Source organism: Candoia aspera, chromosome 17 (assembly GCF_035149785.1).
Source record: "Candoia aspera isolate rCanAsp1 chromosome 17, rCanAsp1.hap2, whole genome shotgun sequence".
Taxonomy (NCBI): domain Eukaryota; kingdom Metazoa; phylum Chordata; class Lepidosauria; order Squamata; family Boidae; genus Candoia; species Candoia aspera.
Genome location: NC_086169.1, coordinates 10,820,077 through 10,891,542, shown reverse-complemented (window position 1 = coordinate 10,891,542; position 71,466 = coordinate 10,820,077). Strand labels below are relative to the sequence as shown.

The window sequence follows — 71,466 nt, the reverse complement described above, 5'->3', positions numbered from 1 at the left end:
TATCTTTAATCTTGACATCTCACCAATAACCACATCCAATTTGCCCTGGCTCATAGATCTTACATTCCAGGTTCCAATGGTGTGTTGATCCTTAGAACATCGGATTCGCCGTTCACCACCAGCACCGTCGGCCGCTAGCCGTCCTTTCAGCTTTGAGCTAGCTGCGTCATCACGTCTGGGGCTAGTTGAGCTCATCCTCTGTTCCTCCCCAGTAGCATTTTGACCATCTTCCGACCTGGGGGTCTCATCTTCCGATGGTATACCGACATATCTCTCGTTGTACTGATCCATTTAGTTTTCACGGCAAGAATACTGGGGTGGGTTGCCATTACCTTCCCCAGGGATTGCATTTAGTCTGACCTCTCTGTCATGACCTTCCCGTCTTGGGTGGCCCTTCACGGTTTAGCTCATGGCATCATTGAGGTGCTCAAGCTCCAGCACCACGACAAGGTAACGATCCTTTGCTGAAGGGGCACATCTAACATCATGATTTTTAAAATCCACATTAACCTTGACTTTATCATACCACAAAATCCATGCGACCCAGATCACAGGTTGTGTCCTTCTAACTCCAAGAGCCTTCTTTTCTCAGCAACACCCACTCCTTCATCCAACCCAAACAGCAAAATGCTCAAGCTCCAGCACCATGACAAGGTAACGATCCTTTGCTGAAGCTGTACAGACTATCAGGGGTTAAATTCCATCTCAATATGCAACAAGTACCCCTCCCCTTAATGAAGGGCATGTTAGCCCATTTATCAAAGGGCAAAATCTTCTCCAAGCTAGATCTCCCCGAAGCCTATTTCCGCATTCGCATAAAAGCTGTGGATGAGTGGAAAACAGCCTTCAATTGCCCACTAGGCTCGTTTCAATACAAAGTCCTCCCATTTGGCTTGGCAGGGGCGCCAGGAGTCTTCATGCAATTGATTAATGAAGTGTTACATGATCATTTGTTTAAGGGGGTTCTGGTTTACTTAGATGATGTCCTCATTTACACTGAAACCGAGGAGGAACACGAACGCCTCCTCAAACAGGTGTTAAGCAAGTGATTCCGAGTCCTCCTACTAAAGCCATAATTTCTTCGGGGGATGACAGTCGGTCTTTAAGATTACTTTAAATGTTCAATAGCCTTTAAATTGGGCTTCTAGTTTCTAAGCCTAAAGGTGTATTTTTTTGATGGTTATCTTTGAGACCTAATGATTATTTGAAGAGAGAAATCCAGTTATCATATCTGAAGTACTAGTTGGTTTTTTAATTGTTCTAAGCCTTCCAGAGCGCTTACATAAATGGAAAGATGGGGTATAAATCTAATGATTAAAAAATAAAGCACTATGAAGGTAAGCATCACAACATTTAAAGGAAGTAAAATCTACAACTACTTGTAGGTATAAACCAGTTTCCCCAATTTAAATTCTCCCTTGTGTTGTCCGAGTGAAATAAGCCTCAGAGATATCATCAAGGTTGCTCCTAAAACACTTCAGCTCTCACCCTGTACTGCCCTAAAACGTTAAGACTATAGAAAGATTCAACTTAGCCGGAAATTGCCTACGTCCTCCAATGCTAAAAATCTACCCTGTGTCCCTGCTTGTTAAAGTGTTTCATATTATATAACTCAAAATAAACCAATAAACACTACTCCAAACAGAAAAACCAAGCCTAGTGCAAGGACTAGGCAAAATTCTATTCCCACATTTCCTGTATCTACAAGTTCCAAGTACTGATCAAAGGAACTATTTCTACAAAGGATATAGTTAAAAAATAAAATGTTATCTGACGTGTAGCAAAACATATATTAATAAGCAGGATTTTCAGAGTGGATCATATAAATCCAAGGAGGATAAGACTATTCATTCCTACCAGTCACTTTGTTATATTACTTCCTGGATCAGAGGTAATGTGTACCACCAGCAATAGATCTGACAAGGTTCTAGTCTGGTCCTCTTACCCCACCATCGACCTCAGTATGTTTCTGGACAGTCTGCCTAGATTACAGCTTCGTGATATCGCAGAAATATAATCACGATGGCACTTAGAGGATCGGCTTAAGAAGGTGATGAGGGAGGGGTTTGCTGTGCCTCCAGGCAGTTAAACTGTGGGTTTTTAGAAAGCATCTTTTATCCTCCTTCACGTTTAACTTTTACCTAAAACCACGGGGAGAAATTATCGGAGATATGGATTGCGGTATCAGTAATATACAGGAGGTAAGGCTCAACCCTAACTCGCCTATCTCTGTCGTCCTGCACTTAAACATGGACTTAATAACCTAAGGAGCCCTCTCCAAAACCATCCTTCTACAACTTTCATTGAAACTACGCAGGCACAATAACTGGCTGCGGGCAAACCAGTAACCAAAGTCATCATGCCAGACAAGACGGGGGACGCCTAATGGCTGGTGGGTCTGCCCAGACGAGTTGCATCCAGCCCAGCGTGGAAGAATTTGCCCTCTCAAGATTCTTGCTTCGGAGTTGCCTTTGGATCCAGTACAGAAGCGCCTTCTCCCACTTTAAATTAATACAAGTATGCTCACATCTGGACAAATGTATTTTTGCTGCTATTGTCCACATTTCCATAACTGTAGATTATTGCAATACCTTTTGATTATTGCGATATCGTTGCAATACATGGGCTAACTTAAGAATGGAACTGAAAACTTAAATTAGCCCCCAGAAGGACAGTATGATTGTCTTGGCAGGTCTTGATTAACAGTCACGAATGCTTTGCCACTTGTTCTCAGTCCAGTGTGCCACTCAAAATCAAACTGGCATTCTATCTTTAAAGCACTCTACAGCTTCACTTGGGGCCGTGGTATCTGGACAAGCGTCTTCTCCTTTTCGTCCCTATCCTCATCCCAAGCTCGTCTCCTAATAGGAGATAGGCGGTATACAGAGAAGGAGAGGGAGCGCGGTGGCACAGCTGTGGACACCTTCCTCCGAAAGTCCCAGAGGGCACCTCTAAGCAATGGATAATTTTTCCTCCAGTTCACTGCTGTGAGAGCTGCTCACCCCCCAACCCGCCGGCCTTGCAGCTCATAAGGCAGAGGGAAGGGCCAGCGGACAGGGCTACCGGCCCACGGCAAGGCTCGCTCAGAGCCAGGCCATCCTTTCGGAAGCTCAGGGCTACGCTTTTGCCAGAATAAGCTTCAGAGGACGTCCTCGATGCTGGTTTCTCTCCCACTCTTTCTTTTTAGCACGCAGAAAGAACCCTCACCTCCCTTCCCCCAAAGGCTCCTTTTTTGAAAAATAAAAGGCTGTGCCCAAAGGGTTATTTTTCTTTCCCCTTTCCAAGGTTACTTCATGTGCCGCTCTTGGCAAGCCTTCAGGTTGATGTTATCATTACCTTTTTATACTCTCAAGTATTGGCGTAGATTTTTGTAGTTTGCTAGGCTTGAATTCTATATAAACTCTGTACCCTTGAAGAGCTGTTAGAAAACTTAGGATGTCGCTAATTAGACTATGATGAGTTTGGCCTGATCATTCAAACTGTTTTCTGACCTCATCCTTCCGATGCAACCGAGATTCAAGGGTTTTAGAGCTTAGAAATCGCTAAGTCCCACTCCCACCCCCTCTATTCCATGGGCTGGAGTGTCCATGCAGGCTCTGTTCCGACTCACTTAACAACAGGCGGGCTACTTCCAACGCCACCCGGTCTGCCAGCGCATGTGGGAGAGCGGTGCAGTTTCTTACTTGTTCTCTTCCCCGGGGCAGAAACCTGGATGGCAAGATTGCCCTCCCATCTCTCTCCTGAGATGCCTCCTCACACGGCACCAGACCAGCAGCCTCGCGGGCAGCCGAGGGGCTCTGCTCCGGATGCAAGCCATCCCTTTTATCCGATGCCACAATTACGTTGCGGGATTGGCGTTTCCTGATATATATAAACGCAGAATCTTGTGTTGCTAGATACTGTCGGTTCTAGGCATCCCAATCAAGCACCCCTAAGACAAAGGGGATTTCTGTTGTAAGAATCTCAGTGGATCTTCTGGATCACACTAAAGGCCTGTCGGGTCAGCCTAAGGCTCTGAAAAGCTCACAAGCAGGATTGAAGGTGATAGTCTTTTTCGCGGTGGATCCACAGCAACTGGCATTTAAGATATGCTGCCTTTGGGAGGTACTCTTGGCTATCAAGACCGGTTGCCACTGACAGTCCTTTCTGCCGTTTAATCCCCATTTAAAAATTGACAGCAAATACACAAAATAAATCGAGGAATCTGCATGCTGATTGTGTGATGCAAATTAATGGCCGTGAACAGACTGATCACCTCCTTTCCAACGTGTATCTCAACGTCGCAAGGGAAGTCCGTTATAGCACCTTCAGCAAGGAGATGGTCAACGCTCTCACGTGCTGTAACAGTGCAGGAAATCTGTGGCTCCCCAGGTGACACTGACCACGATTCTTAGCGGCCCCGGGTGACGGGGAAGGACTCCAGAACAGCAGCTCAGCAGCACTGGGGGTGGAGAGAGGCCTCAGCCCCACCCTCCCCCCAGGCTCTGAGCATCGATCCCTCCCGCAACAGAGCAGCCCCTTTCCTCACCATCCTTCTGAATCAGAGAGGGTTCCGCAAGTCGCACCTGAAACAAGCAGAGAGCTTGAGCCTTCACTTGAGCTGTTGGTAGTTACAGGGAAGGGGTAAAACCAACCAATGTGGCCTTCCCAAACTGGCATAACCCTGGTTAGGGGGACAGTAATTCCAGACTTCCAAGACAACTAGATCATTTCAGAGCGGCCTATTCAGCTGAACTAATGTAAATTCAGCAGCTTTCGCTCTTTCCCAGCTTAAACACAAGGTGCGATGCGCAGCCCGGGCTTTAGAAAACTCCCTTCATGCAGCCACGGCTCGACAATAAGGCGACTAAAATGTAGAAGGGGCAACAAAAATGGAAGTTACCCTTTTTGTTGAAGGAATCCTTCCACATGAAAGCCAGAGACAACCCCGACTTCTGTGACGAAATCAAGGCATTCTCTGTACTGGCTCTTCTTGCTCTGCCTTCGGCCGCACTTTCCGTGGAAATCAAAAAAGCAGCAAGGCAGCAGAAAACAGCGGCAAGAATGGGGAGACCTGCAGCAAGTGGCAAATCAGAGCCGGGCTGCGTCAGGTGAGAACGGCACGGGGAGTGAAATCTCCACCCGAGCCTCCCGCAAAGACGACGGAAAGCGCCCAAAGGCTGGGAGGACGCGTCCGTGGAATCGTCCGCAGCCGAGCTCGACCCCGCAAAGACCTGCTGGGGGGAGGGATACCTGAGAAAGACACCATCCCTTTGGGAGGAGGATCTGACCCTGCCTATTTTACGGGGTGAAAAAAACCGGACTCTGAAACATCTATTTGCCTGCCTGCTCAAGAGGTGTGTCTGCAGTTGCGTGACACGGGCTAATTCTCCAAAATAGCGATGGCTGCCGTGCGCTGCTGAGCACCGTTACTGTCCTAACAGCCAGGAATCACGCTGAGACAGGAACAGGTCTCTAGTGTTTCATTGCTGCTGCATAACAGGGAAATCCTACCAAACTGAAGAAGCGTGGGGAAACCCAGACGTATAAACCCCAAAGGCTAAGGCGGGCCCGATCGGTGTCTCTTGGAATGGCCGCCCAATTCCTCAGTGCTACGCGTGCGCTTCACAGCCTGGATGGGAGCCCCCTGCTCGCCATCCTCACTCATGACAGTCACGTCCACAACTCGCACTGTGAGCCATGGGGTGCCGCTTAGTAACCGGGACAGTGGGAGGCTCTGCTGCAGGGCCCTCTTTGGGAAACGACAGGGGCCCGCGACAACATTAGAGACCCTAGGAGTGCCACAAAGTGAGAAAATTCGCAAAACTCTGCCTTAGAAGTAGCTTAAAATTCAGGCTGCTTTTACCGGTTCCCACCTTCTGGAAGTCCGTCATCACAAACGGAAAGTTCTGGCCAACCAATCTTCTAGCCACCCCTCTGCAGGTGCCTAGAGGCTCGCTGGCCTCCACTTTTATCTTATTCAGACCCTCTATCAGCAAATGCTCTCCTCTCAGGCATATTCCCCGAATCAAACCTTTCCTAGGCTCCTCGGACCTGTTTATTGCATTCGTAGCTCCCCTTTCCAGCAGTTCCTGAGATTTTTAGCATTCCTTTCCCCAAACACATTCCTTGGGGTACCTTAAGGCATTCACTTCTGATATAAGTGGCTTATACTGCCCATACGCGTCCTGCTTTTAACTGCTTAGCCTAACGTGGCTTCGGTCCCAATCGCCATCTTCGCATTCAGACTTCGCAGGAACTGTTCAGTGGTCCCCTGCAGGCCCCCAATTCGCCCCTAGAGGGAACTCACCTCCCCCTGGACCTTCTCCGTTCGTCCTTTGGGTGCCGGCCAGGGGGAAGGGAGTCCTGCGTCGTCACCCGCCGAGCGGGATCTCTTTCAGCGCTGGACCCCTGAGGGGGAACATCGTCTGCAGGGGGAACGTTGCCACCACGGCCGGGCAGCTCCTTCCCACAGCTCAGATTTAGTTTAAGAAGTCTGACTGAAAGCAAGCGTGGGAAATACAGGAAGAGGGGAGGGGCATACATGTCGTCCTCGTTTAGCGACCACAATTGGGACCGGCCACTCGGTCGTTAAGCGAAGTGGTCGCTAAGTGAAACCGTGACTGTGGCTACGACCTCACTTCCGCTTTCCTTTGCTTGACAGACCTGCAAAGGTCATCAGTGCAAGAACTGGTCGCAAAGTTCCTTTTTCATCACAGTCGTAACTGTGAACAGTCGCTGTACGTGCCAGTCGCTAAACAAGAACTACCTGTAGGTGATCTACTGAGCCATTACAAGTTTCATGTGAATTTCCTGCACACTCTGCTTCCCTGAGTTTGAAAAGGCAAAGAAAACCAGAAATAGCTGGAGTACAAAAGAGCTTTGAAGTCAGTCTGCTTGGAACAACCTTCCATATAAATCTCTCTGGGATTCCTTCATTCCTTTGAAGATACTTCGGAAAAAGACGCGCCTGCGTGTGGATCTTGAAATGTGCCATTATGCACACCTCTGGGCTAGTGCTGAATTTTGGATGCGTTCACTTAGCATAAAATTTCCTTCCTGGCCCTTTGGGAATATTCATATAGAGCACCTGTATTTAACTGGACTCTTTGGGGTTCAAAATACAATAGATTTGATATGTTTCCTATTACTGTCATACTGAGCTGAAAATGGTGGTATATTATTTCTGGAAGAATGCATTTTGAGCCTTTCTCTCATGCAAAATTGATGCTATGGACAATCCAGATCTCAACACTGATGTTAAAATATCTGATTTCTGGAAGATTTGGATAGATGCTGGGATTTTTAAATTAGATCCACTTCTAGGTGATGCCAGTGAGTTTTTGTCATTTTCTCCATTAAAAAGGTAACTACCATTTTTCAGCTGACGCTATCAACGTCTACAGCTGTAAGTACCATTTTTCACCCACTGACACTATTGACATCTGCAACATTTACTGACATCTCCAATCAAAGAGATTATTTGTAGCCCAGCGTTGAACTGTGCAGTCCTGGGTGCTCTCTGAGCCTGGCTGTTTCCTTGCAGACGTTTCATTGCCAGGCCAGGCAGCGTCTTCAGGGCGAGAAGGGAGGGGGCCTTGCTCTCCGTTTATATACTGCAGCTCAGCCAGTATTGCGGCTCAGTTTATAGACCGTGGCTTGTCCTGCTTGTGTTGCGGGGGGGGGAGTTTTTCTCTCCTTGGGAGTTCCTTGATTGGACAACAACCCAGTCAAGGAACCCCCAAGGAGAGAACAACACCCGCCACCCCCCAACAGAAGCAGGACAAGCCACGGTCTATAAGCGGAGAGCAAGGCCCCCTCCCTTCTCGCCCTGAAGACGCTGCCTGGCCTGGCAATGAAACGTCTGCAAGGAAACAGCCAGGCTCAGAGAGCACCCAGGACTCCAGACTGACATCTCTGTTTGGACCAGCAGCATTTTCGGCCTCCGAGATGCCTACATTGTTGGAAGGGATCACTAACCCCGTGAGCCAAAAAAGCCCACAATAAGTCTTGAGAAATGCCTGTTATCAGTGCAAAATGGGGATCTCTGATTCCTTATTCCATTGGACCCCACTGCATTTATTAGGAAAGGAATGAGTAAAACAGCGTGTTGCCGGAGGTGTAACCAGAATAATGCTTCATTAAAACTTAAGTTTCGGCTGTATCCTAAGATCATAATGTTCTGGGAAGACGTAATTGCACAAATTAACATGCTTTTGAGACAAGATTTAGTATTTCTGTACCTCCACGTTATTTTGAATCAGATGCTTCCTACATGGAGATTGACAGCTGGACCATCGAAATTCTCCATCTCCCTGTTCCTGCCAAGAGGTTAGTCCTTCCACATGGAAGAGACCAATTTGTAGCCACAGTTATGCCGTGGATTGAGGACCTGACGTTCTCTGTGCCTTATGAAGGGGCTCTTGACAGATACCGATGATATCTGGATGATTACAACAAAACAGGTCAGTCTTTACTGAAACGATTATATGAAGCGTCGTACACAAACGCACACCCAGGACAAGCCCTGAAATATGGTTTATGTTGTCGTTGTTGCACTCTTCCTTTTGTTGTTGTTGTTCTATTCCTATTTATTTATTTATCTATCCAATTTATGGGCTCGCCCACCCTTTCTTTGTACTGTTTTATTATCCTAATAAAGCACACACACACACACACACAGACAAACCCCGTCTCTGTGTGGTAGAGGAAGAGACCAAGACATCTTTCCCATCAGTGTCTCAACACTTTTCACTCCCCTGATTCGGTCAAAATTGGCCAGACAAAGCCTGGGGAGCTCTGAAGGAGCGAGTGGCTTCTGCCCCCCCGCCCCCTGCTGCAAACCGATGCTCTGAAGCAAAACAGAGCTTGCTTCCCCTTGCTGAAGAGCCTGTTGAGAATGCAGCCTTCTGCACATGCCCAGAAGGGATGAACCGGGAGGGGCCCAGCCACGCTGAGGTGGGTGGCAGGCGACACAGCCAGAAATACATACGTTAAGAGGAAACGAAACAAATCACCAGGATTGGGGCAAATCGCTGAACACCAATCTTCTGAAAGCCTGCTGAAGCCGGTTCAAAAGCAGCCCCCCAAGCAGCTGACTGGGATTAGGGGAGGGGTCCTGAGCGACAGCGGGCCAGGTTGGGTCCTGACACAGGACTTTTCAAAGGAAAACGAAGGTCCTTTCCTTGAAAGAAGTACCCGCTACAGAGGAAAATGTTGGCAAATGTTGAATATCAGGTTCTCAGACCACTGGAAAGCTTACAAAGCATTAAAACTTCAGAGCGATAAACCACTGAAACCATGATATATTAAGGCATCATTTACGGATTTTCCCTCGCTTACACCAGGGTAAAGCCCATTAGAAATCCTGTGACGCATTTATAGAAAAGAGTCGCCCAGATCTGAAATGTGTACAAACGTCCGGAAGGCAATAAGTCAACATCCCCTTCTGCTTTTCCAAACCTGCCATCGTATCCTAACTGTACAATAATCCCACGTGGACTGAGGACTGCCACAGTCAGGCCCTCGCTCTTTCGTGGCCAGACCTTGCCCATTTTTCATGCCCATCCTCTCAGCCTCACCCTGGAGCTCCTGAATATTAAACAAACAAACAAACAAACAAACGTGCTGCTGGTGGGTTTTTGGGGGGCCAGGCAAGGCAGCAGTGAAAGCAGACCCCTGCCCTGCCCGGCTGGCCAGGTGACCAGGGAGGTGAAAGGCGGCTGGAGGCAGGCAGTGGCAGACGCATCCTGGATTGAGGGGATGCTCTCCAACCTTCACTTCCGGGGATGCCGAGATGCTGACTGGACCACCGTTAGGCAGAGCCTGGACGAAGCAGAGTATCGGACCCTTTTGGGTCAAGATTCAGGACCGGCTGAGGGACTGAAACCACACCGGTCACTCACGGATGGCCTTTGTTGGGACTGAGATGGAGGGAGTGCAACTCTCCTGGTCCTGCTGGATCCCTTGGCATCTTCGATTCCCTTGGCCAGGAGGTCCTCCTGGATGGACGATGGGAGTTGGCAAGGAGGGGGGCTGCTCTTCAGTGGTTCTTCTTCCTGAGTGGCCAGTTCCAATCAGTGGGAGGGGGAGAGGTCTGCCCCTTCTCCAGTGCGGGGTGCCCGGGATCCTCTCCCCTTGCCAGTATCTGCAGGCAAGGGGTAAGATAACGTCAGTACCACTGATGCCCAGCACACTTTAGCAGGCACCCTCTTACTCTGGATAACCCAGTATCTCCTTCAGGGCAGAACAAGCAGGAAAAGAGAAGGGGAAGGTTTTCTCAGAGGGCATCCTTAACATGGTACCTTTTCTGCATATCCTCATCAGAACGAGCCACACACAGCCAAGAAGGAGAAGATTTCCCACCTTGATGAGGCACAGCAGGATCCAAAGAGGCGGCCTATAGAGGGTCCGTTCTGAAAAAGAGCAGCCATCCCTGTTAATCCTTTCAGCAGGGATGAGAGACTGGGTGGCACCTGAGCCCGTGCCAGCAGAAGGACCCACCAGCCTCAGGACCCATAACCACTTGTGCTGATGCCCAAAGGACCAGCCGTAGCTCCTGGATGGTCTTCAGAGGCTGGTCCCAACACAAGGTGGTTCGGCATGAGGGACCGTGGGTGGGAGTGAGGGCAATGGTCACCCCAGACGGGTCTGTGCTAGGGCCCTCCTGGCCACAGCTGCCACCTGCGCTTTGAGCTTGAGCCAAGCGTCTAGGTGCGTCCCCCGATTATGCAGCGGTTCCGTCTAGGGAAGTGAGACCCCATCAGGAACCCCACTTGGGGGGACCCTGGGAAGAGCGGGTCCCTGATCCACAGTCCCTCGGCCTTGCTAGGCCTGAGCCCGACGCTGCTCCTTCCCATCCGGGCCCTAAAAGTCCCCAGTTCAACAGTTACCAGACTCCCCAGAGATTCGCAAGCGCAGCGTCAAACCTCTCAAGGGCTACATGTGTCCCTGGGATTTTACACACAATTTTTATATAGGAGGTAAAACTGTCTTTGTCTATTGTTTACTACCACACAAAACTATTGCATTTAATGCAGGAAAAATAGTATCAAATGTAGGGCACGAAATTCAGCATTCAGACCATTAACCCATTTCCAAGTCAAGGTTGGTAAAACAAATTTTGTAACTAGTCATCAAATGTGAGAGCTGAAGCAGCTTCACAAGTTCTGCTATAATAATAATAATAATAATAGTAATAATAATAATAATATACTTTGTATTTGACATATGTATGGGCAGGTGGACTAAGATAACACCATCTTCTCTTTTAAACTGTTTATATCCAACAGCTTTGCCAATTCAGGAGGTCGATTTAATTAGGTAAAATATAATCCTCTTAACTGGAATGTCCCTGAAGTGTCATCTTCAACAACTTTTCTCTCACCATCTAGAGATCTGTCAAGGATCAAACGAGGAACTAGGATCCGTCGTTTGAGGATCCTTCCAGGCTCCGAGCCCCCCTGATGTGTCTCCAGATCCCAGGGCCAGGGCAAGGCAAGGCAAGGCGGCTGCTTTCTCCCAAATGGACTTTGCCAGAAGCCTTTTCTGCGTTTCACTGGCCAGTTCCTTTTCCTTGGAGATTGTGTATGCGGGATTTGCTAACAGAGTTATCCAAATTAAATTTTGCAGGTGGTGCGTCTTCATTCACAAGGAAAAGATGCACACCGTAGGCATCAGTTGGCAGTCTCAGGAGTGCCGGGTTGCTGAATGAATTCAGAGGCTGAAGAAACTCAGCAACCAGCTGCTCTCTGGTTGTTAATCCAATCCAATCCAATCCAATCCAATCAATTTATTGTTTTGACCAAACAGTTGTTAAAGATCTGCATGTCGTCCAATGCAAATGGACATCAGGGGGGCTACATAAGGTTCCCAGAGCCACTTGGAGATCCCCTCCCCTCAGCTTGATCAAAAGAGGAAATATAAGTTATATGGATAGGATCTGTGATGATATGATAATTAAGTAGTGCTTAATTACTATAATTCATATGTTTGCCCAGAATTTTTATTCCTGTGGAATGTTGTTTGCAGCCCAACACCTTTCCAACTCCGGTGGTTCTACTGCACAAATAAGGGTGGAAAGGTCTACCTCCTCCAGGAGCTTTTTTTCCCCCCAGCTAAATGTCAGCTGCATCTTTTGTCCCAGGGCCTCCTTCAAGGAGAGAAAAACTCACCGGCACAAACTTGCTTTAAGGACACCATCCTGGATGCGTGGCTAACCCGGTTTTCTGCTGTGCAGGTGGCGTTTTGATCACGGTCTTGGGAGGTGAGGCTGATAAGAGCATGCCCGGGGGTGGCATCCTCGCTCTGGGAGGCTGAGGTCCAGCTGAATTTCACCCCGTCTTCCCAGGTCCCCGTAGAGCAATTCAGCTGCCAGGTTCCGCTTCCACCACCATCAGGAACGCAAGTCACAATCAGCTGAGAGGCCAGCAAGCGTTCTGAGCAGGAGATGGAGAGAGGCATTTATGAAAGGCCCCAAAATCCCAGGAAGGCCCAGGAGGAAGGAAGAGCAGCCACAGCTGGGCTCAGTGGAAGGTTTTGCTTAGATTGGAGCAGGGACCACGTGTGTCACCCCTTTCTGTCATAAACAACACAATCCCACCTCTCACGTATGACACTCATTGGGAATGGAGAGGCTCCCTCATCCTCTGTGAGTGATTGCAGCCAGGATGCCATTTTATACCAAACCATGGATTGATGGTGGATGAGGATTGTGGGAGTGTCTCTGGGGGCTCCAGGCTCACCCCGCCAAGAACCCCTTGAGGTGTTCCCAAAGAGTTCATAGCTCCAGCCGGTCCCACCAGATCCTTGGAGAGGACCGTAAATCCGCCTCTCTGGAGATTCTACCCCATAGCCAATCCCCTTGTCCTGGCCCGACCCCACCCAGCCTATCCCCCATGGAGAGTGAGTCTGGGGGGAGCTGGCTGGGCCCCCGCAGGCCCCCTTCCAAGGGGGAAGAGTTAGCAGGACACGGCTTGAGCTAAGTCCTCAGCTGTGCCAAAGTGCCTGGGGTGGAAAACTGTGGGCAGCGTGGCAGGGGAAGGAAAATGTTGTTTTTTGTGCCTGCAAATGAAAGCAAGGCCAGGTCTGATCAGAACATCTTTAACCTTTTTCCATTGCCCAAACGTTTGTTGGGCAGAGTGCGCTGGGACAGAAGTTAAGAAGAAGGGAGCAGCGGGTGAGCAGCTGTGGGGCTCCATCCAGAAGCCAGGTCTCTTCAGAAACTCGACACCCAAAGCCCCCCTGCCCCTGCTAACAGAACCCTCCCCCCACCCCCACCCCCATCCACATTGCCCTGGGCAAAGGAGGGAGGCCTGGAATTTGCTGCCATGGCTGGGATACTTACGAGGAACTCGCAGATCAAAGAACTCATGCACTGTCTCTTTGGTTGTTAAAAAAATTATTGCGGTGTATGTCCCAGCATCCTCTTCCCCTACATGGCTGAGATGTAATTCCCTGCAGTCCTTGGAGACATCCACTCGCTTTTTAAAGTCCAGAAGGGTGATCAGGTGACATGGCTCCCGAAAGCTCACCACAGCAATAAAACTAGACTTGTTGCTGTCACGTCTACTCCAGAAGATCTTTTGAAATGGTTGAGAGACCTTCACCCGGAAAGTGACAGACTCGCCCAGAACGCCAGTCAGTTCTTCTGCTCCGGCAGCTTCTGCAAGGCCAGAGAGAAGAGAGAGGAAGCCTTCACAGCTGGGTCACAGGGGACCTTCCATGCATCCCATCTCTCACCAGGAAAGCCTTTTCTCTGTTAGGAAGGACAAAATGGCTCCAGGCTGGCGGACGGGGTGGGGGCCTCCCTGGGCGATGGCCTCTCCTTCTTGGAGTAGCAAGAGGGGCTTCCAACGCCCTACCGGGGAGCTGAGTCCTTCCCTTGGGCTCAAAAGAGCATCTGCCCAACCCGGGAGACCCAAAGCTCCACCAAGGCCACCTGACGGAGTCACCTGGTGGAGGACACTGATGGGTCGTTCCAAGGACCAGCCGGGTTTAGGCTCTCTCTGCCCCCGGGATGGTCCCTTCACCCAGGGGCCCCACGTGATGCCGCTGTTATTTGCTGCCCCCCATTTGTTTTCTTCCCCTCCCCCAGGGTGGTGGGAGCAAGGCCTTCCTGCCCTTGGGGAAAGACGAGGGACCCTGAATGGTTTCACTGGCTTTCCTGCATGCTGCAGAGGGTTGGACTACATGATCCTTGTGGTCCTCTCCAAGTCTACAATTCTGTGTTTCTAGAAATCCCACATCCAAAGAAGCCCGGGCCTTGGGACTGGATTCCAGCCCCCCAAGACACAAGTTAGTACCAAAGTAGCTTTTAGAGTTTTAGAGCTTATCGAGAGTTTATAAAGACCACAGAAACACAGATATTTGTTGGGCATAAAAATAAGGGTTAGGATTCAAAGAGGCCGGGTGAGCCAAGGAACAGTTGGAAGGACCATCCAAATTGCCTTTTGTTCCCGAGGAAGAACCAGTTTGAAAGGTTCAGAGGTGATGGAGTTTTTAAATGTTAATAAAAGAACTCCAAGCAGCTAACAGCAAACTTGCAGAGTAGAAGCATGGACCAAAAGAGAACTTGCACATCAAGCTTAATTACGTTCAGAAATAAATTCAGTCTTCACACTGTAGTTAGACGAAGAAAAATAGAGATAGCTTACTTTTATTCACTAGATCTGGATACAGGTAGGTTCATGGTGAGAAAGCACTTAATCATCACTGGTTCTTTGTTAGCAGAGGATGGTTGGGGGGGGGGGCTGCATTCCTGCAGCACCTCCTGCTTGCATGTCTGTCAGAAGGGTAATGGAGATTGTTAATCCCCAAGCCCAAGAAGAAGGAGGAAGAGGAATTCAGGTGACCCATGTGACATCCCACAAGCACAATAGAGATGTGTTTGCTAGAGCAACTCCCTTATGCTTATGAGACAATGCTGAGTTGACCCCTGATAATTCCAACAAGAAGAAGGCAGCTAAGATGGTCCAGGGGCCAAGTGGCTTCCCTAGGAGGAAGTCTGCAACATTTGGGCTTTTTAGTCTAGAAAGGAGGTGAACAAAATATGATAGGGGGTGCAAAATTATGCCTGGTATGGATAAAGTGGACAAGGACAAGCTATTTTCCCCCTCCCAAAAGTACAAGAACCAGAAATTGCCCAGTGATACTAAATCCTGGGGGAATCAGGACAGATGGACAAAAGGAAATGTTTAAGTAATTCAGTGTTGGAATTTGCTACCAGGAGATTTGGGGCACTGCACTTTAGGAAGGACCTTGACAAACTGGAGCTTCTCTGGGGGAAACAGCCAGGAAGATCTGGGGCTTGGGAAAAACATTAGGAACAGTTAGAGACTTTGAGGAAGAGAGGATGGGGAGGAGAGTCACCTGATAGCTGTCTTTGAGGGTCTGAAAGGCTCTTGTGTACAAGGCAGGGAAGTTTTTTCAGAGTTGTTCCAAAGACATCACGAGAAACAGTGAGGAATTTGGACATCAGGGAAAATATTCAAATGGCAAGACGCATTTGAGTCTCCTTTGCTGGTGTTCCAACAGCGGCTGGACAGCCTCCAGTTGGGGGGGTTGTAGTCGTAGGTCCCTGCCTTGGGCAGGGGGTTGGACTGGATCTTCTCCAAGGTCCTCCCAGCCCTTGAAATCTGTGCTGCTCTTCAAAGAACAAAAGCCGTGGGAGTGATCTGGCTTATCTTCCATTCTCTGAGCATCAACATGTAGCAACAAAGGCCATGAACTCTTTAAGCCAATGTTGTTCCTGATCTTCACTGAACGATTTCATAGGTCGCTTCACAACTACTTCCTCAGTGCATGCCCTTGTTTCAACTGCCAATTTAAATTCAGTTTAAAACCCTTCCAAGTCTTTGGCCAAACGCATTTGTCCCAGTTCTCATGAGATGGGCTCATCGGTCAGTCATCCAGAAGGAGGAGAAGCCTACCAACGCGACTGATGTAACCACCCCTCTCTGTAGCCTCCCTCCCCTTCCAGTCCTCTTTCATGGACAGGGAGAACAGATAAGAAGACATATCTTTGATCTTCCTTTGTAGAACTACAAAACCTGAGATGACCCAGTTGTAGCTACTGAGCTTCTGGCAGCATCCTTCGTCCCCACATAGATGAGCAGGGAGGGGCACCTGCTGGGAGACACGATGGGTCTTAGAAGGTGTTCTGCACACTCTTGGGGAGTACCACTGTGCATGAACTCGCAAGTCTCGCCAGGGCATATTTCTTTGCACTGAAGTCTTGCCACCACCCCAACCACCTTCTCCTTGCAGGAAACAGCTGCACCCCTTCTGCTCTTCAGGAACTCCACTTCTTGCTTCTGTCCGCAGAAAGATGTTCCTCTTCTTCTGTGCCTGTTTCTTCCACCACAGTCTAAAGTATGTTAGTGACTTTCTTAATTCCAGTGGTGCCCATTTTAGCATTATAGCTGCTACTGCTGCTGCTGCTGCTGATGGTAATGGGAGGATCTTTCAGATCAGATCCCATCTTTATTACCGTCAAAGACCAGCATAAGGTAACATCTTTATATTTCTGAATGTTTCGTAAAGGAAAATGGGGAAAATATCCTCCACTTCCTCTGCTGGAGTTTGTCGTTTCAGCATTACCAGCTTTTTCTTGAGGTTCTTCTCCAACTCAGCTCTTTTGGGTGGGAGGCAAGTTCCTCCAGAGTTTTATGTCTACTTCTTGGGTTCTGGTAAACCCAAGGAAACCAGCCATGGTTTTTGCCCCAGGCCTGGCTTGAAACTGCATCTGAGGCTAGAAATAATAGAGTAGCTGAACACAAACGCAACTTACCAGCTCGCAGGAGAAGGACCGAGAGCCACCAGCCGAGCAGGCTCTTGGGCGACATGTCAGCGACTGGCATTTCACCAACAAGTAACAGGACGCCTAGTCTTAACTTCTGCAAAATGTGAACTGTCAGATTAATTGCATATTCTAATGAGAATCTTTATGGTGCTCAAAAAGGTGCAGTCCCTCTTTCTTTCTACTCCATTATATTGGCTATAGTAACCAAACCCAAAAAACGAAGCTTAAAATCACCCAATGTAGTTAGAATCTGTTCTTAGAAGAACATCTAAGTTCTTTAACATTCCAAGGAACCATTCTAAGACCACGTAGATGAAATAGACTTTAAACACTCAATTCACAGCAAAAAATAATTAAAATTTCAATTGAAGACATACAGGAAAAATAAAACTAGATCAGGAAAGCTGTAATTAGCAGGTGGGGATGGGTCCAGCCCCATCCACAAATGGCAATGCAGAGAACTGTGTTCACTTCCTAAGGATCCACAGAAGCCTCCCAGATAACATCACAAAACACCACCTCAGTTCATCTCAGGATATTCTGCCCATCCAGCATCCAACTCAGAGTGGATGCAGGTGATTTTGCCCATTTATCTATTAAAACTACATCCTACCTTTTTGCTTAATATAAGAATTCAAACAGCTTTCAACTTTAAAACCAATACAACAGTAAACTTAATTCAAATATGTTCACCACTGTGAGTTACTTATAAAAATAATAAAGGCGGGATAAAAATAAATAAAATTGAAAATTAAAATAAAAAAAAAATAAAATCAGTACAATTAGAATCAGTTAACAGATAGGAGTTTGATGAAAGAGATTTTTGTCATCTAAGGAGGGATCAAAGAGACGCCTGTAATGGTTGCCTATTCTGACAAACTCAGTCTCACAAGCAGGTGCTTAAGGATAACTGGTTTATTGAAAGAATAGTATGCAGATACAAAGAAAGCTGAGAATGAGCAAAAGCGTGCCAAATACAAACTAAAAACCCTCGCTTCAACCCCGGTCCGGCCCTCGCTCCCGCTTAGCAACCACCCCCTCCCAGGTGTTAGCAACCGTCACCCACATCGGCCTGAGAAAGTAACCTTGAACACAGTCCATAACCCAAACATACAATCCACAGTTACAGTAAGGAGATTACAGCCTGGCATGGCTGAAAATCTCCACCCAGCAAACACGGATCAGGAAAGTGACATGCGAAACGTTACGATGTATTCAGAACATTGGAACGATGAACATGACACGCCTGCCTCTTTGATCAAAGGAAGACTCCAGCACACCACACTGGGCAAAACGCCGGAGCAGGCTGTTAAGCACTCTGATTTGTGAGCATTTGCGAAAGGAGGTATTATGTGGCAGGAGCCAGGATGGCGATATCAAGGATAAATCATGCGCAACCAATCTGATTTCCTCATATTATTGGGGATGCAGTGAGAATAACACTTCATTCAAACACAGTTTTGTGATATCCTAAAATTATTATGTTCTGGGAAGAAGTAATCATCTTCATTAACTTGATTCTGGGGCAAAGTTTACAATTTTCAGACACCCCTATTCTTTTAAACTATATCCCAATCTTATGGAAAGTGGATTACTCCTTCAGCTTTGGGAAGATTAAGATTAATCCAGTTAATCAGTAAATTGAGGACTTGATCTTCCTTCCTTCCTTCCTTCCTTCCTTCCTTCCTTCCTTCCTTTCTTTCTTTCTTTCTTTCTTTCTTTCTTTCTTTCTTTCATCAAATTTGTTACTGCCCATCTCCTCCAAACGGAGGGCCTCTGGGCATAAAACAGTAGCTATACAATAAAGTTCCAATATAAAATATAGACTAAAACAATTTTAAAAACTACCCAATGTTACCTACAGTTTAGGAGTTGCTTACTGTAGAGAGTAAAGAAGATCATCTTGAGGGAGGTATGCAAGAGCTGTTGCCTAGGCAATGGGGGATGAAGATTTTTTAGGGTAGCCTCTGGAAGAAGCTCAGGCTGACCTCTCCCTAATTCACTGAACTGTAAGAAGAGGAACAGCACACGCAGATCTGCACGGCTGACCATGAACTCCGCAGGAAGGCTGAAACTACTTTTATTGAGATTGGCTGTGGTGACCAAGCCAAGACTATATATTAATGATTACATAGCATCACAGAATCAGAGAATCAGAGAATCAGAGAATCAGAGAATCACAGAATCACAGAATCACAGAATCACAGAATCACAGAATCACAGAATCACAGAATCACAGGGCTGGGAGGGACCTTGAAGGTCCTCTAGTCCAGGGTTCCTCAACCTTGGCAACTCTAAGCTGTGCGGACCTCAACTCCCAGCAAAGCTGGCTGGGGAATTCTGGGAGTTGAGGTCCGCACAGCTTAGAGCTGCCAAGGTTGAGGAACCCTGCTCTAGTCCAACCCCCTGCCCAAGGCAGGAGTCCTCATACCATCTCAGACACATGGCTGTCCAATCTTCTCCTGAAAACCTCCAGCGATGGAGCACCCACCACTCCGGGGGGCCAGCTTTTCCCCTGCTTAAGGGTTCTCACTGTCAGGAAATTCCTCCTTGTTTCCAGGTTGGGTCTCCCTCTGATAAGCTTTCACCCATTGCTCCTTGTCTCACCCTCAGGTGCCATGGAGAGTAAGTCAGCGCCCTCCTCCCTGTGGCAGCCCTTTAAGTCTTGGAAGCATCCTATCTTAGAGCGAAGAACCACACTGAGACCGTAGCTTGGTCTCCAGTGTTTATTGCCCTACTCTAAGGTAAAGGTAAAGGTTTCCCTTGACGTAAAGTCTAGTCGTGTCCGACTCTAGGGGGCGGTGCTCATCTCCGTTTCTAAGCCGCTGAGCCGGCGTTGTCCGTAGACCCGTCCGTGGTCATGTGGCCGGCATGACTACACGGAACGCTGTTACCTTCCCGCCAAAGCGGTACCTATTAATCTACTCACATTTGCATGTTTTCGAACTGTTAGGTGAGCAGGAGCTGGGACTAGCAACGGGAGCTCACCCCGTCACGCGGATTCGAACCACCGACCTTCCAATCGGCAAGCTCAGCAGCTCAGCGGTTTAACCCGCAGAGCCACCGTGTCCCTTGCCCTACTCTAGTAGACAGAAAATCCTGCCAAACTGAAAGACCGTAGGAAACCCACACAGATAAACCCAAAACTCAAGGCAGCTCTCTTCTGAGTTTCTTCGAAGGAAAGTTCAAAGCTTCTAAACTATGCATGCGTTTTCCCCCCTGGATAGGGGGCCCCTCCGGCTCGCCATCTGTACTCATGACAGGAAGACTGCTATCATGTCTCCTCTCCGCCTTCTCTTCGTTAAGCTAAATGTACCCAGTCCCTTTATTTATTTATTTATTAATCAAATTTATCACCGCCCATCTCCCAAAAGGGACTCTGGACGGTTTACAATAAAACATAGATAAAAATATAAAACTGTAAAACACTATAATACACAATAAAATAAATATGATAAAAACCCTGATGGCTGGAAGTTTTCTGTGATTTGCAAGCAGAGCAGGGTCCTTCTAAGGAACTAACCATCCCCAGGAATGGCTACTCTCCCTCCCGCCCCAGGCATAATTACAGAACCAGGTCTTGAGCTGTTTCCTAAAGTCCAGGAGGGAGGGAGCCAATCTCACTTCCGGGGGAAGGATATTCCAAAGGGCAGGGGCTGCTGCAGAGAAGGCCTGCCTCCTGAACCCCGCCAGATGGAATTCTCTTGTAGACAGGGTCCACAGCATGCCCTCTCTGCATGACTGGGTGGGACAGGCTGATGTGATGGGGAGGAGACGGTCCCTTAGGTAACCTGGACCCGTGCCATGTAGGGCTTTAAAGGTGATAACCAACACCTTGAATTGGACCCGGAAGCAAACTGGCACCCAATGCAGCTCGCGGAGCAAAGGAGTGATGTGTGCTGATCTTGGGAAACCCAAGATCGCCTGTGCAGCTGCATTTTGCACCGGCTGTAGCTTTAGCCGTTCTTCATAGGATTTAGCCTCCAGACCATGAAATATGATCAGCTTTTATTGAAACTGTTACGTAAAATAACCTATATCAATGAGAAGCCTATATATAGGTTATATTGTATTGCTTTTTTCTGTCTCTTTCCCCCCTCCTTCTTTCACTTACTGACCCACAAAGAGAGCCAGCTGGGTGTAGCGGTTAAGGCACCAGGCTAGAAACTGGGAGGCCGTGAGTTCTAGTCCCACCTGGGGTACAAAGCCAGCTGGGTGACCCTGAGCCAGTCGCTTTCTTTCTCAGCCCCAGGAAGAAGAAGGCCAGGGCAAACCCCTTCTGAAAACATTGCCAAGAAAACTGCAGGGGCCACAAACACAAATACACACACACACAGCCACAAAGTAGCCAATCATATTTCAACCTAGGATGCCACGGAGGCCCGGAAAATTGGGTGACTTGAGTAAACCATGATAAAGTTAACCACTAATAAGTGTATCATGGGAACCTAGCCCTGTTGTAGGCAGTGAAACCAAATATGTTCTTCTTGGTTTATCTCAGCCTTTGCAATCATCTACCATGTTCATATGGGGGGTGGGCACCATCCTTATGATCCTGAACACCCTTTCCTCTGCCCCCTGCCCCCCAGCCTGCTGCCCCAAATGTTCTAGAGATTATTCTGGCTAATAAAAATCCATACCATTCTGTCCCCAAATATAAATGTAATGAACACTTAAACAAAGGTACTTAAGATAGTTTGGAAACGTCCATCTTAATGTCAATTTTTATGAAATTTCATCTACTCACCTCCAAATGTCATGACCTCCTGGCGGAAAGGAAAAATGCTACAACTGCTTGAATTTTTGAGCTGTGTGGAGATCATAATGACGAGAAGATTTTGAAATTTGCAAACATTTGCTGCTGCTGCTGCTGCAGCTTCCCAGCCAGCTCTAAGAGAGCCCTTGATTAAATCTAATTAAGGAGGGAGGGAAATGCTAAGGAAAGGTGATGACTTGGTTCCCTTCGCAGCACCACCTTTTTAAAGCTCCCTTCCACTTGGGTTATGACGGAGTGGGGTGCAGGAGGAGGGCCTGGTGACGATGGGCAGAATCCTGCTCTCCATCTGTTGCGCGCCTGCTGCGGTGCCGTGATATGACCGGTGGGTGTGTTCCCAAGCAGCTGGAAATGCTCCAAGGAGAGGCAGCAAAACTGGAAGACTCATTTGAGGGAGGAATTTAAGGGTGTCTCACTCATGGACCGGCATGAAGTGAGATTCACGGGGAGGGAACAGGAAAAAGAGGTGGTCCACTTATGCATAGTGCACCATGGTGGCGCCACGGTTAAGCCCAAGAAGGGACACCCCTTAAGATTTCAGTTCCGAATCCTTTTAAGGAGTTATGTTTTTCTCCTTACACTGTGCATGGTTCATGTTTAGTTTGGAGCTGTATTGAATGGGGTGATCGTGCAAATAGATGAGGCCAACATGTATTTTTTTAGACTATCAAAATTCTCTTTAATTTTTGCCATGAAAAGAACGTGGAATCTTGAAGGGGGGCAGTTGGGCTGCCTGATTCTTTCAAGAGAAAAGCTCTGTGCACAAGTGGGGATATGTAAATGCCCTGGTTTATTTTGAAGTGGGATAAGGGTTGAAGAATGTTTATCTGGTTTGCATTAAGGATTTGATTGATGTTATTCCCTTTTAAAGATATGGAATTACTGTTTCGAATTGTCTTTGTTTTGGGGGTTTATTAAGATTGGGATTATTAAAATTGCGGTACTATTAAGTAAAATAGCAGACAACTTATGTGCTTTTTAATTTGATTCTTATTATAGTAGACAGAAATGTATAGAATAGTGGTAGGAAGGGAATAATTAAATAGGTGTTCCCTTCTGGCAGGGAGAAAGATGTTTAGGAGGTTTATATGATTTTTTTTCCTTTATTTTAATATAAGGGGGAGGAGTAACTGTACTTAGTTATTTTTATTATGTGTTAAAGGGGAATGCTTTATAGAAATAATGTGGTGCTTTGGTTTAATATAGAGTAAGAGAATGACGATGGAAAATTGTTTGTATATCCTTGCTGTTAAAAGTCAGAAGCCACATCTCTTTGTAAATTTGAAATTTTTTTCTCTTGTGTTTCTGCACTTTTTTCGTTTTTTAAATTTCTTTGTGGTTTTTGGTTTTTTGTACTTTTTATTCTTCTCCTGAAATTTAATAAAATTTACTATAAAAAACAACTCTCTTTAATTTTAGGTTTAGGCTTAGTTGTTTCAGCATCACGCACCAGTCTCCCGGAGTTGAAAAAAAGGGTTCTGGGGCTACAGATTGAGAACCCCTGAAGCCTTCTGGGTGAAGCCGAGAGCGAGGCCTCTTTTGCGTGCTGCTTCCCAGTCCATCAGCCCAGTGGGAGCTGGTGCCACATGGTGGCATCTGCATCGGAGAAAAAACTGCCACCCCAAGGGCGAAACCTGGCTGCGGCACATCTCAAAAGCTACATCGCCGTTAGATGAAAGTGTCAAAGAAGGTCCTTCCCAAGAGAAGGAAGGAACTCAGCCACTGAAATAATTCGCTCCGTCTTGCTTTGCTGTTTCGCAGCTCGCTGAATGATGAGTAAGCATTTTCTAAATAATGCAAAATAAATAATGCATGTTCAGGATGTGCACGTTGCATATTATGCAAATGATGCATATTCTAGTGTGGAGGAACGGTAACTTCTTTTTATGTATACATAAAAACAGGAAGAGTAATTTCAACATGAGAGAGCAATAAGATAGAAGAAGTGGCTATTTGCTCCAGGCAGAGAAGTCTAATCCTTCAGACTTTGCAGACTTTGAAGAGAGAAGGAAGGACCACCTTGGAGGACCAGGCATGATAAGCAAAAGTATTTTCTGGGCTTTGTGCTTCTCACTCCTTGCTGGTAAGTTCTGCTGGTTTTTTCATCTCTCCGGTTTGTTTCTTATCGGCAGTTTCTACAACTCCTGTGTTGGGTAGCTGCAGCTCAAACTAAAGACAAGGTTACTTCTGCGCAGATGTTCCTTTTTTTAAAGACTCTGCTTCCTTCACATTTCCAAAATCTGTCGACAAGCAATACCTGGGCTGGGACCAAGCGACGCTCCCCATTTTTCAGGCCAACCCACTGCGCAAAGCATCAGAGATACCGAGTAAGCTGTTGATTTAGGGATCTGCTGGGTCTGTGCCCAGACCGGTATGGAAGTCCAGCCAGTGAGGCAGAGGAGAATCTTTCCGGACGTTTTTCTTCAAAAACTCAGCGTTGTCATTTCATTGACCCGGATCATTTTTAATGCAAGCTCAAAGACTGGGATGGCCATAACTGGTTTGCTGGTGGAGTGGACTGAAGAATCAGGGAGTGGGGGAGGAGTGGGGGGAATTGGACCAGGAGGGCACAAGTTGCCTGTTCTCACAAATCCAACTGTTAAGCTGGAGCTGCAATTTCAGTGGAGACTTACAGTCCCGTTGCAGACAGAGAAAAAGGTGGTTCGTTTCATTAGCAAGGCCAAAGAATAATTTTAGGTAGCATAAAGAAATCTGCAAATCTCTACAATCAGAGTTTAATGCAGAAATAGAGCAGACACACCACGTGGAACAGAAAATGAGTTCCTTTGCTAGCGGTTAAAAATGTAATAAGTTATTAAGAATCAGCACCGCTCCTTTGCATGAGAAAGCCTGGCCCCTATGCTTAAAAGGGCACAAAATGAAGAGCAGTCTGTATGTGGGTTCATTCAGAAACAGTACTTAAAGCTTCCTGTGGTTGCATCTTCCTCTTCACTGTGGTTTGTTCAGACACAAGACCCGCATTTCTCACAGAAACAGATTGGAAGTGCGTCTTCAGTGGCAGTGACTCTGCAGCGCCTCACCCCTACAGGCTACAAGGGGGCGTTGGGGGGCTGTAAGGGGTGGCGGTTCTCCCAAGGTATCGTCCCATGCTACAAGGAGCTGCGCCCGGGTCAAGCCGTGTTAATATATTGTTTTCTACTACAGATTAAGGTTACTATGGTAACTAATCATTTTGGCCGGGTGAAGAGGTTGGATTTAATTGTCCCCTTTTCACATGCACTCAGCTCCCCGATAGGGCGTTGGAAGCCCCTCTTGCTACTCCAAGAAGGAGAGGCCATTGCCCAGGGAGGCCCCCACCCCATCCGCCAGCCTGGAGCCATTTTGTCCTTCCCAACAGAGAAAAGGCTTTCCTGGTGAGAGATGGGATGCATGGAAGGTCCCCTGTGACCCAGCTGTGAAGGCTTCCTCTCTCTTCTCTCTGGCCTTGCAGAAGCTGCTGGAGCAGAAGAACTGACTGGCATTCTAGGCGAGTCTGTCACTTTCCGGGTGAAGGTCTCTCAACCATTTCAAGGCATTTCCTGGGCTAAAAGTGACAGCAGCAAGCCTAGTACTGTTGCCGTGGTGACCTTTGGGCAGCCATGTCACCTCGTGGCCCCCCTCCCGGCCTTTGCAAACCGAGTGAACGTCTCTGAGGACTGCAGAGGATTACGACTCAGCCATCTAGAGCGAGAGGATGCTGGCAGATACTCGGCAGAAACTCTTTTACAAACAGCCCCAAACACAGTAGTTGAGTCCTTTGATCTGCAAGTGTCTAGTAAGTATCCCAGCCATGGCAGAGAATTCCTGGCCTCGCCCCTCCGCCCAGACAATGTGGAGGGGGGGGGGTTCTGTTGGCGGGGGACGGGGGGCTTTGGGTGCCCTTTTTTGGGAGAGACCCAGCTTCTGGATGGACCCCCATAGCTGCTTACTGGCTGCTCCCTCCTTCTTAACCTTGTTCCTGGTCATCGACCAAATAAACTATAAACTGAACTTAACCTTCTTAACCTCTGTCCCAGGGCAGAATTTGGGCAGTTTTTTTAAATGTCCAAATCTGAGGATTAAAACGCAAATATATTAATCAAATAGCTGAAATGTTCTGATCAGACCTGGCCGTGCTTTCATTTGCAGGCACAAAAAACAACATTTTCCTTCCCCTGCCACGCTGCCCACGGTTTTCCACCCCAGGCACTTTGGCACAGCTGAGGACTTGCATTTCTACCATCGCTTAGGGGTGGAGCTCAAGCCGTGTCCTGCTAACTCTTCCCCCTTGGAAGGGGGCCTGTGGGGGCCCAGCCCAGCTCCCCCCAGACTCACTCTCCATGGGGGATAGGCTGGGTGGGGTCGGGCCAGGACAAGGGGATTGGCTATGGGGTAGAATCTCCAGAAAGGCAGATTTACGGTCCTCTCCAAGGATCTGGTGGGACCGGCTGGAGCCATGAACTCTTTGGGAAAGACTCAAGGGGTTCTTGGCGGGGTGAGCCTGGAGCCCCCAGAGACACTCCCACAATCCTCATCCGCCATCAATCCATGGTTTGGCATAAAATGGCATCCTGGCTGCAATCACTCACAGAGGATGAGGGAGCCTCTCCATTCCCAATGAGTGTCATACGTGAGCGGTGGAATTGTGTTGTTCATGACAGAAAGGGGTGACACACGTGGTCCCTGCCCCAATCTAAGCAAAATCTTCCACTGAGCCCAGCTGTGGCTGCTCTTCCTTCCTCCTGGGCCTTCCTGGGATTTCGGGGCCTTTCATAAATGCCTCTCTCCATCTCCTGCTCAGAACGCTTGCTGGCCTCTCAGCTGATTGTGACTTGCGTTCCTGATGGTGGTGGAAACGGAACCTGGCAGCTGAATTGCTCTATGGGGACCTGGGAAGACGGGGTGAAATTCAGCTGGACCTCAGCCACCCAGAGTGAGGATCCCACCCCCGGGAATGCTCTTATCAGCCTCACCTCCCAAGACCGTGATCAAAACGCCACCTGCACAGCAGAAAACCTGGTTAGCCACGCATCCAGGATGGTGTCCTTAAAGCGAGTTTGTGCTGGTGAGTTTTTCTCTCCTTGAAGGAGGCCCTGGGACAGAGGACCTGTTGTGGATGCAGCTGAGCAGGAATGTAGTCAGCAGAGGAAAGGTAGACCCTTCCAAGGAAATTTCTGCAGTAGAACCGTTGGAGTCGGAAAGGTGCTGGGCTGCAAAAACATTCCACAGGAATAAAATGATTCTGCCCAGCCTGATGCGATGGGTGGATGCCATCAGGGAGAGGCATGTGAACATATGAAGATACGAATTATGGAAAACACGAATTAGAGAAATTAAGCTGAACTGTATAGAAAGAATCGAGTTTCCCTCCTTTGCTCAAGGGGAGGGCAAAGGATCCCCCACTGGAACTGGGGATCTCGTGTAGCTCGTTCGATTCCCATTAGCCTGGGACTTCACGTCAAGCCTAAACGGCTCAGAAGTTTCTGAATCGAGTCACCAACTCAGCATAAAGCCCAGCGGTAGAATTCAGGTGGGATGACTCCATTTGCGACTCCCTTGTAGACAATCTCCGAGGAAAAGGAACAGGCCAGTGAAACGCAGAAAAGGCTTCTGGCAACGTCCATCTGGGAGAAACTTGTGAAGCTGCTTCAGCTCTCTGAAATGAGCCACTTGGTTGCATTTGACTTTACAGAATTCATTTTACCAGCCTTCACTTAGAAATGCGTTAATGGTCTGATTGCATGAATTTCCTGCCCTACTATTGGCACTATTTATTTTCCTGCATTAATTGCAATAGTTTTGTGTGGTAGTAAAATCCCAGGGACACATGTAGCCCTTGAGAGGTTTGACGCTGCGCTTGCGAGTCTCTGGGGCGTCTGGTAACTGTTGAACTGGGGACTTTTAGGGCCCGGATGGGAAGGAGCAGCGTCGGGCTCAGGCCTAGCAAGGCCGAGGGACTGTGGATTCAGGGACCCGCTCTTCCCAGGGTCCCCCCAAGTGGGGTTCCTGATGGGGTCTCACTTCCCTAGACGGAACCGCTGCATAATCGGGGGACGCACCTAGACGCTTGGCTCGAGCTCAAAGCGCAGGTGGCAGCTGTGGCCAGGAGGGCCCTAGCACAGACCCGTCTGGGGTGACCATTGCCCTCACTCCTACCCACGGTCCCTCATGCCGAACCACCTTGTGTTGGGACCAGCCTCTGAAGACCGTCCAGGAGCTACGGCTGGTCCTTTGGGCATCAGCACAAGCGGTTATGGGCGCATCACAGCTTGGTTCACCCAGGAAACACCTGTGCTGGTTGTTGGACGGATTCTGGGTGGAATTCAAGTGCTGGTCGCCTGCCTGGGGCTGGTGGGTCCTTCTGCTGGCACGGGCTCAGGTGCCACCCAGTCTCTCGTCCCTGCTGAAAGGATTAACAGGGATGGCTGCTCTCTTTCAGAACGGACCCTCTATAGGCCTCCTCTTTGGATCCTGCTGTGCCTCATCAAGGTGGGAAATCTTCTCCTTCTTGGCTGTGTGTGGCTCATTCTGATGAGGATATGCAGAAAAGGTACCATCTTAAGGATGCCCTCTGAGAAAACCTTCCCCTTCTCTTTTCCTGCTTGTTCTGCCCTGAAGGAGATACTGGGTTATCCAGAGTAAGAGGGTGGAGTAACAGGGTGAATCTTACCTTATGTTTGCACTCTTAATATGGCTTGGCTGGTGCCTGCTAAAGTGTGCTGGGCATCAGTGGTACTGACGTTATCTTACCCCTTGCCTGCAGATACTGGCAAGGGGAGAGGATCCCGGGCACCCCGCACTGGAGAAGGGCCAGACCTCTCCCTCTCCCACTGATTGGAACTGGCCACTCAGGAAGAAGAACCACTGAAGAGCAGCCCCCCCTCCTTGCCAACTCCGATAGTCCATCCAGGAGGACCGCCTGGCCAAGGGAATCGAAGATGCCGAGGGATCCAGCAGGACCAGGAGAGTTGCACTCCCTCCATCTCAGTCCCAACAAAGGCCATCCGTGAGTGACCGATCAGTTAGGGACCAGTTGTCTAGGTCAAGAATTAGAGAAATGGAAATAAAATTGAATTATGCAAAGCAAAGAAACATTGAATTTGCGAATAAACCAGGGAGACGGCTGGCTTATAAATTGTGAAGAGAAAGAGAAAAGAAAATGATATTGAAACTACCAGAGGGAGATATTATGTTAACAGATAATGTGTCCAGACAAAAAACATTTTATCAATATTATTCTGATTTGTATAAAGGACATGATATTCCACTGGAGAAAATAGATGATTATCTTAGAAAACAAATTTGCCGAGGATTACAAAAGAACAAAGGCAAATTATGAATGGAACTATAAGAATCAGGGAAGTTTCAGAAGCAATTAAAAAGAGTAAACCAGGGAAGGTGCTGGACCGGACAGGCTATCCAGTTTGTACCGTAAGTGCTTTGAGGACAAACTTTTACAACCTTTTCATAATACAATGAATTCTATTCTGTGGGGAGGCAAGATGCCAGAGACTGGGAAAGAGGCTAATACAGCCCTTATACATGGAGAGGGAAAAGGTTTTGTTTCCGTAAGACATTATAGACCAATAACATTGTTTAATAACAACTATGCTGACAACAATTTAGCAGAAGGATTGAAAATAATTTTGGAAGATTTTATTCATGAGGATCGATGTGGGTTTTTATCTAAAAGACAGTTGAAAGATAATGTCAGAACTTTGTTGGACTCTTTGGAACAACATGATGGAAAACGAGCCGTGTTGATCTTTTCAGAAGCAGAGAAGGCTTTTGACAATTTGAACTAGACTTTTTTGTTTGAACTTTTGGAAGATATGAACTTCGGAGAGAATTTTATAAAATGGGTGAAATCGATTTATATCTCACAGATAGCGCAAATCATTGTTAATGGAGATTTAACCAAACCATGTAAAATACGAAAAGGAACAAGACAAGGTTGCCCACTGTGCCCTCTTTTGCTTATTCTGGAAGGTTATTGGACTTCAAAGGCCATGATCTGAGATTTGGGTGGCGTGGATATCTATGGTATGACAAAGCGAAGGGGAATAGCAATCATTACATCAGGCGGGCTATTCTTTTAAAGTATGGAATAAATATCGATTTAGGTGTTGCCCAAAAACACCTTTGTGGCTTTCAGCACCAGAAGCATTTAATAGACGGGAAATGATAAGTAAAGATAAATGGTTAACTTACCGTGATGTACTAGGATTTTCTCAAGGGGATGGTAAAATGAAATCCAGAGAAGATTTAACAGTAGAAGGCTCTCCTTGTCAATGGTTTCCTTACATACAATTGTGAGAAAGATTTAAAATGGATAAAAGCTGTTATGGTTGTGAACAGTGTGAGACTCAATTTGAAACAGAATAATGTATGAATTATGAATTATGAACACGTTATTGCTAAAATGTATAAACTTCTGTTGAAATATGAGACAGAAGAAGAACAAGTGAAAGAATGTGTGATAAAATGGGCTAAATACTTTGGTTATAATGTACAAATGGAACAACGGGAAAATATGTGGCTGAAGGGACTGAAATTTACAGTAAGTTAACCTTAAAGAGAGCTTTTATAAAATCATGATTTCTTGGTCTTTGTCACCAGAGAAATTGTCTAGAACATATAATTACTTTGAATATTTGCTGGAAATGTGAACAACATGAAGGGACATTTTGTCATGTTTGGTGGACACGTGAAACAGCCAAAAGAATTTGGAGACAAATACAGATATTAATTCAAAAGATTTTAAAGATTAAGGTACAACTGAATCCAGAGACTTTCCTTTTGGGACTAATGGGCAGGCAACTAGAAAAAAGTCATGGAACTTTGTTTTTATACATGACAACTGCAGCGAGACCGTTACATGCTCAAAAGCAGAAAGGTTCAACTCTACCCACCGTGGAGGAAGGGCGGGTGAGGATGATGGAACATGGGGAGATGGCTAAATTGACTTCCTTGATCAGATGAAAAAACAATATCCACATTTAAGGTTGACTGGAAACCCGTTATAGACTTTTTGCATGAAAAGGAAAAAAAGGCACTTACGATTTGTGGTTTTGATGATTAGAAAAAAAAATGGATAATAGGAAAAAGTGAGCTTTTTTTGTAATCACAGAGGAAGAGATAATTTTGTAATCATACTTATATTTGCTGCAAAGGAAATCGGAAGCTTTTTCCTCTTCTTTCTCTTCCTTTTTCTTCTTTCTTTCTGCACTTTTGCTTTCTGCTTTTTTTTCTTACTTCTCTTTGCTTCGTTTACTCCTTATTAGTTTGTTAGTTTTTATGTTCTTTGTAAAACTTTTAATAAAATGTACTAAAAAAGAAAGAAGGAAAGGAAAGGAAAGGAAAGGAAAGGAAAGGAAAGGAAAGGAAAGGAAAGGAAAGGAAAGGCAGGAGTCCTCATACCATCTCAGACACATGGTTGATGGTTCTCACTGTCGGGAAATTCCTCCTTGTCTCCCGGTTGGGTCTCCCTCTGAGGAGCTTCCACCCGTGGCTCCTCGTCCCACCCTCAGGTGCCGTGGAGAGTAAGTCGGCGCCCTCCTCCCTGTGGCAGCAAACCTTACCTGGTTTGCTTTAAGGATTTGATTGAAGTGATTTGCTTTGAAAGATTTGGATTTACCGTTCTGAATTGTTTTTGTTTTTTGGGTTTATTAAGATTATGATTACTAAAACTGTTGCATTATCACGTACAATAGCAGACAACCTATGTGCTTTTTAATTTGATTCTTATTATAGTAGACAGAAATGTATAGAATAGTGGTAGGAAGGGAATAATTAAATAGGTGTTCCCTTTTGGCGGGGAGAAAGATGTTTAGGAGGTTTATATGATTTTTTTTTCCTTTATTTTAATATAAGGGGGAGGAGTAACTGTACTTAGCTATTTTTATTATGTGTTAAAGGGAAATGACTTATAGAAATAATGTGATGTTTTGGCTTAATATAGAGTAAGAGAATGACGATGGAAAATTGTTTGTATATCCTTGCTGTTAAAAGTCAGAACCCACATCTCTTTGTAAATTTGAAATTTTTTTCTCTTGTGTTTCTGCACTTTTTTCGTTTTTTAAATTTCTTTGTGGTTTTTGGTTTTTTGTACTTTTTATTCTTCTCCTGAAATTTAATAAAATTTACTATAAAAAACAACTCTCTTTAATTTTAGGTTTAGGCTTAGTTGTTTCAGCATCACGCACCAGTCTCCCGGAGTTGAAAAAAAGGGGTTCTGGGGCTACAGATTGAGAACCCCTGAAGCCTTCTGGGTGAAGCCGAGAGCGAGGCCTCTTTTGCGTGCTGCTTCCCAGTCCATCAGCCCAGTGGGAGCTGGTGCCACGTGGTGGCATCTGCATCGGAGAAAAAACTGCCACCCCAAGGGCGAAACCTGGCTGCGGCACATCTCAAAAGCTACATCGCCGTTAGACGAAAGTGTCAAAGAAGGTCCTTCCCAAGAGAAGGAAGGAACTCAGCCACTGAAATAATTCGCTCCGTCTTGCTTTGCCGTTTCGCAGCTCGCTGAATGATGAGTAAGCATTTTCTAAATAATGCAAAATAAATAATGCATGTTCAGGATGTGCACGTTGCATATTATGCAAATGATGCATATTCTAGTGTGGAGGAACGGTAACTTCTTTTTATGTATACATAAAAACAGGAAGAGTAATTTCAACATGAGAGAGCAATAAGATAGAAGAAGTGGCTATTTGCTCCAGGCAGAGAAGTCTAATCCTTCAGACTTTGCAGACTTTGAAGAGAGAAGGAAGGACCACCTTGGAGGACCAGGCATGATAAGCAAAAGTATTTTCTGGGCTTTGTGCTTCTCACTCCTTGCTGGTACGTTCTGCTGGTTTTTTCATCTCTCCGGTTTGTTTTTATCGGCAGTTTCTACAACACTTGTGTTGGGTAGCTGCAGCTCAAACTAAAGACAAGGTTACTTCTGCGCAGATGTTCCTTTTTTTAAAGACTCTGCTTTCTTCACATTTCCAAAATCTGTCGACAAGCAATACCTGGGCTGGGACCAAGTGACGCTCCCCATTTTTCAGGCCAACCCACTGAGCAAAGCATCGGAGATACCGAGTAAGCTGTTGATTTAGGGATCTGCTGGGTCTGTGCCCAGACCGGTATGGAAGTCCAGCCAGTGAGGCAGAGGAGAATCTTTCCGGATGTTTTTCTTCAAAAACTCAGCGTTGTCATTTCATTGACCCGGATCATTTTTAATGCAAGCTCAAAGACTGGGATGGCCATAACTGGTTTGCTGGTGGAGTGGACTGAAGAATCAGGGAGTGGGGGAGAAGTGGGGGGAAGTGGACCAGGCGGGCACAAGTTGCCCGTTCTCACAAATCCAGCTGTTGAGCTGGAGCTGCAATTTCAGTGGAGACTTACAGTCCCGTTGCAGACAGAGAAAAGGTGGTTCGTTTCATTAGCAAGGCCAAAGAATGATTTTAGGTAGCATAAAGAAATCTGCAAATCTCTACAATCAGAGTTTAATGCAGAAATAGAGCAGACACACCACGTGGAACAGAAAATGAGTTCCTTTTCTAGAGGTTAAAAGTGTGATAGGTTAGTAAGAATCAGCACCGCTTCTTTGCATGAGAAAGCCTGGCCCCTATGCTTAAAAGGGCACAAAATGAAGAGCAGTCTGTATTTGGGTTCATTCAGAAATAGTACTCAAAACTTCCTGTGGTTGCATCTTCCTCTTCACTGTGGTTTGTTCAGACACAAGACCCGCATTTCTCACAGAAACAGATTGGAAGTGCGTCTTCAGTGGCAGTGACTCTGCAGCGCCTCACCCCTACAGGCTACAAGGGGGCGTTGGAGGGCTGTAATGGGTGGCGGTTCTCCCAAGGTATCATCCCATGCTACAAGGAGCTGCGCCCGGGTCAAGCCGTGTTAATATATTGTTTTCTACTACAGATTAAGGTTACTATGGTAACTAATCATTTTGGCCGGGTGAAGAGGTTGGATTTAATTGTCCCCTTTTCACATGGACTCAGCTCCCCGGTAGGGCGTTGCAAGCCCCTCTTGCTACTCCAAGAAGGAGAGGCCATCGCCCAGGGAGGCCCCCACCCCGTCCGCCAGCCTGGAGCCATTTTGTCCTTCCCAACAGAGAAAAGGCTTTCCTGGTGAGAGATGGGATGCACGGAAGGTCCCCTGTGACCCAGCTGTGAAGGCTTCCTCTCTCTTCTCTCTGGCCTTGCAGAAGCTGCTGGAGCAGAAGAACTGACTGGCGTTCTGGGCGAGTCTGTCACTTTCCGGGCGAACGTCTCTCAACCATTTCGAGGCATTTCCTGGACTAAAAGTGACAGCAGCAAACCTAGTAATATTGCCCTGGTGATCTTTGGGCAGCCATGTCACCTCGTGGCCCCGCTCCCGGCCTTTGCAAACCGAGTGAACGTCTCTGAGGACTGCAGAGGATTACGACTCAGCCATCTAGAGTGAGAGGATGCTGGCAGATACTCGGCAGAAACTGTTTTACAAACAGCCCCAAACACAGTAGTTGAGTCCTTTGATCTGCAAGTGTCTAGTAAGTATCCCAGCCATGGCAGAGAATTCCTGGCCTCGCCCCTCCGCCCAGACAATGTGGATGGGGGGGGTCTGTTGGCGGGGGACGGGGGGCTTTGGGTGCCCTTTTTCGGAAGAGACCCAGCTTCTGGATGGAGCCCCACAGCTGCTCACCGGCTGCTCCCTCCTTCTTAAGCTTGTTCCTGGTCATCGACCAAATAAACTATAAACTGAACTTAACCTTCTTAACCTCTGTCCCAGGGCAGAATTTGGGCAGTTTTTTAAAATGTCCAAATCTGAGGATTAAAACGCAAATATATTAATCAAATAGCTGAAATGTTCTGATCAGACCTGGCCTTGCTTTCATTTGCAGGCACAAAAAACAACATTTTCCTTCCCCTGCCACGCTGCCCACGGTTTTCCACCCCAGGCACTTTGGCACAGCTGAGGACTTGCATTTCTACCATCGGTTAGGGGTGGAGCTCAAGCCGTGTCCTGCTAACTCTTCCCCCTTGGAAGGGGGCCTGTGGGTGCCCAGCCCAGCTCCCCCCAGACTCACTCTCCATGGGGGATAGGCTGGGTGGGGTTGGGCCAGGACAAGGGGATTGGCTATGGGGTAGAATCTCCAGAGAGGCAGATTTACGGTCCTCTCCAAGGATCTGGTGGGACCGGCTGGAGCCATGAACTCTTTGGGAAAGACTTAAGGGGTTCTTGGCGGGTGAGCCTGGAGCCCGCAGAGACACTCACACAATCCTCATCCTGCCATCAATCCATGGTTTGGCATAAAATGGCATCCTGGCTGCAATCACTCACAGAGGATGAGGGAGCCTCTCCCTTCCCAATGAGTGTCATATGTGAGAGGTGGGATTGTGTTGTTTATGACATAAAGGGGTGACACACGTGGTCCCTGCTCCAATCTACGCAAAACCTTCCACTGAGCCCAGCTGTGGCTGCTCTTCCTTCCTCCTGGGCCTTCCTGGGATTTCGGGGCCTTTCATAAATGCCTCTCCATCTCCTGCTCAGAATGCTTGCTGGCCTCTCAGCTGATTGTGACTTGCGTTCCTGATGGTGGTGGAAACGGAACCTGGCAGCTGAATTGTTCTACGGGGACCTGGGAAGACGGGGTGAAATTCAGCTGGACCTCAGCTGCCCAGAGTGAGGATGCCACCCCCGGGAATGCTCTTATCAGCCTCACCTCCCAAGACCGTGATCAAAATGCCACCTGCACAGCAGAAAACCGGGTTAGCCACGCATCCAGGACAGTATCCTTAAAGCAAGTTTGTGCTGGTGAGTTTTTCTCTCCTTGAAGGAGGCCCTGGGACAGAGGACCTGTTGTGGATGCAGCTGAGCAGGAATGTAGTCAGCAGAGGAAAGGTAGACCCTTCCAAGGAAATTTCTGCAGTAGAACCGTTGGAGTCGGAAAGGTGTTGGGCTGCAAAAACATTCCACCAGAATAAAATGATTCTGCCCAGCCTGATGCAATGGGTGGATGCCATCAGGGAGAGGCATGTGAACATATGAAGATTGGAACTGGCCACTCAGGAAGAAGAACCACTGAAGAGCAGCACCCCCCCCCTTGCCAACTCCGATAGTCCATCCAGGAGGACCGCCTGGTCAAGGGAATTGAAGATGCCAAGGGATCCAGCAGGACCAGGATAGTTGCACTCCCTCCATCCCAGTCCCAGCAAAGGCCATCCATGAGTGACCGGTGTGGTTTTGGTCCCTCAGCTGGTCCTGAATCTTGACCCAAAAGGGTCCGATACTCTGCTTCGTCCAGGCTCTGCCTAACGGTGGTCCAGTCACCATCTCAGCATCCCCGGAAGTGAAGGTTGGAGAGCATCCCCTCAATCCAGGATGCGTCTGCCACTGCCTGCCTCCAGCCGCCTTTCACCTCCCTGGTCACTCTGCCAAGCAGGCAGGGCAGGGGTCTAATCCACAGGTGGCACAGCTAAGAGCACAGAGGACCCTCTCTTTCTCTCAGATCCACAACACAAAGCCTCTCTCATCTCAGCCAGATTTGCCCAGCTCAAGATGGCATGTCTAGGAAGTCCGCGAAGAGCAGTTGGCACAAAGTCACTCCATCAGGTCATCATAGGTTTCCACTTGGAGCCTACCTCCTTCATGGTAGCAGGAAGACATTGAATGAATGAGTGGATGGATGGATGGATGGATGAGTGAATGAATGAATAAATGAATGAATGAATACATGCTGCAGCCAAGCTCCCCCTTCTCTTTTTGCATCCAGCTGGTGACCATTTGGACCTCTGCCTTCCGGCCCGTGTCTCCTAAAGCTCCGTCGTGGCCCTTGGTTTTCTTCCCAGCAGCTGGAGGAAGACGGCCGCTGGCCCAATTGCTGCTGGCCCCCCGGAGGAGCCCGCCGCCAACTCCCAGGGCCAGAGCCAGCAGCTGTCCCAGCCCCATGCCAGACACGACTGAGGGACCCCTCGGCTGAGCCGCCCTCCTGCCCCTTCCCCTCCAGACGCCTGTGGTCCTCCTTGGTGGCTTGAGGAGGAGTGTCTAGGACAGGCGCACTTCCCTGCGCAATCAGTGAAGTCTGTCACTGAGTTTGTTCAAAGGGGGCCACAGGGCTGTTCCACGTTGCCTCCCTGCAGCCAGTCCCTGCTTCGCCTCTCCGCATCCCAACTGCCCGGTGAGCTGCTTCTTTGCTTAATATTCAGGCACTCAGGGCTGCCCACACAGTGTCCCGTCCTCTTTTTCCCACCACACCCCTGTGAGGTAGGCTGAGGGAGGGTCAGCAGCTGGGGGTGGGCCATGCCCTGGGTCATGCTGGGGTCTTGGGGAGCAGGCTCTGTCCTCTCCTCTCGGAGTTTGCCAGAGGGAAGGGCTGCTTCCTGACTTTCCTCCTCTCCATCTGGCAGACTCGCCCCCTCCCATTTTCAAAGCCAATCTTCATTGCACTCAGAGACCGGCACATCCCCTTTCCGTTTCAAGAGGGGAGAGGGAGCCACAGCAGCCCAGCCAGCAGTGCAGCAGCTCTGGGGTGGCCTGAGGGGGTGCTCGCTTCCTCCCCCAGCGCCAGGGTCCCATGGGGGGGGGGTGGAGAGGCTGAAGGCGCCTCAAGTCGATCCCCTGCTTTCTTGAGTCTGAAATCCACAAGGCTGTCCGTGAAGGGTGGGGCAGCTTCCCCCCCGAAAGGCTGCAGAGCGCCTCTTCCGCCCAAGGGAATCCGTAGCCTTGAACGATGCTCCACTGTGATCATGAGCTGATGTGCCTGAACAAGCCTGAAGCCAGACGAAAGGGTGCTCCTGTGGGTCAGAAGGAAACCGGGCTCGGGGACCGAGATTCACCTGTTTCAGAATGGAATTGCACGCCCCAAAACGTGGGCGTGAGTCCACGCAGGGCTCCGTCCTCAGGAGTCCTGAATTTGCGGGGGGCGGCTGTGGCGAGACGTGCCTCGTGCTCGGGCCCCGGGGCGCTGCCAAAGGCTTGCTCGAGTCTGCCTGTGAGCGCCCTGCTGGTCACGCAGACCCAGCGCTGGGCCCTTGCCACTGGGTTCCCCCTCTTCCCCCTGGCATGAGCACAAGGCTGTTTGCAAAGAGGGAACTTCCTTTTCTGCAGAACTGGCTCTGCTTGTCCTTCTGGGTCCTGGAGGCGGAACGGGTCTAACACAAGGTGTAGCGGCAGGAGGGGACACAGCTGCCCTGCCTTCCACTTCCTGCTCCCCTGGCAGGGCAGCTGGGCCACAGGACGGGACCAAGGGGCCCAAACAGAGCCAGTGTGCCAGGAATTATGTGGCCAGGATGGGCAGGCAAAACAATTGCCGTTGACTCGTGCGGGATTTGTTTTCGGTCTGAAACTGAGACGGTCAGGCTGTTCTCAGAACCGTGGGGTGGGCGCCATCTAGCGGACCCCCCGATCCACGTGAGAGCTGTTGAAGCCTTTCAGACCAAGGTCCGTGCTCTGTTTGAAGACCTCTGGCGAAGGAGAACGCATGGCTTCCTGTGGCAGCCTGTTCCACTGGCTCGCAGCTTGTTCAGCCGGGCAGTCTCTTCCGATGTCTGGCCTCAGCCTCCTTCCTTGCAGCTTTAACCCGTTGGTTCCCTTCCTGACCCTACGGCAACGGAGAAGAAGGCGGCAGTTCCTCTGTGTGGCCACCGGAAGATTGCTCTCCTATCTCCTTTCTGCCACCTTCTCTGGAGAGTAGACATAATCAATACACCGGAAAATGACACTCGCCTTTGGGGCAGTGGCATCACACAGTTGGCTCATCATCAACTTGAGATGGACAAGGACATCCCTGCCTCGATCATCCTGAAGGCCAAAAACGAGGCAGCTTCGGGCCGTAGCCCCAGTCCTCCCGAGGCCGGTCTTTGCCTCCAGCACGGTCAATAGACCAAGACGGGCTTCACTGTACTCAACTCCAGGTCTCCGGTTCAGACACACCCAGGAAAATTCTCCTGCCAGTCCAACTCTTTAACCACCGCAGCTTCTGTCAGATGGGAATGTGCTCCATGCCGCATCTTGCTCGCTTCTTCCTTGAATTCTTGCTCTGTATGGTTTTTTAAAAAAATTGTTCTAATGCTTTCAATGCTTGCAGGGTTATTTTATCTTTGGATTTCTCGGCATTGTTTACATTTCAATGTCGTATGCCACCATACGTGAATGTGAGATGGGTGGCTGCATAAATCGAATAAATACACAAACAAAGTGTTGCAAGTTTTTTTGAAGAGCAATAAGAGGGCTGCAAAACCACCCACCAGAGAGGCAGTCCCCCTCTTCACCGCACTGAAAGCCTGCAAGAAAGAGAAACCTCAGCTCTGAGTAATATCCTACTGACAGTTCACATTTTGCAGAAATTAAGACTAGGCGTCCTGTTACGGGTTGGCGAGATGCCAGTCGCTGACATGTCGCCCAAGAGCCTGCTCGGCTGGTGGCTCTCGGTCCTTCTCCTGCGAGCTGGTAAGTTGCGTCTGTGTTCAGCTACTCTATTATTTCTAGCCTCAGATGCAGTTTCAAGCCAGGCCTGGGGCAAAAACCATGGCTGGTTTCCTTGAGTTTACCAGAACCCAAGAAGTAGACATAAAACTCTGGAGGAACTTGCCTCCCACCCAGAGGAGCTGCGTTGGAGAGCAAAAGGCAGATACCATTGACATTACAAACTCTAGCAGAGGAAGTAGAAGATATTTTCCCCATTTTTCTTTACAAAACATAAGAAACGTAATGATAATACCATTGCCTAAGTTTCATATGGATTTCGTATGTTACCCAAAAGTATAGTCTAAATTAACAGGACTAAAAAACCCGTTTCAGAGCACAGTGTAACAAGAGTGCAAGTCCAGAGCATGTAAATGAAAATATCAAAAGTCCCATATAATTCTCCCAGCAATAGGAAGATTATATCCAATCTTCATAGCCTCTGAGATCTCAAACACACGTAACCTAAAATTTTTTGTCAGTTTAGTTTCCCGTTGCGATCGAAAGATACTTGTTTCACTGTTTTTCAAAGCAGTATCCTACCGATTTGTAAGGACAGGCCATGCACATTTTAATAATTATACAAATGAATATTAATTCTGGTTATACATTTTTATTTTAAATTACAGATTTATAAATAAAATAAAGTGTTAAAATTATTTGTAAATAAATAACTTGACAAAGCATTTTAAAATATGAGAAAAGAAGAACAAAAAAAAATTAAAAACAGGAAACAGATAAAAGAAAACAAAAACCCAAAGTTGGGGGAATACATAAATAGTTTTATAATCTCCAAGAAATATATAAAATTTGAAATATCCATAGCCAATATTTTAATCTGCAAATGCATTTGTATAGATAGATAATAGCAGTATCTCTATTATGGTCACCGGGGGGGCATTTTATACAATTTGTGTAAGAGGTTAAAATACACAAACATTTCATGGAAGGAAATGAAATTGTTCAGATTACTGAACGCTATAAATGTCAAAAGTAAAATACTAAAATATCTACATGCTAAAAAGTAATTGAGTAAATTATAGGACAACTTTGGGAACAGAATGCTGAAATACTAACATGCTGAATTACCAACTGGTTGGCCAGACGTCCAGGGGTGTCTGATGGGCCCCCTTCCAACCAGAATGCTTTCACGAGCCCCCCGCCCTTCTCCAGAGTGGTATTTGAATGGGGGGAAGGCTGGGGGCAGAGAGAGGGCAGGCTGGCTCTGCAGATACAGGTCAGGGCTAAAGCCTTTGGTGTCGGTGAGACCACCAGGGAGACCCTGAAACCTTTTGACTTATTATGATTAGTTAATCTTGTGAGTTCATCCATCCATCCATGAATTCAGGAATCTCTCATCTGATGGTGCTCTTGAAGTCCCTTTTTTCCAAAAGAGCCTCTTTGAGTCTGCCATGGAGGGTCTGAATGCTCTACTGATGCTACTTGGCCCTTCGTGGCCTCCCACCAAGGACAAACTACAAAGTAACATCAAGGACAAGCATCAAGGAATGCTGAAGAATATTAATTATTCTCCAATAATTAATATTGGATTAATTAAACCTCATTTTAGTCATAATCAGTCTCCATTTCTGATGGTCTGTAGCTTTTCAAAGAAGCTCCAGGCAAGTTAAATCAAAATCAAAAAACATCAAATGTTTCAAAAATTTGATTGGTTGGTTTATCTGCCAAGAATGGTGTGTAAGGCATTTTTAAACTAGCTTTCCATAGGGGAAGAGAGAGAGAAACAGTGTTTGGGCTTAATATTTTCCACTAACTCTCGCAGAGTTCAGCAGAGGTAGGAAAAGAGAGCCACAGACTGTGATAGATCCTTCATCTGGTGAGTCCGGGGATGATTTGCAAGTTGAGCCCTGCAACAGGCACTGCACGGAGGAAGATTAGGGAAGATCCGAATAAATATACAATAAAATTCTAATAAAATCCCATTAAACCTACAACAAGTTTGGTCAGCCTCTCAGGTTACGGCTGTGCCTGATGGAGACTGGAGTAGAAAAACCTCTGGAAGGGCTAACGACCTCTCAGTTAGCGGCCCTGATTGTCTGGGATTAAAAGTTGGAGAGAAGCAACTACAGAAAGGGAGACACTTTGGTATGAGCAAAAGGAGGTATTCATTAATCAGGTTAAGACTTGGTTGAGACCCCTCGCTGGGGGGGGGAGGGTGGTCAATCACAGGGGTGGCTGGCGCCTTGATGGGGCCAGTGATGAGACCGTTACTCAGCATCTTGGACTTGATATTTTATATGCTATATGCATTATATTTGTGTGTATTTATATTTTAGATTGTATCTGTTGTAAAGATCTTTTAATCTTTTTATTTTTAATTTGCTTGTAAACCACCCAGAGTCATTGCAATACGAGATGGGCGGTGATTAAATATGATAAATACATAAATAAAATTTTACATGCTGCACTAACCCCCAAGATGATAACAACAACAACAACAACTCTAGACATCCATGGAATATCGTGTGTAATGAACATTATGGAAAAGATGCTTACAAGGACAAGCCAACCATGGGGGAGAAGGGGAAGGGGTAGATCCGGCTTGTGCAGCATTGGAGACTTTTTAGCTTGGCACAAAGAGCACCACAAGAGACCAGGCAGGGTCTGCAAAACAGGGACCGATCCAGCTTTGGGGCCCTGTCTATATTCATAAAGACAACCGGAAAGGGAGCGCAAGAGCATGAAAAAGCAATGAAATGGAGAAGTTTAGTGGGAGGAGAGAAGACCTTTCAGAAGCCAACATCTTCCCTTTTTCTGATAAGGCCCTTCAGGATGTTTGGAGGACATGTGTTGCTGCAGATAAGAAGGCTGGCGTGGAGGGCGGAGGGCACGGGCCTGAAGGACAGGAGGAAGACCCGCTGGGAAGGCAATGGCCAGATAAGAGGGGCCCCAGCCCAGGTCGAGAAAGCCCTTGAGAAAACGTCTCGGACAACCCCCTTCCTAGTTCGCTCTAAGATTGGGGGGAGGCACGATCAGCCTTGCAAGGTCCCACTGCTAGAGCTGTTGCGATAAAATTGCCATTCGAACAACAAGCAACACCGACCAAAAGTACGGGTAGCAAAGTTGGCCACAGAGAACGATGAGATCAAAGCAGGGGGAGCCTGCAGGTTGGATACCCAGGAGAAGTTGGCCATGCCTGAAGAGAGGGGGGCCTCTCCCCCAAGGAGGGCAGCCCAAGTCAGGGAAAGGAAGTCGCAAAGTCAAGAATGAGCTGTCAATTTGTTCCATTCCAAGCTTCTCTAATAACAGTTTGACTGCACTTTTGGTTTTGTTATAAATGGCTTTGCTTTAAGTCAACGTTTCTCAATCTAGGCCACTTTAAGACGTGTGGAGATCAACTCGCAGAATTCCCCGGCCAGCCATGGGAAGTCATCCGTGGGCACGCATCCCCCATTTGTACTTACTCAGCAGACGGTGCTTCCTTTTACATAACTTTAAAAAAAAGTACTTTCTTCCAGTCACAGATCAAAGGGGAATCCATACATTTCCTCTGGAATTGCAGTAAGAATACTCCTGTTGAATCAGGCCAAAAGACCATCCTAATTTTGCATAGTGCAATCTGGTGCCTCTGAGATGCTTGGAAGCGGGAGGCGGAAGAGCGATCCATCTCCCACCACTGTTCTCCTCAAGTTGGCGCTTGGAGGTGTCCTGCCCCCAACCCAGGCAGACCACTGAGTTGCAAGGCCGATAACCGGAGGCTGAGTTGTCCTAGGAAAGCCATCTTGGGGTACTGAATTCCAGAAGTTAATTATGCGCGGTGTGAAGAGGGCCTTTCTTTTGTCCTAAATATCTTTCCTATCAGTTTCATCAGATGACCCCTGGGCCAAATGTTTGGGGAGATGGAGGAGAACCTCTTTCTGTCCGCTTCCTCCACGCCATCTCAGTCACATCTCCCCACCATCACCCTTTTTTTCCAACTCAGGAGTGCCAAGCACATTGAAGTTAGCGTTTTTGTCCCTTGTGCGTCACGTTATATTTGCCCTGCGGTTGCCAGCTGACCCAGGAAGAGAACCTGGTGGTCCTGGAGGGCTTCTCCATCGATCACTTTTGGCTCTTCCCGCCCTGAATCTCGTGGTCTAGCCTGCAAACGCGGCCCACTGGCTTCGTATCCCCAAGAGGGCCTCTTTACCTGTTCCCAGTCCAGCTGGCCAGGAGAGGCCAGGCCGGTCTGAGGGACAAATTACATCCCGCTGAATTCTTTAAGAGCTTTTAGGTGGATGCCGCTCGGACCCGGTGATTTGTTCCTGGGTCACCTCTCAAGATCTCCCAGGATATCTTCCATTATCCAGTTTGTTTTAGGTGTTTTGATTCCTTCCCTGCAAGCGTCAATATGAGCTCGGCCACCTGTCCCACGTCTTCTACCATAAAGAGAGATGGAAGCATTCCTTCAGCCTCTTTGTCATGATCACCGTTGCGATGTTTGTGACATCGCAACGGCTCGCGTGACAATACACGGAAATGGGTTCCTGGTGGATTAGGCAAGGGCAATAAGGAAACACAAAAGCAGTAATGGGTGCAAAGAAACAATGCAACGACCGAGGGCAGCAGCCCAGGAAGCAACAATAAAAGGTAACTGACAAGAAATTGAATAACAACCAAACCTGAGAAGCGCGCCCGGGCTTTCGAGGAATTAGAAGCCTGATCACCCAGCAATGGATCATCACCGCACAGGAAGGCGATCGAGGCGATGCCCGGGGCGCAGGGGGCTGGACGACCTCTCACCTGGCAAGGACGAACTGCTGGGACTCGTGGGGCGCACCCGGGGCGAGGGGGGGTGGAGCACTGACCGGCGTGGGCTATTTAAATCCCGTCCCGGCGCGCTCCCCTCACTCTCAGCTTCCTAAGGGCATGCATTCTATTCCTGAATAAACCCAGAACCTAAGCCTACCCTAGCGTCTGTGTGTTTATTGGGTCTCAGGCAGAGCCTGACACTCTTCCGCCTCCGTATCATCTTTCCTTCCTTCCTTCCTTTTTTGCCTTCCTTCTTATCACCTTACACTTTTTTGAGAGTTTGTGCCCCTCATCAGGAAAGGCTTTCCCATGCCTGCAGGAAGTCTTCTTACCTGGACACCATGAGAAAGGTGGACCCTGTTGGAGGGAAAACACATGAGGCCACACCTCCCTCTCCCTCCTCAGCTCTATTGATAGCGAAGTTGATCCTGGTCTGTCTGTCTGCAGATAGTCCTCAACTTATGACCACAATGGGGACCAAGCTTCCGTTGTTAAGCGATGCGGTCGTGAAGTGAGTCGCACAGATTTTACAACTTTTTTGCCATGGTCATTAAGCAAAACACACAGTTGTTAAACGAATCCAGCTTCCCCCATTAACTTTGCCTGTCAGAAACTCCCTGGGAAGGTCAGAAATTGTGATTAGGTGACCCTGGGACACTGCAACTGTCATAAACCACCCAGAGTCTCCTTTTCAGGAGAGGTGGGCGGTGATAGAAATTTGAAAAATAAATTAAATAAATAAATACATGCCAGTTGCCAAGCACCCGAATTTTTATTGTTTGACTGCGGGGACCCTGCAACGGTCCTAAGTGCAAGGACTGGTCATAAGTCACTTTTTTCAGCAACATTGTAACTGCAAACGGTTGTTAAACGAATGGTCATAAGTTGAGGACTACCTGTACTCAGTCAAGACCACAAACTCAATACTCAGTCTCCAAATCGTTGACTTGGAAGGGTCTGCAGAGCTGGTCAGCCCCCCAAAGGATGTGTTAGCAATGTTCCCAAGGCGAAAGACCCCCTCTCACCTCCAAATGCAGGCAATATCTACTTTTCAGAAACAGAGAGACTCAGATTACAAACAGGTCATTGATTACAAGGTTGGTGTCAGATAAGCATGCATTTCACGTTTTAGAGAAATATATCCGGCTGTATTATGCGATCCTGGCACTTACTCTAACTAATGGGCTTCTCTATTTTCCACAACCCTTTCCTGCGTTTTGGGGGGCTTCAGGTATTGTAGTTTCAAACAATCTTCAGGAAGTCTGCAGAAATCTGACCTTCTTGACTTTACCTTCCTGCCTCTTTTTCAACAGCCCCCTCATTTTTGAGAAGTTTCCCCTTTATGGTCAAATGTGATTCTTCCGAAGCCGTCTGACCATGTCCTACTTGCCCAATCTGTGTTTACTTCTCTCTTTAGCAACCCTCCTCCATCTTGCAAAAGAGGCCTTTCCCTCGCCTGGCTTCCCAAAGGCCACCTGGTCCTTCGGTGGAGTAGTTAAGCAGCTAATCTAAGATTTGGCTGGGCAAAACCACGGTGACCCGCTTTGACGTTTACAACATTAACACTGAGCTTCTTCTCTCACTGTCCTGAGGATGTTTCCCAGCTCAGTGCTAGAGGCATAATGGGATGGAGGAGGTCATGCAAGACCCCATTGGAACAAGGCCCATGTGTGTTAATGAACATGGCTGAGGGAGGAGAAGATGGTGCTCCCCCCTCATCTGCAGCCCAGAGAGTGGTCCTCCAGGGAACAGCTCTGTGTGGGTGTGTCTAAGGTGTGTGAGCAGGTTCCTTTCAGGGGCTCAATGAGAACATGGAAGGGGCAGGTGAGGATCTTCCTTCCTTCTCTCCTCCCACCCCGCCGTGCATTCACTTCTGACTGGAGCAGACAACAAATCTCATGTGGAGGAAGATCTCTGGCCCTCACCAGTGACAAGAATGAACTGGGACTTCAGTCTCTTCCCTTCGTTCCAGTGATACGAACCAGAGAGAGTGGGTGATGGGGCTCACAAAGGGACTGTGGGAAGCCACCATTCTCTCCCAGGATTCTCTGCTGAGGACTCTGAGCAGATGTGGTTGGACAATGTCTGAACAAGGAAGCTGAGGGTTGTTCAGGCTGCAGGACACACAAGACTTTCCCAAGCAAGACTCGTGCCCTTGTTGACCACCTATTTTGAGAAAAAGGCATTTGATGCTACTGGGAAAAGAGGTTGAGCCCTCATGGGCATTGGCAGAGTTTGTCCCAAATCACAGCAAACCCAAGTCATCAGCCATCTCAGCTGGTCCAGGCCCTTGGGCGCCATTCATGGGAGCTCCACGGCGGAATCCAAAGCCTGCGGGTGTCTTGCTTCGGTGTCACTGAGACCCTGCAGACTGTAGGAGCATGAAGGCCGCACCCTGGGGTGGGACTTGCCAGGGGGCGTGACGTGCCTGGAGGCCGTGCTCAAGACGTCCCAAGGCCACGTGGCAAAAAGGGCGTTCCAAGAGAGGGTGGCTGCAATAATATTTTGAGAACTTGCTTGGCTGGGAAGTCTGCAGGACAAGAAAGTCCCCCTCTTGAGGGGAGATGGGTGGTAATAGAAATGTGAATAATAAATAACTAAACAGGAAGGAAACTCACAAGGGAGGCTCTTAGCGTGGAAGAGAGGAGAAGCGGAGACTGTATGAGTCACTTGGCCAACTCGTTTCTTTACAATTTGTTTTCAAAAAGCTGAAGCCGATGTTCCCATTTTGGGGGATCATAACCATGGAATGGATTCTGGGGTTCCTTTGTCCACAATTGAGGAAGCCGCTGAGAACTGCTTAGCAAAGAACAGCTGGTAGATGCACAGTAGTTTAAAGGCCACCAGGGCTTGGGACCGGGCTATCTGAAGGACCTTCTCCCAGTTGTTTCTACCCTTCCAGTCTGGTCCAGCAGGATGGGCATGCTCCAGGTCCTGTCAGCCAAGGAATGTCGGCTGGCAGGGACCAGGAGATGTGGCTTTTCTGCTGTAGCCCCCGGTCTCTGGAACATCCTCCCTCAGAGATGAGGTTGGCCCTGACCCTACTGGCCTTCTGTAAGGCCTTGAAGACCTGGCTATGTGCCCGGTCCTGGGGCCCTGAGTGTGCTAATGGCCCTGTTTCCTGATTATATTGATATTTATGGTTATAATTTTATTGGCTGATATATACATATGTGTGTGTGTGTGTTTATATAATTGATTTTATGTTTGTTCACCACCTAGAGTCACTTATCTGAGAAGGGCGGCCATAAAAATTGAATAAATAAGTAAATAAAACCCGGAAGTCTGAGCCTTCCCAAGCATCAGGCAGACAGAGTTATCTCACTGCAGACAGGAGATCCTGGGGTGAAAGATTAGCAAGAAGTTGAGGGACAGAGACTGTGTGCTCTCTGGGTCCTTCCATGCACCCTAAACTAAGTAGGTTCTCCAGGTGTGGCAGAACATCAGTTAATCCGCTTTATAATTAGGGTCAATGGCCAAATTAAGTCCAATTTTAAGACAGTTATAAAAGAAAGAAATGGAGCAGTATAAAGATGAAATAGGACATTAAAAATAACCTGTAATAATTTAAAATACTACAGAACTAATCTACTCAATTACTAGAACTATTAATGTAAAGGATTACCAATTACGAAAAACAAAAGCAATAAAATGATTAGGTTTCAATTCAATCGTGACTAAAATTTTAGGTGGCTTACGTGATAGTTCTAGGAAGGCTAAATAAATAAATGAGTATGAACTTGAGTAACTGTCACTGACTTGATAGTCATTGTAAAATCATAAAATGATGTTTTGGAAATCTGCCCTGAAAGGATCATGAGTTTCTAAAAAGGGGAAAGCAACGGTGACAAGGCAGAATTTAGCCACTCTCCAAAGACATCATCTCCAAAGTGTGTGAAGGAGAAGAAGAGTTATTTTATTTATTTATTTATTTATTTATTTATTTATTTTCTATCCCGCCTTTATTATGGCATCTGGTTATTCAAAGAGATGGAAGACTGGTTTATTGGCCAATATAGGCAGGTGGTGTTCCTTTCTTGATAGATAGTTTACCAAAGAACTAATACAGAAGTTGAATCAAGCTGGGGTGAGGATACATCCCTGTTTTGCCTCTTTTTGGAAGGATATGGCTGGGGGGAAGACAGGGGGCTCTGAAGAGCTGCATCTGATTTGCATGATGTTGATCTTGTGCAACTTCATAATGAGCGTAAGAAGACACCATTCGGTAGATGAGACAACCAGTTTTTCCCATTCCCTGCTTCTGGGGACTGGGCAAACTGCCTTCAGATCTTCAGAGCAGTTTACCATGTCAACATGCAATCTCCTTTTCACCCAAGTGTCGGAGGACTAGCCAATGGTCTAATGTTGAAGGCCCTCATTAAAGCCAGCTTGATCCTCCACCATAATATTATTTTGCAACAGCCAATTTCCATTCAGGTATCTGGCATGTTGCATGTTAATGCTCAGAGAATGGAAAATAAACCAGGTCACTCCCATGACTGACCTGCAAGCCAACCCTTGAGCCACTAGATTAAATCCCTGAGCCCCACAGCTCCCAGCCCTTGAGGGATACAGCAAGGAATTGTTGCTGGAGATGTTTGTTCTTTGAAGAGCAGCACAGATTTCAAGGGCTGGGAGGACCTTGGAGAAGATCCAGTCCAACCCCCTGCCCAAGGCAGGGACCTACGACTACAACACCCCCAACAAGAGGCTGTCCAGCTGCTGTTGGAACACCAGCAAAGAAGACTCAAACAGGTCTTGCCATTTGAATATTTTTCCTGACGTCCAAATTCCTCACTGGTTTTCTGCTGTGCCATAATTCACATGGCCCTCCGGTCAGTCACTCATCCCTGGTCATCACCTTTAAGGCCCTACATGGCATGAGGCCAGGCTACCTGAGGGACCACCTCACCCCCGTCACGTCAACCTGTCCCACCCGGTCCAGCAGAGAAGACATGTTGCAGACCCCATCCATGAAAGGATGTCGATTGGCAGGGCCCAGGAAGAGAGCCTTCTCTGCCCCGGCCCTAGGGCACCCTCTTCCCCCAGAGGTGAGGTGAGCCCCCACTCTCCTGGCCTTCCATAAAGGGGTGAACACCTGGCTCTGCCATCTCGCATGGGGCGGGAGGGGGTAACCAACCCTGGGCATGGTTAGCACCCTGAAGATGCTCCCATACATTAAGAACTTTTTAACATCTATGCCTTGGACTATATTATTTATTTAAGAATGGTTTTATTGTATTTTTAATTAGTAGTTCTTCTGGTTTTTTATTGTAAACCATCCAAAGTCGTTCTGTGAGTGAGATGGACGGTGACTAAATTTGAAATATAAATAAATAAGTGGTCCTTCCAATTGTTCCTTGGCTCACCTGGCCTCTTTGAATCCTAACCCTTATTTTTATGCCCAACAAATACCTGTGTTTCTGTGGTCTTTATAAACTCTCGATAAGCTCTAAAACTCTAAAAGCTACTTTGGTACTAACTTGTGTCTTGGGGGGCTGGAATCCAGTCCCAAGGCCCGGGCTTCTCCGGATGTGGGATTTCTAGAAACACAGAATTGTAGACTTGGAGAGGACCACAAGGATCATGTAGTCCAACCCTCCGCAGCATGCAGGAAAGCCAGTGACACCATTCAGGGTCCCTCGTCTTTCCCCAAGGGCAGGAAGGCCTTGCTCCCACCACCCTGGGGGAGGGGAAGAAAACAAATGGGGGGCAGCAAATAACAGCGGCATCACGTGGGGCCCCTGGGTGAAGGGACCATCCCGGGGCCAGAGAGAGCCTAAACCCGGCTGGTCCTTGGAACGACCCATCAGTGCCCTCCACCAGGTGACTCCGTCAGGTGGCCTTGGTGGAGCTTTGGGTCTCCCGGGTTGGGCAGATGCTCTTTTGAGCCCAAGGGAAGGACTCAGCTCCCCGGTAGGGCGTTGGAAGCCCCTCTTGCTACTCCAAGAAGGAGAGGCCATCGCCCAGGGAGACCCCCACCCCGTCTGCCAGCCTGGAGCCATTTTGTCCTTCCTAACAGAGAAAAGGCTTTCCGGGTGAGAGATGGGATGCACGGAAGGTCCCCTGTGACCCAGCTGTGAAGGCTTCCTCTCTCTTCTCTCTGGCCTTGCAGAAGCTGCTGGAGTAGAAGAACTGACTGGCGTTCTGGGCGAGTCTGTCACTTTCCAGGTGAAGGTCTCTCAATCATTTCGAGGCATTTCCTGGACTAAAAGTGACAGCAGCAAGCCTAGTACTGTTGCCGTGGTGACCTTTGGGCAGCCATGTCACCTCGTGGCCCCCCTCCCGGCCTTTGCAAACCGAGTGAACGTCTCTGAGGACTGCAGAGGATTACGACTCAGCCATCTAGAGCGAGAGGATGCTGGCAGATACTTCGCAGAAACGGTTTTACCAACAGCCCCAAACACAATGGTTGAGTCCTTTGATCTGCAAGTGTCTAGTAAGTATCCCAGCCATGGCAGAGAATTCCTGGCCTCGCCCCTCCGCCCAGACAATGTGGATGGGGGGGGTCTGTTGGCGGGGGACGGGGGGGCTTTGGGTGTCCTTTTTCGGAAGAGACCCAGCTTCTGGATGGAGCCCCACAGCTGCTCACCGGCTGCTCCCTCCTTCTTAACCTTGTTCCTGGTCATCGACCAAATAAACTATAAACTTAACTTAACCTTCTTAACCTCTGTCCCAGGGCAGAATTTGGGCAGTTTTTTTAAATGTCCAAATCTGAGGATTAAAACACAAATATATTAATCAAATAGCTGAAATGTTCTGATCAGACCTGGCCGTGCTTTCATTTGCAGGCACAAAAAACAACATTTTCCTTCCCCTGCCACGCTGCCCACGGTTTTCCACCCCAGGCACTTTGGCACAGCTGAGGACTTGCATTTCTACCATCGGTTAGGGGTGGAGCTCAAGCCGTATCCTGCTAACTCTTCCCCCTTGGAAGGGGGCCTGCGGGGGCCCGGCCAGCTCCCCCCAGACTCACTCTCCATGGGGGATAGGCTGGGTGGGGTCGGGCCAGGACAAGGGGATTGGCTATGGGGTAGAATCTCCAGAAAGGCAGATTTACGGTCCTCTCCAAGGATCTGGTGGGACCGGCTGGAGCCATGAACTCTTTGGGAAAGACTCAAGAGGTTCTTGGCGGGTGAGCCTGGAGCCCGCAGAGACACTCACACAATCCTCATCCTGCGATCAATCCATGGTTTGGCATAAAATGGCATCCTGGCTGCCCTCACTCACAGAGGATGAGGGAGCCTCTCCCTTCCCAATGAGTGTCATACGTGAGAGGTGGTATTGTGTTGTTCATGACAGAAAGGGGTGACACACGTGGTCCCTGCTCCAATCTAAGCAAAATCTTCCACTGAGCCCAGCTGTGGCTGCTCTTCCTTCCTCCTGGGGCTTCCTGGGATTTCGGGGCCTTTCATAAATGCCTCTCTCCATCTCCTGCTCAGAACGCTTGCTGGCCTCTCAGCTGATTGTGACTTGCATTCCTGATGGTGGTGGAAACGGAACCTGGCAGCTGAATTGCTCTACGGGGACCTGGGAAGACGGGGTGAAATTCAGCTGGACCTCAGCCTCCCAGAGTGAGGATGCCACCCCCGGGCATGCTCTTATCAGCCTCACCTCCCAAGACCGTGATCAAAACGCCACCTGCACAGCAGAAAACCTGGTTAGCAACACATCCAGGACGGTGTCCTTAAAGGAAGTTTGTGCTGGTGAGTTTTTCTCTCCTTGAAGGAGGCCCTGGGACAAAAGATGCAGCTGACATTTAGTTGGGGGGAAAAAAAGCTCCTGGAGGAGGTAGACCTTTCCACCCTTATTTGTGCAGTAGAACCACCGGAGTTGGAAAGGTGTTGGGCTGCAAACAACAATCACATGAATAAAAATTCTGGGCAAACATATGAATTATAGTAATTAAGCACTACTTAATTATCATATCATCACAGATCCTATCCATATAACTTATATTTCCTCTTTTGATCAAGCTGAGGGGAAGGGATCTCCAAGTGGCTCTGGGAACCTTATGTAGCCCCTCTGATGTCCATTTGCATTGGACGACATGCAGATCTTTAACAACTGTTTGGTCAAAACAATAAATTGATTGGATTGGATTGGATTGGATTGGATTGGATTAACAACCAGAGAGCAGCTGGTTGCTGAGTTTCTTCAGCCTCTGAATTCATTCAGCAACCCAGCACTCCTGAGACTGCCAACTGATGCCTACGGTGTGCATCTTTTCCTTGTGAATGAAGACGCACCACCTGCAAAATTTAATTTGGATGACTCTGTTAGCAAATCCCATATAGACAATCTCCAAGGAAAAGGAACTGGCCAGTGAAACGCAGAAAAGGCTTCTGGCAAAGTCCATCTGGGAGAAAGCAGAACTTGTGAAGCTGCTTCAGCTCTCTGAAATGAGCCACTCGGTTGCATCTGACTTTACAGAATTCATTTTACCAGCCTTCACTTAGAAATGTGTTAATGGTCTGATTGCATGAATTTCCTGCCCTACTCTTGCTATTAATTCTCCTGTTTCAACGCGCAATTGTTCTGTGTTGCAGTAAAGAGTAGAGAAAGATGCCTTTGCTGAGAAAAAGATTTTAAAATAAGCTACTGGGCGCGGGGGGCGCGGGGGCCTCGGGGGGCTTGATGGTGTGCCCGAAAGACGGTTAGGCGGGTCCGGTGACTGTTACACGAAGGGCTTCACCAGACAGCGGAACACGATTGCTCACGCCTGACCTCTGCTTCCTTTCCTCTGCTCTCTTGCACTCGCATTCTGCCCATCACGTTGGACCCCAGAGGTGAGACCTGTGACGGAGCCCCCCCCCGAGAACGGTGAGCTCCCCCCACCCCCACCGCTTGCCCCCTTCCTTGCCCCTCCGGGCAGTTCTCCAAGGGGCCCCCCCGGAGGGCAGGCAACGGGCCCATCCTTGAGGGAGGGGGAGGAGGGGGGCCAATGAGCCTCCTCGACTGCAATGCCTCCTGTGGGGGGAAGAACCGCGTTTGGGGGCCTTCTTGCGCTCTCTTCACCGAACAGAAAGAGCGTTGATGAGCATGGCAATCACTCCAGCCTGAGAACATTTCAGAAAATACATTCCCCCGCGTGTAGAAATATTGCAAGAGTTACCGTCCCTCTCCAGTAACTACCAGGTGATGGCTTAGAAGATGGTCAGGATCCAACCAGAATCATCGATTGGTTGCCTCTTAGTAGCAGCATTAATTGCTTAATGGCTGCTAATAAAGCCTCCAATTCAGTGAAGAAGCCTATTGCTTCTTCACTGAATGTGAGGAGCAACTTACCCATCTTGCCAACTGGCCCAACTGATGGAACTTAGCACAAGTACCCCGAGGGCGTCACTGCCCTGCCTGGACTCCAGCTTGGCAGAATGGAGGCAACAGGACGTGGCCTTCCAAAGTTGACTCTTGAGCAGGGATCTAAACTGGCATCGGAGGCTGTTTTGGGGCCAACTGGGCTTTGCTGGCACTTGTGGCAGGCTGGCCAAGAGGTGCCCAGACTGACCAGGCCCCTTACTCTTAGCAGGGAGTGCAGCGTGTGGAATGGGTGTGACTAAGACTGGTAAGCTAGCCCACACCTCTTATTAAAATGATTTATATAGAAGCCTCACTTGATTAAGGCTGTTGTGGGTGGCAAAAGTCACTGTTGATGGACCCCTTTGGTGATGACCACAGCAAATGGAAGATTGAGATTTGAAACGTAAGAGAAGCAAAGGGTAAAGAGAATGAATGATTTCTTGATTTCTTGATTTATCAAATTTTATCACCGCCCATCTCCCCCTCAAAGGAGGGACTCTGGGCGGTTAACAAATGAAATTAACAAATGAAAGGAAAGAAGGAAAGAAAACAGACCCACAGAGTCTGTGTGAAACCAAGGGGAAAAGGATGTTGTAGATTAGAACGAAGAATATTTGACGGTGTAGCGCAGAGCTGATGAATACACGGCAGGGAAGTGAAAGGGCTAAAACGTATGCCAGAAAGTATGTACTGGTGACACCTTATAGATGGATGGGAAGGTAAGGAAGCCGCAGTTTTGAAGGATGGTTTTCTTTGGTACAGCAAAGGCTCAAAGCCCCCGCTCTGTTCCCCCAGCGTTCTGTGTGCCCCTCGGACCTATCAATTAATTTTCTTGCTTGTTGTAATTATTGGAACGGTGTGCAATTCAGTTATTTTCTCAATAAGCCAAGTAATATTAAAACAGGATTGAAAGAAAAGTCAGTCATTGAACAAAGAACATAGAAAAATAAGATACAGTCAACAGTTGCAAAAATATAGCAATAAATATAGGAATAGATGTAAATGGTAAGAGCCATAAAGAGGAAAGTAATAATAGGACAGTATGATCTATACAGGGACGCGGTGGCGCTGCGGGTTAAACCGCTGAGCTGCCGATCGGAAGGTCGGCGGTTCGAAACCGCGCGGCGGGGTGAGCTCCCGTTGCTAGTCCCAGCTCCTGCACACCAAGCAGTTCGAAAACATGCAAACGTGAGTAGATCAATAGGTACCGCTTCGGCGGGAAGGTAACGGCGTTCCGTGAGTCATGCCGGCCACATGACCCGGAAGTGTCCTATGGACAACGCCGGCTCCAAGGCTTAGAAACGGAGATGAGCACCGCCCCCTAGAGTCGGACACGACTGGACTTTACGTCAAGGGAAACCTTTACCTTTACCTTATGATCTATACACTGTTTGTTAAATGCCTTTAAAATTATTTTTTAAGCCTTCACCGATGCCAGGAAGCTCTTTCAGGATTCCACATTCCACATATAGGTGCCACCACTGCTCAAGGTTGCGCCGCCCCCTGCTGCTTCGCTGGTCAAGGGGCTTCTGGAGAAGGACCCTCGGTGCCCTGGGCAGAATCCAGACATTTCTGCTCATTTCAGACCCCTTCAGTTGCCCCGAGGGAAAACTGGGGGAAACAATTATTACTTAACATGCACTTGGTCACCATGGAACCATATATCAGAATTACAACTGTTCAGCTAAGCTATAAGCTCTCTATTTCCGCTGTGCTTTATGTGTTTATGTATGTTGCACACTAATAAAGTGTACGTGTTTACATATATTGTATTATTTATGTGTTATTTATGTTGTACAGGATTGAGGTGTGTGTGTCTATGTACATTGTATGTAATAAACTGAGTCTGTAAACTCAAAAGAACATTTAAAAATGGATGTCAGTCGCTCTTTGAGTGAGACGGGCAGTGGCGAAATTTGAAATATAGATAAATAAATAATGCTTATGAGATAAACTGCCTAAGTCAAGCTTATCTGGCTTAAGTTTCTGTCTTCCTCTTTCAGCTGTGTTTCATGTTTGCTGTTGGGATATCGTTCTCAAACTGTCTACTAGCCAGATTGTGGCTCCCAAACATCGTGTAGCGACATGTGGGCATTCTGCACATGCCCAGGAGCCTCATGCAAATTCCTCCTCCGTTTCCTCGCCCCCAGCCCCTGAGCCCTGCAGTGCAGTGAATCGGAATGCCTGAAGAAAAAGCAAGATAGAAATCTAACCAATTAATAAAACAGAAGTATTCAGACTTGACCCATCCCTGTGGGTACAAGATTGGCTTTTAGGCTGGATTCACGCAGTGCGCTGATCCTGGAAGGTGGGATAACAAAACTCAGTTGGTTATGTACTGCCCAAACAACTGAACGATCGAAAGTACCAGTGCTGGGGGCTGCCACCCCATTATTCACGGGATGCCAATCACCTGGAACCCGACTTCCATGCCAATCATCCTGTTTGGCCCCAACTTCCAGCACTCTTCCCTGACAAACCTTAATCCTTTTTGCAAGGCCCCAAACCCTTTCCTTTTTCATCCTCTCTGCTCAACACGTCCCACGTCTCTCCATCCATCTTTCTTGTGGTTCCTACCAGAAGTAGGAGGTGTGCCTGTCAGTCAATGTTCACATCCTTGTGTGGTTGCTGCTTGCCGGGAGTGGGGTACAGTAATTAAATTTGTAACTGGAACATCTTTTTAGGCAATTCATTTTGAACAGGAGCTTTTAATTCAATTTAAAGAAATTAATATAATGTTTTGTCCTAGTCCTGCTTTTAGAGTGGGGTACATACATATACTAGTGTGCCCAAGGCAGACCTCTGGGATGGGCACCCCCAGTGGTGAGCTGCCCCCAGGCTGCAGGGGGGAGAAAGGGGGGAGAGGTCCACATGCCTGCAGGGGGTCCTGGGGCCCATGAGGGTCTCCCCTCCCTCCTCAGTCATCCAAGGCCTCTCCCCCATTCCTTTTCTACTGTTAGACTCAGGGACTGCAATGGTATGAGGGAAAGACCTTGGGCGACAGGCCAAGGGATGCTGTGCAGGGAATGGTCAGATAAGAGAGGGAGGAGCCCGCAGCTGCATAACGGACAGAGAAAGAGGCTCAGGAGGGACCCTCCCTAGTTTCTTGGGCTGTAAAGGAGACGGCGGGAGGATTGTATTTTCAGACTTGCAAGATTCTCGTAATGCAGCTTTTCCAACAAAGTAGAATTAGTTTATCTGGTTGTGTTTCCTGTCTGGTCTTCTTGGAAAACTGATAGGGACTTTCCCCTCCGTTCAGAAGAATCTACTCATGTATGCAGCTCTCACACCCCTCCTCCCAGCAGACACCCCCAACTCAGCCACCCAGAAGTCCTTTTCTCTTAGGGGTCTTCCTCACAGCTGTGTTGAAGTGCCACCTACCAGTCCACCAATGAGCAGATGTGACCCCGTCATAATGTTTGCTGTCCCCAACCCTGCCAGTTCAGGACTGCCCCCAAATGGTGCTATTCATAAGGTACAGGGCAAGCTAAGGAAAGCCCCCAGCTTAGTTTTCAACTCCCCCAGCAGGCAGGAAAGCATCAATAAATCATTCGCTTTAATATTAGGGGAGGCTGGGGAGAAGGCGAATTTTCACAGAGGGTTGAAGTTGCAGATTTAGCCATCTGTCGAAACTCGCTCTTGGTTTTGCACAAGCGTTTTGCATTTGTGAGCCCAAACTTCAGCTCCCTTTGGACATGTTTTCTGGACTAGCCTCTTCTAATCAACCCTTTGCACCCTTGTACTAAACCAGATTGCTGGTCTCTTTGGGGGCAGGGACTTAGCGTCATTTCCGAGGAGCACTAAATGGAACTCAAAAGCGGTCTTAACGACTTCTGACAGGTCTGGGAAAATTATATAATGCAGCAATCTCTCCCTCTCCCATTTCACTGTGCAACCTCCTCCCACTCTCCCACCTCATTGCTAACGCTTGCAAGCTACTGCTTAGGCTGACCCAGATCTCTGAGCTGGAGGAGAGGAAGCATGCCTGCATAAGCCCAAAGTAGCCAATAAGAATCCAGCTGGTCCCTCCTCCAGGGGTCACCTGACCTCCACACCAACCAAATGGTCAGTGAAGCTCTTCAGGTTGTGCCTACAGCAAAACTGCCACCGCGTGAAACCACCACTTGAAAGGGAAGACAGTGCTGTCACTCCAGAAGAGCTAAATATGTTTTCTTTCTCTCTTATGTCTATATCCCACCATGATAAAACAACTTTATGCTGCTTCAGGCATGGACTTGGGATGTGGTGAAGGCCAGGCCATGAGGACACAGCAGAAATAGCAAGTTGCTGGTGTACGTTCATGCCAGACTAAGTGCAAGGGGGAAATGCCATAGCTAGGCTGCAGAAATCCAGATGACCACTAGATGGCAACAAGGAACTAATTGTTTTTTCATCTCATGATCATTTGGAGGTTCGCGGCCAGATACGGTAATCCTGTCTTGCTGGAGTGGTGTGCGGGAATGACCTTGGGAGACAGGAGGAAGAGCCGCAGACTAGGCAATAGTTGGATTAACAGGCAGATGAGTCCGCAGAAGGAAAAGAGGTGTGGGAAGCATCTCAGAAGGGACCTTCCCTAGCTTCTTGGGCTGTAAAGGTGAAGGGGGAGACACGCACTTTCAGACTTGCAAGAGGCTGTTAATATAACCTTACAGTAAAGTAGAATTAGTTCATCTGGGCATGCTTCTTGTCTGGACTACCTCGCAAGGCTGACATCAACCTTGCAAGGCTGAACGTTGTTGTTATTGTAAGTGGCAATTCTGTCTGGGAGGACCAAAGGGAAGCATGGCACCTGCATGTTTACAGCATTGCTTATAAGCCATCTTCTTCATCACTTCATCTGATAAAGTGTGCTGTAGCTCTTGAAATAAATTGTGTTAGGCAGAAAAGGGCTTGAGCAGGGGAATCCTGATCAGGCAGAGATACTTCTACAAATCCCTTTTCCAGGTACTGAGGCAACTGCCTGAAACAGGGTTTCTCAACCTGGGCCGCTTGAAGATGGCTGGACTTCAACTCCCAGAATTCCCTAGTCCCAGCTGGCTGGAGAATCCTGGGAGTTGCAGTCCACCCATCTTCAAGCAGCCCAGGTCGAGAAACACTGCTCCAGACTCTGAGACCGGAAACGAAACTTGGCCATTCCTCTTGGACCAGATGATAACTTATGAAGGAAGTTTATGTCTATGTCAGTGTTTCTCAACCTTGGCAACTTTAAAATGTGTGCACTTCAACTCCCAGAATTCCCCAGCCAGCATGGCTGGCTGGGGAATTCTGGGAGTTGAAGTCCGCTCATCTTAAAGCAGCCAGGTTTGAGAAACACTGCTGGGGAGGCTGAAAAACCTGAAATGGATTATACAATACATGTTTCAATGGCTGCTGACATTTATCTGCAAATGCATTATATGGGAGCCAGACGATTTTGTAGTTAGATCTTTAAGTGGCAGAGGTGTATTCTTATGCTGAGAAATAATTTAACTTTAACTGAGTCTCGCATTTTAACTTCCAGATGAGATAGTGCTGTTTCTACGTTGCATCTAGTGATGTGCTTTGCAAATGCTATAAAACTATTACTGCCCATGAGTTATATCACGAAATCAGTCCTGGGCTCAGATCCTCTTGTGTGCCAGTTGCACACCCCTCTCTTACCATTCGTATCTCCCACTTAGCAGTAATCTCTGCAGAGCTCTGGTGGTGTGGCAGAGCACAAGCAGAAGGGAATCTGCACTATCGTGAAGCTGAAAATAAAAGGCCGTGATATATTTGCCCAGAAGCTCTCAAACCCTGCCCAGGGTTTTCTCCCCAACACGATGCCAACTTTCACCCTGCAGGAAGCAATCGCTGTTCTCCAGGCAGGGCACCTGCAAATTATGAAGACGCTCAGAAGGGATTTTTCAGACACAGGGACTGTGTTCCTGCATCAGCGTCTTCGACACCACACAGCCAGTAGAGGTTCCGTAGTCGCATTTAGGCAGCTCGTGTTCCAGATGTGCTCTAAAGCCAGAGGTGTGGAGGCAGTGGCATGATCCTGATAGAAAAGGAAGGGAGGTTCAAGGCTGCATGTTCTGGCGGTTGCCAGCTCAGGTCTGCCAGTTGCAGGGAATTGTGCACGGAGAACAAGCTCCCTGGGAAAAATTGCCCCATACAGGTAGTCCTCGTTTAGCAGCCACCATTAGGACCAGCAACTTGGTTGTTAAGCGAACCAGTCACTAATTGAACCCACAACTGTGCTTATGACCTGACTTCAGCTCTCCTTTGCTCGACAGACCCACAAAGGTCGTCAATGCAAGGATTGGTCGCAAAGCTACTTTTTCATCGCCATTGTAACTGCGAACGGTCGCTAAACGAGGCCGTCACTGAAGGAGGACTACCTGCGTAGGAAAAAGGCCTCTGCAGGATTTCTCATATTTGACCATTGGTGACGCATCCTCTGCTCTTTTTCGCAGACAAAGGCCGGACGGTATCTAGTGGACTGATCCTGGGCCTGACTATACCTGTTCTCCTTATAGTTGTGGTTGTCGTATATGTGCTGAAGAAGAAAGGTACAAGGTGTTTTCCAGCTGCGCCCACCCCTTGCAAAGCCTCCACTGACCACGCCCCCAGCCCCTGTTCTTTGTCCTCCTTGCTCCATCCCAAAAGCGAAACTTGGTTAGCCAGAAAAGCACCCCAGCTTCTGCTGGCCACAGGGTGGGCACGCCCTCGCCCCCGTCCCTGGGCACCACGTACCAGGCCATCCATGTTCGAGCAGTGGGAGGGCCCAGCCATTCTAATCTGGGACCATCCCTGGACTCCCCCAGGCCTCCAAGCCACTCCCAATGCACAAAGGGAAGGATCACATGGCTGTGGCCACCAACTTGACTTTTTTGACTCTTCACGGCACTGTAGAGCGGAAGGAAGGATACAGGCGAAGAGCATCTCCCGGGAGGTTTTAGGCACGTGGGGTGCCCACGGCTTCTCTAAGGGGCAAAGGGAAGGGCTCTCGGGAGGACCCCCGTGTCTGTCAGCTCCACAGAGGCAGCATCGGTATCAGGGGTGGTCAGCCACCCAAGAATGGCTTCTCCCTGCCCTGCCATGAGCAATTTCTTCAGCATCCTCTGCTCCACTGCCATCTTTGGGGAGCTGCCAAGGGGCTGGGCTGGGCACAGCTCCATTCCTGGTTTCTGCAGAACCAGCTGCCCAGCAGAAGCCCCACAGGAAACTGGTGGGACGTCCCTGGCAAGTGGGCACCTCCAGCAAGGACTGGAGACCCTAACCCTTTGTTTGAAAAACTACCTTCGATGCCGCATCGTTGCCCCCCAGCTTTTCGTAGGCTTTGCCCAGGAACAGCCTCAAGACACTCGCACCCAGCCCCAGCCACAGCCCTGCTTCGGCTTGTCTGCCCACTTCCTGCATTTCAACTCTGGTTTTTTTTTTCCTTCCGCAGCTGGCAAGAGGAGTCAAGTCAGCTTTGCAGAAGGCTCAGGTAACAAGTTCCCCTAACTCACCCACCCCCACAAGCAAACACCTGCCAAATAAGACAGGAAGATTTGACACACTCACACACAGACCACAAAAAGGAAAAAAAATGAACAAGCCTAGAAAAGAGCAAGAGACTCATTTGGGGATAGGACACCTCCAAGGGTGGGCAATCAGGAGATTCATGGCCAGCCTGTGGCTCATTTTCAGGGGCTTTGCAGGTTTGGGAGGCAGGGGCCCCTTGAGGTCTTGAGTGCAGGCTCAGAGGGGCAGGGTGGCACTTCTCTCTCGCAACAAATCGTCAACAACAAGGGATGACCACACCACCATTTTGTAATTTTCCCTCTGAGGATGCTGCAAGACCAGAAGCATTCTTAGGGAAAAAGAGGATGCTTGAGATAGTCCTGTGTCATCCTCCCGCAACCCTTGCATTTTAAAAAAATTACAAAATTCAGAGGGACGGTAGGGAGGGGGCAAAGGAAAGGCTGGTCCTTGACCTTCTGATGTCATGAAAACATGTTGCTTAAGCAAGCGTGGAGTTCAGTTGGCCCCAATTTTCTCCCCGCTGCAGGAGAAGCTGTCAGCCAGGAGCCCCCCCAATTCGGCTCCTGAAATCTGCAGGCCCCTCGTTGCTGGTTTGGTTTGGTTTGGTTTGCGACTCCCCCTTTTTAAACTGTTCTCAGTTCAGATGAATGGGGCCCATTCAAGCATGCAGAACCCTTTCACTGCTGAACCATTAATAGCTGTCGTCAATGACAAAGTTTTAATCACAGGTTGTTGTGTTTTTTTTTTTCTCCAAATTATTTGGCAGGTGATGCTACAGCTCCCTGAATGGGACAAGAAGGGACCTTCTTCATATCCCTCCTTCTTCCTCCTTTCCTGTTTTCCCCAGGGCTGGTGACAAGTGTCTGGTGGCCCTAGGGCAAATAACAACAACAACTACAAATAGTCATACTAATAATTCCTTTTGTTTTATTGCTTTGAAGCTGAGTTTGAACCTTTCTTTAGAAGTTTTATTCCCACTGAACACACAGCCCTTCCTTCCTTCCTTCCTTCCTTCCTTCCTTCCTTCCTTCCATCCATCCATCCATCCATCCATCCATCTGCTGTCCATTCAGTAGATGTTTAGAGAACTCATTTGTATCGCTTTCTATAGAGGCTGCTGCGATGCAGGATTTGGTCTAAACTAAGAGAAGTTACCTTTTCAAGGCATCGGGTTCTGTAAGAGAAGCAGCGCATGGGACAGCGAAGAAGATCCTTGGCATCTACCTCAGTCCACCTGCCTGGAAGCAAGCAAGAACAGGCCTCAGGATGCTTTTCACCCAAAGCATTTGAGGACCTCTTTCTGTGGAAGCAAGTTCCAGTAAATGCTGTTCTCCTGCTTGCTACAGTAAGATTCAGACATTCTGTAGCTGAAACAAAACTCTCCTGAGACCGCTTGGCCTTTTCTCGATGGGGCGTCACATTCCTATGAGTTTGATGCCAGCATCCGCTTGGCATTTCCTTAGTACCAGCAGCAACGGAAACTCCAGGTGGTGTGTCATAACGTGGCTCTTCTCCACTGCTTTGTCCCATGAAGACCAAGGGTTCTCCTGGGGTACCAGCAAAGAAGATAAGAATTTGATGCAGGCTGTAGAGCCTCTTCTTGATTGTACGCCATCCTGTTCCTGGTCACAAAGCCGGTCTGAGGCCTCTCTGTGGCTCCCCTAAGATCATTCTTGCAAATTCAGGCTGCCTCCTTTCTAATGGCATGAGGCATTGGGGTTGTGCTTGCTCTGAAGGTGATCCAGGAGAGGTATTTCAGGCCCAGAGAAGCTGTAATTAGTAGGGGAGAAGTCCCACATCAAACCCTTTTTGAAGCCTAGCATAGCTAGTGGGAAGCCACAACTTTGCCTGTTGAAGGCACAAGACAGGTCTTTGCTGGGCAGAATCTTTTATGATGGGTAGAAAGATTCAGAAACTCATTCTGGACATGCCTTCTGGAAGCCTTTGGCAGCAAAACAATGGAAGTTCAATTCCTTCTGTGGATTGGTGGCCTTTGGGCACAGATCGTGATAAAAGCTTGACTAGAAAAAGGCTACCACCTGGTTTTACCCTTTTGAAGCTGGCATAGACCTGGTCAGCTGCATCTTACTGGGCGTGTACGTAGTGGCACAGATTTGGATTGGCAGATGTGAATTCCATTAACTGTAGACAGCAGCTTACCCTGAGGAAGGATGGTGCCAAGGCGTGACCTCAGGGCAGGAGAAGCAGCAGACGGTTCACCCGCTGGACTTAGCAACGTGCTTTTGCGATTTCTACCGGATGGTGGGACGCAAAGCACTCTCCCGTCCTCACCTGGCCGGAAGGTGCGCTGCCTGTCCTCAAGGGGTGCTCTGGGGTCAAGGAGGGTCAAGAGGCAGGCGAGGAAGGACACTTCGGCTGACGTTGCTCCACCCTCAGGAATCGCAGGGCGGATGTAGAGAGCAGGAAGGCTGAGTTTCACAGCAGGGAGAACAAGGGACAGCAACAGCAGCAAAAACCACCAAGTCTGAAGGCGTCAACAGTGCAGTAAGATAATGCAACTGAAATTTGATCACTTTTTTGCCACAGAATTTCCTTCTGTCCTTTATTAATTGTCCTATGTTAATTCTATTCATCTTAATAGCTTGCTTCCTTCCGTCCTTCCTTCCTTCCTTTCTTTGAAAAGGAGAATACTTAAATCAGGGCAGAATGAAAAACTGACAAAAGAACTTGACAGGGATGTATATGGGGGTCGTGTCAAAATCGGGGGTACAGCTGGGGTGATCAAGGTCTACAAGGTCACCAAGATCCCTTCCCAACCTGTGCTTTTATAAGCCCCACCCATTTTTACATGCATGTGACACAGGTTGCAAAGGGGTGGGGATTCAGTCATCCAGTTATGCCTGCCATTTTGGCACTCCTGAGCCTACCCCCATGAGCCCCCCCCCCAAAACTGACAAATGTTCAGAAACTGAAATGGATAATGAACCAAGTTAGAGACTTCATATTTACTTGTAACTGACATGAGGAGGAGGAGGAGGAGGAGGAGTATGGCCTTATGTAAATGATCCCTTTTAACACACAACTGGGGTTGCCTGGATGTGATAGATAGTTGAATAAGAAATAGATGAGAGAGAGAGAGATGTAGATAGATAGATAGATGATAGATAGATGATAGATGATAGATAGATAATTAGAAATAGATATAGAGGTCAAGATAGAGATAGATGTAGATGTAGATGTACAGTAGATGGAGATGGAGATAATATTGGAGACCTAGAAGGTCTGGCACAGGACCACAAAGAAATGCCTTGCTCAGAAGTTTGGAATAATAAATGGATTATAAATAATATTGGTGTCTCTTCCTACCGACAGACTCAGCATAGATAGCCGAAAGGGCAACACACCAAAGCCTACTAGTTTTATGTTGGGTTAGGTTTGTGTGTGTGTGTGTCTTAGTGTGATCTTTGGTTAGCTTATGATGCCATACATTGGACAACCCAACCTCATCTGGTTTAATTCAGTAGCCAAGGCATTTATGTTGTGACTTGAGGTCCATGATCAGAGGGACCTCAAGAGAAGGTCCTCTCTTCGTTCTCCTCCAATGAGAACTAACACAGTCCTTGGACCCTTCTCGAGAAATTTTGTATTTGTTTTCCTTTTGTGGATGGGCCTTGGAAAACATGACTTCAGAGGGCAGAGAGGCACATACAATGTCCTCTCCGGAGACAAAATCCGGCGTCTGGCTGGTGAAGGGGTGGCCATTGGGAAGGTGGAGGAAAACATCCTATCTTCAGGAAAGAAGTGGAAATTAACTTGGAACTTACAGAGGCGTGAAGGAACAGACGAGACCATTTCCCCAAGAAACTGAACTTACTGTCGAAAAGCTAGGCGGGAAAAAATAATAATTTGGTGCACTTTTTGGTTGCAAAATGTTTCTGTTTGAACAGAAAGCCATAGCGGATGGTATGGTTAGAAACTGTTTACATGTGTAGATTACAGAACATAGTACTTATGGTATGGTATTTCTAAACAAGAAATATAAATGGATTTAAAATAAGAATGCTGGGATCTCTTGTTTTTAAGGACGGTGGCAGGTTTGAGGTTTTGTAACAGTTCCTATCAGTATAGTGAAATGTTTGTTCCTAGATTCTTTATTTTGGATCCAGGTGATCGGACAGGATTTAAAACTGTAGTTCTGTTTTGTTTTGTGTAATGGTTGCCTATTCCAAAACACTCTCAGACTCATAAGCAGAAGTATAAAGATATCTGATTTATTAAAGAATAGTATGCAGGATCACAGAGAAAGCTGAGAATGATGAAAGCGCGCCAAAATCACACTAAAAACCCTCGGTGCAATTTAAATCCCTCCCCCCCGTAGAACCGTCTCAAGTTCATAATCCCAGGTGCTCCTAACGAGTTCTGCTGATCCGCGGGAAAAAGACCTTGAACAGAAAAGATAACCCAAGCACATTCCATTGAAACGAACATAGATACAGAGCTTGGCACGAGGTTTCACAGCAGCTCCCTCCCAAACAAAAACATGCGTCAGCGCCATGGCATGTGAAACGTTACGATGTACATTGCACATTGAAACAGTGAACGTGACATTTTGGAGTTTTTGTTTTTTGTATTTTACAAAGGGGGGGTTGTTCTTTCTTTTGGAGTCTTGTTTTGTCTCTTCTAACATGAAATAAAACATATATGTGATTAAACTTGCATGACTAACTGACTGATTCCTTGGGCCAACAATACAAGTTAATGAGGTTTGCACAGAACCATTAATGTTTATTAACACTCCTTTCCCCGCTTCTGTTTTTGATGTTCAGTACCGCGTTTAAACCGAGCCCTTTAATTAAATTAATTGCCTGCTTCAGCGAATATCAACACGATAATTAATGTCAGCTCCACTCGCCATCATCTGGGAGGGGGAGACGTCCTCCAGGAACAGAGAAAGGAAAGGCCAGGCCCATCCCAACAAAAGAGAAGAACAGTTACATTAAAGACTTTAAACTTGCTTATTTTTCCTTCTTTATCTTGCCCTGAAAAGGACCGGGAGTGCCCATACATTGACAACTATCTCTTGAGGGGGACTGTGGCCCACTTGGGTAACAGTCATAATTTTTCTTGGCAGAGATTGAAGATCCAATTAAGAGTGATTCCAACTTAATAGGAGGCACGCCCAAGGTAAGTCCATAAGAACATAAAACCTTAATCCAGTTCGTAGAAAGTCCTCACAGTCTTCCAAAGCTCCTTGGGTGGATCAGGGCAACTCGCGAGTCCATTGAGGTCCAAGTCAACCCCCTTGGACTTGCCCCCTAACTCTCCGGATCTCTACCCAGCCACTGTGGGTTTTGATTTTCCTTGAAATGCCATCAGCACATTCCCATGTCCTCCGTAAGGGGAACGAAGACCCTTGAAATGAAATCTGAAAATGTCATTCAGGTTTTCAAAGCTTAGACTTCCTTAAGCCAGGGCTTCTCAACTCCCAGAATTCTCAACCACGGGCTCTGTGCCAGGGAATCCTGGAAGCTAAAATCCACACTTCCAGAAGATGCCCACTTGGGAAAGGATGCCCTTTCTCAACAGAATAAAATGTGATTGCATGTTAAAGGCTGCCTAGATTCCTCTCTCTTTTGCTGACTTAAGTCAGCTTCATATGGTCTTCTCAAATGAGGATTTTGCACAATGCTCCTTAAAGACCTCAAGAATGAAGGCTGATATAGCTCAAGGCCAGGAAGTTGGGCAGGGGGATGAGGGGGACCCTCTTGCTATGGGTTGGGATGCTAGGGTTGTTCTTTGAGGCACTGTGGTTTTAAAGCTGTGTTTTTCTTCTTTTCTAAGTTACTTTGAGCCTTGTTGGGCTTTGTGACATACAAACTATGATAAATAAAAAGGAAAAAAGTGGCTGATAACTTAATTAATCACAGAGGAAACAGGAAGTGACTTTTGCTTTTCTGAGGGGGGAAAAAGTGTGAAGTTTAGATCTTACAGCAATTAGACCATTAAAAATACACCTCATTAAAATTACTCATAGCTGCTTCTTTTTAAATTTTCCAGAATGACATGCACAGTCACGTGTTCTTTGCAGCGAGGCGGCGTGACAGTGTACCATCAAATTAGATTGTCACTGCTCAAACCTTTGGTGGTATTTCCGACATCAAGGAAGCCCGACTGGCCTTTGGGGGTGACTCTGCAGCCACTTAAATGGATAGAGGGGCGGTGTGACTTTGAAAAATAAAATAAAATATAAACTAAAACGTTTGCCTGTTCATGCAGATATCTTGGGGTGAATGACTACTCCACGCCATGGCCAGAGTCAGAACAAGCCAGTGGTCCTCTCTCCCCACAGCATCGACCCCCTTTCAGCTCAGAACAGCTGAAGCGATGATAAACACTGAGCTTTTTCTCTATTTCTTGCACTCAGGAGTCAAGGGAGAAAAAAGCCCAACCACCAAGAAAAACAGCAAAGAACAGCCAGGAGATGCCCCACACCATCTATACGGCTGTGCAGCACCCCAAACAGGTGGGAACAGTTTCTCTGTCTTACGACAGCCTTGTCAAGCGACAGGTCTTGACATCCCAGCCACATGGGGGGGTGGGGTTCAAAACTTCCAGAGGGGCACCAAATTGGAGGAGGCTGTGTTGGCAAAACACACGCGGGCACCTAGATTTATTTAGTAATAAAACGTGATTTGGCTGAAAGATTGCAACTTGAGGGTCCTTGGAAATTTGGGTTTAAATCCTTTTTCTACTATGACTTTAAATAGGATGATCCTCGAAGAAAAGAAAGCACAAATTTTTGATGCAACCCAGACTGCGTCAAAATTCGTCAAATGTGCTGGATTCACACAATGTCATGCTGTTCAACTCAACGCCATGCCATGTGTCATAAATATTTATCTCTATCAATATAAACGTAAAAGTTGCATTTCAGCCAGCTATTAGAAGCTTGGATTTTGTGTTTACCCATGCGCAGTCTTCCCATAATCGCTTTCGGCTTCGAAAAGACTTGTGCAGCTTCTAAAATAGAATAGAACTTCCTGCAACCGTGCTGAAAATAAACAGGGCAAACTTCATGTTAAAAAAAAAAGGTGAAAGGCAGGCTGTTGTGAATAGGATCACATATTTCTTCTTAAGAGGGACCAGTATAACACTTGCTTACCGTTCTGCAAAGCCACCCTAGGAAACTGGATTTCACCCTTAAAGGTTTGAGATGCCTAGAGATTCACAGTGGCCGTTTCTAAAGAGATTTGCCCGGCCAGAGACCAGGCTTGACTCTCTAATGCAGCGTTTCTCAACCTTGGCTGCTTGAAGACGTGTGGACTTCAACTCCCAGAATTCTGGACTTCAACTCCGAGAATTCTGGGAGTTGAAGTCCACACATCTCCAAGCGGCCGGGGTTGAGAAACGCTGCTCTGATGGCTTCTCTTTTCCAGGATCCTTCACAAACAGATGATGAGAAAATGCGGAGGAAGAAACAGCGCAGCAGCCCAGGGGAGAAAACGATTTATTCGGAGATCAGCAAGTCTCAAGAGGCACGTGGCTTCCTTGCTTCTGGTTCTTTGCAAGGAGGGAGAAAAACGGTCCCATTTGACAACCCAGTATTCCAGTACTGTATACTGTTCACCTAAATCAACCTATTCTCTGGGTTGGTGCCTCCCAGCTTGAATCAAAAGCAGCCAGATGTGCTGGATTCACACAACATACTAAACCCTGAAAGTCAGAACCGACCAAGGTCAGAGTGTTTTGCGAATGGAGCTGTGGGGTCTTTCACTGCCAGCGACTGACAGGGCCCTTCCTCGGGCTGTCTCTACTCCTGTCCTTGCGTCAGGAGAAAAATACCTCACGGCACTTGCAGTGTGCTGGAGAGCAGTGCTGGCCTTTATAGACTTAAAGGGGACGAGTTCAAGGTAGCCATCGATAGATTCCCGGCTTCCTTTTGGTCCTTTCCCCCCCTTACTCAAAGTTGTCTCCTGCTGGCAAGAATAACAACCTCCATCGGGTGTGGTGGGACTCTGGACACATGCCACAGGAGGAGAACTTGGCTGTTGCTCAGGTTGCTGGAGAAGTGCAGTCCAAGCAGGGTCTTGACATGGCTGTACCGGTCTTTCAGGAGATCGGTGTTCCTTTTTGATGCTGTACCTCAGAAGCGACCTCTGCATGCCAGAGAAAAGCAGGGACCCCCCACCCCATTCTGTCCCATCCATGGAGCCTTGTTTGCATAGAGCCTGGCTTCCCAACATGGAACCGGCAGGTGCCAAGTTGACCACAGAGCCAGACCATTTTGTTGGTTACAGGTAGTCCTCTACTTATGACCATTCATTTAACAACAGTCTGGTTATGATGGCCTCGGAATGGGTGCTTTACCAGTAAAGCACTTCCAAGCATTGCAAAACATTGCACGCGCCCCCACGGTCACATGATCACATTTCAGGTACTTGGCAACCAACTCACATTTACGACGGGTTGCAGCATCCTGTGATCGCGTTTTGTGATGATTTTTTGCTGTTTTCCGGCAAAAAACACCCATTGGAGAAGCTGGATTCGCTTAATGACCCATTGATTTGCTTAACAACCACCGTAAAAATGGTTGTAAAATCGGGGGTGTCGAGACACATGGTGACTCGACTTATGACCACAATGACTTACGATGGAAATTCTGGTCCCAATTGTGGTTGTAAGTCAAGAACTACCTGTATGCTATTTTGATTAGAAGGTGAATAAACAGGAAGTTCTGTGCAACAGGTGGGGCTTCGATTGCACCATCGGGGCCACCGTCGTGCCTTTTTTCCCACACTCTGCAGACATGCCTGGGCCGGCCTTATGCGTCTTTTTATTGCCAACAGCATTTCTGAACCCTGCTTGTAACCCAAGGCGTTCTTGGAAAATAAAAATGCTCATCTGTTCTCCAGATCAGAAGGAAGTCGGAAATAGGTCGAAGGATCCTGTGGGGCTGGAGAAGAGGGTGGGGGCAACTTGCCTTTATGTCTCCAGACAGGAGTTTTGGAACCGGCAGCTGTTGAGTGCCCATGGCACGCTCTCCGTTTTCCAAATGTGCCCGTTGGCTTAAGAGCTTGGGGAGTTTAGGGGAGGGGGAAGTGAGAGAACTACTAATGGCCGCAAAATGAAAGAGGAAGAAATCAGTAGAGCTGTTTTCCCTTTCTCCTGCCATGAGGGGACTTGGAGGGTCATGCAGAAGACCCTCCGCATTCCTTTGGCAGACTCCCTGCTCCGCGCGGTTGCGTTTCGCTCTTCAAATAAGAGCGGTGATGTTTCCACACTGTTGCCCCCACCCCTGCTGGTTCCTTACTGATGTTTCTTCGACTTCTCAGTCTAGCCTCCAGCCCTGGGTTTTCCTTGTGGTCTCCCTTCCCACAGCCAGCCATTCTGACTCTGATTCATCCTTTGTTGGCTGACTGATGAATATCCTTTCCTCATTTTAGGTGTGGAAGTCTAAGATGTTTCTAAAAGGTGAGAGAGACTTCCCTTCGTGCCTGGATTGAGGACTGGCCCTTCTTCCTCCACATTCTCACTCCAGCCACAACAAAGCAGGGCCCTGATGCCTCTTTTTTTCCCAGCTCCCCAAATAACTGCATGCCTGTGTTCTCCTTGGCAGAGTGAAGACCAAACCATCAAGACCATCTATGAGACAGTGAAGAATCCCCCACCTGTCAAAACCTCGGACTTCAGAGCCTTTGTTTAACAGCAGCCCCCACCCAAGGCCAGCAGGGAGGGCCCCCAGTCCTCCCAAAGGCTGCCAGCAGACGGGCCCCGAGGGAGAGAAGCGGGCAAGGCCAGGTGGCCCCAGAGAGACGGCTCAGCACCCGCTTTCGTTTCTAGACCTGCACCAGCCCAGCAACTCCTCATTCTTTTCTTTTTTAATACATTTTATTCAAAGTTTTACAAAGAACGTAAAAACTAATACAGACTAATAAAAAGTAAAAGGAGCGAAGGAAGGAAGGAAGGAAGGGGAACAAAAAGAAAGAAAAAGAGAGAGAAGAAGCTTCTGATTTCTTCTGCAGGAAATATAAGTGCAAATACATTATCTCTTACTCTATGATTATGAAAAAAGCTCACTTTTTTCTATTACCAATTTTTTTTCTGATCATCAAAACCACAAGTGTGTTTTTCCGTTTCATGCGAAAACTCTATAAGGAGTCTCCAGACAGCCAGTAAATGTGGATATTGTTTTTTCATCTGATCCAGGAAGTCAATTTAGCCATCTCCAGGAGTTCCATCATCCTCACCCGCCCTTCCTCCACGGTGGGTAATGTCGGGCCTTTCCGCTTTTGAGCATGTAACAGTCTCGCTGCAGTTGTCATGTATAAAAGCAGAATGCCGTGACCTTTTTCCAACTGCCGGTCCATTAGTCCCAAAAGAAAGCAGCTCATCCTTCTGACCAGGGGAGGAGGGAGAGAAAACGATTTCATTCCTCTTTGTCTCTTATTTTTACTCAATGCTTGAACTGAACATTATCCTTTCCCCTCTGAAGTTCTCTGAATTTTGCTGTGCCTTTTCACCAGTTTTAATTAAGCATTAAGGGGGAGAAAATGTGTATAAAATGCACACTTCATAAAAATAATTTACAGGAGCATTAAATGAGGGAAGCTTGCCTGTGCACACTGGGTGTACAAACAAAAGTGGGTGTTTTTTTTCCCCAGAGAAATGGGCACCCAAATATTTATATATTTTATGAAAAGTTTTTTTTAAATGTCGAGTTTGATTAATAAATTAACGCCTTCCACTGCACCACTGGTCGCAATATTCTTAGCAACAGGAAAATGGGAGCTACCAATATTGAGAAATGTCGTTGGGAGAGGCCCCGCTTGCTTTTGGGATCCTGCACGAACGTGAGGCTGGGTCACCTTTGGCTCATCTGGCATCAAGGCACCATTCTTCCCCCAGTATAGCCCGCCCAAAATCCATTTTAAATCATCAGCATTCCCTGGGAAACCTCCTGTCTTTGGGGACCTCCGTTCTTGCTACC

At 47.8% G+C, this 71,466-nt stretch overlaps 1 protein-coding gene across 1 annotated transcript; it reads left to right on the top strand.

Annotated features, from left to right (window-relative positions):
- Positions 1-38,905: 38,905 nt before the first annotated feature.
- Positions 38,906-71,008, top strand: LOC134506511 (uncharacterized). The gene is made up of 10 exons (XM_063316731.1): positions 38,906-38,960; positions 49,843-50,166; positions 51,170-51,433; positions 52,515-52,630; positions 58,850-58,964; positions 59,465-59,560; positions 65,611-65,663; positions 66,904-67,002; positions 67,916-68,014; positions 70,096-71,008. The coding sequence occupies exons 1-10, from the start codon at positions 38,906-38,908 to the stop codon at positions 70,180-70,182; spliced, it is 1,308 nt and encodes a 435-aa protein (XP_063172801.1). The 3' UTR covers positions 70,183-71,008.
- The last annotated feature ends 458 nt before the right edge of the window (positions 71,009-71,466 follow it).

Excerpts from the sequence above, each read along its gene's own strand:
- LOC134506511 (XM_063316731.1), top strand. The coding sequence starts at position 38,906 with ATGTCGCCCAAGAGCCTGCTCGGCTGGTGGCTCTCGGTCCTTCTCCTG. Across the intron at positions 50,167-51,169 it reads CTTTGATCTGCAAGTGTCTA|AACGCTTGCTGGCCTCTCAG; the intron begins GTAAGTATCCCA and ends TCTCCTGCTCAG. Across the intron at positions 59,561-65,610 it reads ATATGTGCTGAAGAAGAAAG|AGATTGAAGATCCAATTAAG; the intron begins GTACAAGGTGTT and ends TTTTCTTGGCAG.